The sequence below is a fragment of the Cupressus sempervirens genome, chromosome 10 (assembly GCF_028749045.1).
Source record: "Cupressus sempervirens isolate cs-2001-9-10 chromosome 10, ASM2874904v1, whole genome shotgun sequence".
Taxonomy (NCBI): Eukaryota; Viridiplantae; Streptophyta; class Pinopsida; order Cupressales; family Cupressaceae; genus Cupressus; species Cupressus sempervirens.
Genome location: NC_143127.1, coordinates 43,450,232 through 43,522,320, shown reverse-complemented (window position 1 = coordinate 43,522,320; position 72,089 = coordinate 43,450,232). Strand labels below are relative to the sequence as shown.

The 72,089-nt window shown below is 35.4% G+C and overlaps 1 pseudogene; it reads right to left on the bottom strand.

The window, feature by feature from the left end:
• Positions 1–38,628: 38,628 nt before the first annotated feature.
• Positions 38,629–52,733, bottom strand: LOC149532480 (polyadenylate-binding protein-interacting protein 7-like; annotated as a pseudogene).
• Between the last annotated feature and the right edge of the window lie 19,356 nt (positions 52,734–72,089).

The following is a 72,089-nucleotide window of genomic DNA, read 5'->3' as shown; positions in this document are numbered from 1 at the left end:
GATGCTAACAACGCAACGCCTAAAAAGATTTGTGAGAGAAGTTTCTTCTCTCAAAACCTTCTCCCTTTCGAAAATCTTCTTCCTTCTCCAAAACTCGCTTCCAAACATTCGCATCCAAATCTCGTCTCCCACTTTGTCTCTATCAAAAATGAACCCTCTAATTGTGATAAAGAGTTCTCTCCTCAAATTGGGGCACTAATTGTGCGTTCACCCAAGAGGACTCCTTGCTCACTAGAGTTAACTCTAAAATTAACTTTTATTAATCTTTCTTTTATCTTTTCATGCACATTAAATGAATTATTAAATTACTTTATTTAATATTCACTCAACTTCTATTTTTAATTAATTTATTACGTTAATCCCATGCACACTTTATGAAATAAAAATATCTTTATTAAGTCCACATGTTTTATCTTTTTAATAATTAATATCTTTTCACTTTTTAATTTATTTTAGAAACTTAATTGATAAAATATTAATTAACTCAAATAATAATAATATTTAGCATTTGTTTAAAAATGAACTCTAAATATATTATTATTAAATTAAATAAATATTATCAAGTTCTAAATTTATCCTTATAACTTTCATCTTCAAATTTAATTTTTTTTATTTAATTAATTTCTCAATTAATTAAATATAATTAAATATTAAAATGTCATAATAATTTTCCATTAAATTAAATCATTAATTAATCTTTTAATTAGACTTAATTAATAGAAAATACACCAAAGACTCATAAAGCAACATATGAAAATCCATCATAGCAAAACACATACTAAATCAAATAAAAGGGTTATAATCACGAATTAACATCATTCGATGCATTCGGAGGGTACTTGACTCAGATACTTGTCCTAATTATCAATTAGGACAAATGGCTTAAGGGTTTAGGATTTAGACTTAAGAATTTATCTCCCCTCTCTTACCATTGAGATAATGCGATAGGGTACGCTCATCTTGGCAATTCAAGGAAGTCGATACCCAATACCTACAACCTGCATAAAATCCACGCATGTACATACACAATATTCTAAGCTAAATAGGCAATGGCAGGAAGTGGTGCATCGTGTAGATCCTGACTAGCAGGTGACTACGACTCCCTTAACCACATTAGAAATGCCATACATAAAGAAAACAAACATGCACACCATACACATGCAAGTATGGAGTAAGTGTCCATAAGAAAACACATAATAATCCATCTAACTAATCATCTTACATACATGAAGTAAGGAGTATCAAGTGATCTCATCCTATAACCAATTGAATGTAAAACCATATATGATAATCTTAAAACAATGTCACTAATCATAAGCATAAGACTAGCCTAAAAGAATCTCACAATGATAACAAAAAAGGTGAACTAGGGGTAGGCACTACAAGATCCATTGCATCAATGTGTAACATATGTCAATCATCTTGTTTGATCTAAGGTACTTATCATTCTTCTTAAATAGCTAGGGTTATCACCCCTAGTTTACCTCTTAGATATTCATGAGCATCCTTAGGAAATTCTTTCGTGAAGATACTAGTTATTTTCTCTTTTGTGTTAACATTTTTCATCTTGAACTCTTTATCTTGAACTAGCTTTCTCAAGTAATGATACTTGATTGCAATGTTCTTAGTCTTTGTATGCATCATAGGAATATTTTCTATATTTATAACACTTGTATTATCACAATAAAGTATCACAGATTCAATGATTTCCTCCTTCATACCTCTCAGTAGCTATTTGATCCATACAATATTTGTACAATTTACTATAGTAGCAACATATTCAGCTTCAGTAGTGGATTGTAATATCCAATTTTGCTTCTTTCTAGTCCATGTAACATGCCTTTTCCCTAAGAAAAATGCTCCTCCATTAGTTCTCTTTTTGTCATCAATATTTCTAGCCTAATCAACATTAGTGTAAGCTCTCAATTCAAATTTCTCATTTTTCTTATAGTATAAATCATAGTCTTTTGTGCCTTTTAGATATCTCATTATTCTCTTAACAGCCATCAAATGATTCTCCATGTGATTACTAGAGAATCTTGGAACTATCCCAATAGACAATGCAATATTAGATATGTTGTGTACTACATATCATAATTTGTCAATCATATACCTATACAATGTTTGATTCACCTTAGCTAAATCATCATTCTTTGACAATTTATGTCTTGTCACCATAGGTGTGCTTACTGGCTTGGAATCTTCCAATCTAAAAGTTTTCAGTATCTCTTTTACATACTTTAACTGAGTGATGTATATACCATATTTCATCTAATGTACTTGCAGACCCACAAAGAATTTGATCTCTCCAAACATAGACATTTCAAATTCTTTCTTCATTTTATTTTCAAAAGATTTACATAAAGTATCTTGACTCCAAATATGATATCATCAATAAAAAATTTAGATAGTAAAATACCTTTTCCTCTCTCTGTCTTTAAGTACAAATTGTTGTTATCATCAGTCCTCTCAAATCAAATCTTCACAAGATAATTATGAAGCATTTCATACCATGCTCTTTGTGCTTTCTTTAAACCATATAAATTTGTGTGTAGTCTACATACCATATTTTGTTGTTAGCATCAGAAAATCCTTTCGGATGTTCTATATAGACATCTTCCTCAAATATGTCATACAAAAATGTGATTTAAAATCCATTTGATAAACTTTGAAACCTTGGTATGTAGAGTAAGAAAGCATAGTTTTTACTCCTTCCAATCTTGCAATAGGAGTGAATGTTTCTCCATAGTCTATTCCGGTCTAGGAATTAGAGTCCATGTCTTATTTTTCTCAATTTGTTCAATCTCTTCTTTCATAACTTTATCCTAGTCCACATCCTCTAAGGCATCTTTAATTATTTTAGGTTCATGCATGCTAAGAAAACATGTATCATTTCTCAATTTGTTCCTTGTCATTGGTCTTGCATCTTTATCTCCAATTATTTGTGTTATAGGGTGATGTCTCTTGACATACTTTGACAATCTTGGTTCTTCTCTATTTTTCTCATTTGGTTTTGTTAGAAATGCTTTAAAATAATTGGTGGGGGGGGGGGGGGGGGGGGTGAATCAGTTATTCAAGGTCCAAATGTCCTAATAAAACTTTTTCACTAAGTATAGTGAGCCCATTTAAACTAATCATGCATCCAAGCTAAACATTCTTCTTATCAAGTTGCTGATAAATCAACATGCAAGAATAGGACATGAAAAATCAACACATAACACAGTGATTTACATGGAAATCTAATTTGGAAAAAACAACTAGTAACATGCTACTCCTTTCTCACTCTTCTGAAGTGATGCCCTATGAAAGGCATGTTCTATTAAAGGCTACAAAACACATTGTTAAATATGACCTGGTTAAGGGATTTCAACCACCCTATTAGAAGTGGGTCTGGTTAAAGGGCTTTAGAATATTCACTTGGAATGTCACCTTGTTAAAAGATTTACAAAATGGTTGTTAAACCAACCTAAGTCCATAGGATTTTTCCCTAATTGATACAATTTCTAGAGAGTAACAATAAGGGCTTTTGATCTAATATAACTCACAACATAACTTGCAAATTTTAGATCTCAATTTGATTCACAAATTTTCCTAGCTTTTAGTCTTTGCAACTCTAATAGCTTGTCCTCGTTTCAAGTTTTGTCTCCTTGAGTCTCCTTTCTCATTGTGCCAATACAATTACCTTTTTGGTCACCTATCAAAGTAGAGTCTCTATTCTTCCCTCTCAATTCCTTCTCCTTAACACCACACACTTTCTCCCCTCCTTTTTTCTTCTTGACCTATAACTCCTTAAGTAGGAGTTTGGAGTACTTTTTCTGCTCTAATTTTCCTGCTCTTATTTTGGGTTCAAAGGGATTACGTAGATACAATGTATCTTCCCCTTATCTTGTTTCTTCTAAAAACATCTTGTGGAATCCACCTATATTTTCCTAAAAATAGTTTACCTATAATTTTGTTCCACCAACTCAACATTCTTATCTTCCATCTGGTTCACAAAGTTCAAGGTAACAAACTTTGTCAACTCAGATCTAACAAACCTTTGACTTTTTAAATAATAGAGTAGCTCGACACTATTGACTTTCTAATGCTCGGCATATACTGTGTTACTCAACACCTATTGTGGATTCACTCGGCATCAACTAAATTTTATTGATGCTCGGCACCTATTATATTTTGTCTAGCTCGACACCTGAACTCATTTAGCATCTTTTGTTTCACTCAGCACACACTAGATTTTGTATTTGCTCGGCACTTACTGATAATTTGCTCGACATGAACTAACTTTCTCGACGTCTACTAATGAATTTAGTCAAGCTTTGTAGACAACTTTGTTATAACTTATTATTCTAGAGTTTCTAGGTGTAGCCAACCTTTGTATCTTCAAGTGTATTATCAATACATCATTTTACCATTGTCTTAATTGATTCTTGTACTTCATTATAAAACCATAACTCAACCTTTCCCTTAGGTGCTTTTGTTACATATTATTGATTAAATCCTCTTCATCAATCAACTAAGTGATAGTACTTGGATCTTATAAGCAATTATCATTCCAACAAATAGCAGGTTTGACATCAGTGACAAAACAATAATTGAAAACATTCTTTATCAGCAATCTCCCTTCTTCAATAATGATCTTTTCAATCAAATTTCAATAGGTTTCTCAAATTTTGAATCACTATGTACATCTCTATTAGGTAGTTCAACATTTCTTTCATTTACACTAATCTCAAAATCAGGATATGTCTCAACTTCATTTTGTAACTCAGCACCTAAGTGTAGCTCGGTGCTCAAATGTAACTTGACATTCATAGTATGTGACTAGGCAGTCAATGAAACTTGTTGTTGATTTGTAACTTGAGTTGTAGTATCTTCATTAGTAGGTATACCTTCACAAAAATATATAAATGATTTGTATTTCTCTAGTTCCTTCATAGGTTCAGCCTCATGTACTTTTGTATATTCATCAAATTTTACATTTGCACTTTCCACAACTTTGTTAGTGTTAGTATTTAAACACTTATAAGCTTTATTCTTTTGGAATAGCCAAGAAATATACCTTCTTTACTTTTTGCATCTAATTTACCATCCCAAAAATCCTTGAGAATATAACACTTGCTTCCAAATACCTTAAAATATTTTACATTGGGTGGGTATCCATACCATAGTTCAAAAGGTGTTGAATGGGTACCTTTCTTGTTTGAAAATAGTTTAAGGTATAAAGAGTTGTACTTACAACTTCTCTCCACTATTTTAGAGCAACATCTTTCTCCATCTTGAGTGTCCTAGCATAGTCCATTATAGATCTATTCCTCCTTTCAACAATTCCATTTTGTGGAGGGGTCCTAGGGGCAAATATTTGTCTTTTGATTCCTCTATCATTACAAAATATCTCAAACCAATTTGATGTAAATTCTCCTCCTTTATCAAATCTCAAACATTTTAGTCTTTTACCTATTTCCTTCTCAACTCTTGCTAAGTACTAATTAAACATTTAGAAAGGATCATATTTCTATTTCAGAAACATAACTATCACCATTCTAATATAATCATCATCAAATAACATAATGTACTTATCTCCTTTGTAGCTTTGCACATCAATTGGTCCAGACAAGTTAGTATGAACAATCTCTAATATTCCTTTAGAGGTATGAGTTTTACTCTTAAAACTTGACTTTGCCATTTTGCCTAATTGACATTATTTGCAAATTATATTGTCAGATTTCTTCAACTTAGGCAAACCTCTATCTCTTCTCATGTTACTGATACTAACCAAGTTATCAAAATTAACATGACATAGCCTCTTGTGTCATAGCCACACATCATTAAATTCTACAACTAAACAAGTAGCATCCTCCATATCAAGGTAGAATAGATTACCTCTAGTTTGATTGCATTTTCTAAAAAGTTTTCCATTAGTATCATATATCTTAGCAATTTTGTTCTCAAACTCAACCTTACAACCTGACCTATTTAGTTGTGACACACTCAACAAATTGTAGTTAAATCCTTCAACATAATAAGCATTATCACATAATATCTTTTATGTGAGTTCGATAGAACCTTTTCCTTTTATCAAATAGGGCGCATCATTACCAAACCTTAAACTATTACCATCATAATAATTCAAGCTAATGAACTTACTTTTATCTCCAGTCATGTGATGTGAACACCCACTATCAATGATCCATATGTCATTCTTTTTTACACAAGACACCAATGTAGTTGCCTCATCCTCATCAAAATCATCCTTCATTGCAACATACATGACTTCATCATCATGATCATTAGATCCATTTTTAGTTTCCTCTTTAGCAATGTAGAAAGGCTTCTTGCCTTTTTATTTGTAATCTTTATTGTCTTCATCTCTTCTACTTTTGTACTTGTCTCCACCTCTGTAATTTTTATTCTTTGGACATCTAGTAGCAATATGACCAACCTCATTGCAATTGAAACACGTAATAGGTAACTTACCTTTGATTTTTTCTTTACCTCTATGAAATCTCCTTGTTAGTAATGCTTCAAGTTGTTCTACATTTTCCTCATCTGTATCACTGTCACTAGAAATATGACTGTCACTGGAAACATATTTTACCTTTCTCTTCTTATTCTCATTAGGTTCTTTCAATGACAGCTTGGATTTGAAAGTAGATTCAACATTGTCATGTTTGAAATTATCAAAATTAGATAGCTCAAAAGTAATGAGCCTACCTACTAGACCTTCAAGAGTTAGATTAGAACCTTGTACACATCTTGTTTCTTGTATTGTGGAAACTCTAATAGCATAATTCTTAGTATAGTCTCATCATCTATCTTAGTATTAACTCCTCTTATTGCATTAACAACATGTTTTATCCTAGAGCAATATTGAGCACTATTCTCACTTTCTTGCATTCTCATATCATCAAACTTACCTCTAAGACTTTTAGATTTGGCTCTTAGAACATTTGTGTCTACTCTATTAATAATGTGAATAGTGTTCAACATTTTATTTTCACTATCACAACCCTTGATATCATCAAACTTGGCATAGCTTAGGGTAGAGGCAATCTCCAACATTGCCTAGTTGTGTTCTTTCTTCTTTTTGATATCTTTAGTAGTTAGGGTTCCAACATGATTGACATGCTCTATGCTGATGGTAGACCTTGCATGATCTCCAAGACCTCCAAGGTGTAGCTTCATTTGACTTTTCCATGCAGAAAAATTTATCTCTATTAAGCTTGGGTACCTCTCTTTTTGGCATCTTGATCTTTTTGCTTCTAGTACCTTCAAACTAGTCCTCTTAAGTAGATGGATCCGATTCCAATTGTTGGAATTCTCTAAAATAACTAAGAGAGGGGTTGAATCAATTATCCAAGGTCCATATGTATAAATATAACTTTTAACAACTTAGTGAAGCCATATACATAAAACATATTCATCATGCATACATCCACTAGATCATACAATCACTTAAACTTGTAGATTACTGTCAAATCAACTTTGCAAAAATATAAGCATGAAATATAATAGATTCAATAACACATTTGACACAATTATTTATTGTAGAAACCCAATTTGTCAAAAAACACCAGTAACATGCTACTAATTCTCACTATTCTAAAGTGATTCACTATGAAAGGCAAAACCTATTAAAGCTTAAAATGGACACTATAAAATGTGACCTACTTAAAGGATTTTAATCACCCTATTAAGAGTGAGCCTTATTAGTGGACTTTAGATCATTCACTTGGAATGTCAACCAATTAAAGGATTTATAAATAACTATTAGGCCAACCTTAATCCAAAGGATTTACCCTAGACTAGTACAATGATTAGAAAGTAACAAAAAGGCTTGATTTGATAAAAACTTACAACACACTTATAGATAATAGATATTTGTTTTAGTCCTCCATTATTCTTGGCTTTCACACAATTCAGCTCTAATAGCTTGTTCACCTTTCAAGCATCCATACCCTTAAGCCTTCTCACTTTGCTTGCCAATATCAATTTCTTCTCTTTGGTCACTAAATGAAGTAATACCCTAGACTCCTTGTCTCCCTTAGGTTCTTGCACATGACAACCTTTTCTTCTAATCAACCATCTTTATAAATAGAAAATTTGGATCTTTTGGCATACATCCTTTATTGTCCATTTTAGGGTTTGGTGGGATTAGGTAGGATTCAATTAATCTACCCATCTTTTCATTTTATTCTCTTCTAGAAACTTCTCCTTCAACCCTCTTTAAATTTGCCTTAAAATGGTTCATCTTGAATTCTGTGCCACTAGCTCATCAACCTTGCCTTCCACATGGTTCACAAAATCCAAGAAATCTAGCTTGTCAGCTCAGATTCATCAAATTCACAATCTTGTTCATAATGATGACACTCAACATTAATGTGTTTTTGATTCTCGACACATACTATGTTGCTTAGCATTCACTATCAAATCACTCAGCATGAGCTAAAGTTTATTAGTGCTCAGCATCAACTAAACTTTACTTAGCTTATATTGTATCACTCAGCATACACTCAAATTTGACTTTTCTCAGCTCCAACTAATTTTCTTCTTGGTTTACACTAACTTTTCTTGGCACCTACTATGCAAATTGTTAAGTTTGGTAGACATAATTCATTTTACTTGTTCTTCTAAACTGAATCAGTGTATCCATCCTTTGCAATAGTAAGTAGATAATTAATGTACTATAATATAAATGTCTTAACTGATCCTTGTACTCCTTTTCCATATCATAACTCAAACTTTCTTCTAGGTGTCATTGTTACCTCATTTGATCAAATCCTCTTCATCAATCAAACAAATGATAGTACTCAAATCATCTAAGTAGTTGTCTTACTAGTAAGTAGTAGGTTTGACATCAATGAAAAACAATGATTGAAACACATTCTCATACTTGTATCAATCTATTTTTAACAAGTGGAAGTCAACCTTTAAGATGATAGAGGGGTTGTATGAATGGCTAGTAACATTGCTTGCGCTTACAAAAGCACCTAGTATCTTTATGAGGGTAATGAATGAGGTTCTAAAGGACTATATAGGAGTCTTTATCTACTTAGATGATATACTCATCTTTATTAAAACAAATGAAGAACACATGAAACACTTAGAACTTGTGTTGAAGAAACTCCAAGAAGAAAAGCTCACCATAAATCTTGAAAAGAGTGAGTTCATGAAACAAGAATTAGCCTACCTAGGGTTTGTAGTATCAAAGGGTAACTTAAAAATGGACAAGAGTGAGGTTAAGGCCATTTTAAGTTGTCCTAATCCTAGGATAGGGATTGAAGTCAGAAGTTTTCATGGAGTGGCTTAGTTTTACAAGAATTTCATAAGAAGATTCAGTGAAATTTGTGCACCAATCCTTGACACCATAAAAGGAGGACTCAAAAAAAGTTTGTGTGGACCAAGAAAGCTAATGAAGGCTTTGAAATATTGAAGAAGGAAGTGGCTACCCAAACTATACTAATATTTCCAAGTTTTTATTAGCCATTCATAGTGGAATGTGATGCAAGCAACATTGCAGTGGATGCCGGTGGCATTCTCTAGTGAAAGGTTAAATGAGGCCAACTCTAAGTATTCATCCTATAGCTTAGTATTATATGCTTTGGCACAATCCCATAAAAGTGGAGGCATTACCTATTTCCTAAGGAGTTTTTGGTTTGCACTAATAATCAAGCCCTAAGTTACATCAACACTTAAGACAAATTGAATTTTTGGCATATCAAGTGGATGGAGCTACTATAGTCTGATAGCTTCACCATTAAACACAAGAAGGGAGTCAATAATAAGGTTTCAAATGCACTTAGAAAGAGGTTGCTCACTATTCAGGAGATATAGTTGTAGAGCATTAGAGTTGAGGAATTCAAAGACCCCTACACAGAAGATGCAAACATCTTAGATATTCACAAGGTATGCACTGAATTTAGTAATCATTTCAAAGTGAATATATTGACTACACATTGCAAAATGAGTTACTATTCAAGGGCAAGAATTTGTGTATCCCAAGAGGTTCTATGAGGGGGAATATTATTCAGGAGAAACACAATGGGAGTTTGAGTGGACACTTTGGGTTGAACAAGACCCTAGACTTAGTAGAGAGGTTATACTATTGGCCTAAGATGTAAAAAAGATATAAGGAAATGTATGGAGCAGTGTGGAGTGTATCAAAAGGAAAAGGAGACATCATCAAATGTAGGTCTCTACCAACAATTTTCCATCCTAAATAGGCCTTGGGAGTGCATCAACATGGAATTTGTAGTAGGGTTACCTAGAACTCCAACTAGTTTAGACAGTGTGTTTGTGGTGATGGATAGGTTCAACAAGATGAACCACTTTATCCCATCCAAAAAAACACATGATGCTAGTCACATTGCCCACCTTTTCTTCAAGGAGATAGTTAGGATACATGGCTTACCAATGAGCATAGTGAAAGATAGAGATGTGAAGTTCATGGGCCATTTTTGGAAGACCCTTTGGAAAAGACTATAAACCAACTTGTCTCATAGTTGTGCTTATCATCCCTAAATAGATGGCTAGACAGAGGTAGTAAATAGGGTGCTTGGTAACTTGTTGAGGTACTTGACTAAAGATTATGGACAAGGATGAGAACAAGTCATTCCTCAAGAAAAAATTTCTTATAATGAAAGTACAAACAAGACTACTAGTAGAAGTTTATTTGAAGTGGTGTATGGGTTACATCCAAGAAGTGTTCTTGAGCTCAGAGACTTGAAGGGTTATGAAGGAATCAGTGATCATGCTAATGAATTTTCTCAATAAATGAGAGAGGTTCATGAGCACATAAAGAAAACACTAATGGAGGAAAATCAAAAGTTGAAATCTAAGAGAGATAAAGGGAGAAGAGACCTACAATTTGAAGTAGGAGATTTGGTAATGGTCTTCTTGAACAAGGCTAGATTGTAGAAGGGCATATCAAGTAACATACAGATGAAAAGGATTGGACCATGAAAATTTTTGGCTAAATATGGACCAAATGCCTACAAGGTGGAGTTACCCAAGGAGATGTCCATCTCTCCTATATTTAATGTGACGGACTTGATCAAATACGAAGGACTAGAAAAGGATGATGAACAATACAGTACTAAGGTGAGTAAGGATGTGGAAGAACTCAAGGTGCTTGATTAGATCAAACCACGGGTTGACAAGATTCTAGATTCAAGAGTGAAGAAGAAGACTAGAACAAGACATACATGGAGCACCTAGTAAAGTGAAGAAATCAACCTAATTAGAGGCTAACTAGAGAGCATAAAGTTATTTCAAAAATTATGGCATCAATATGATGTTCTTAACACCATAGATCCCTTAGTTTTGTTGTAGGGGGAGAATGGTGCAGGAGAAACCTAGAGTCTTGCTTAGATTCTAGTGCATTTTTAGCCTATAGGTGGTTCTATCCAACCACCAAGGTAATAAGAACTAATCATCAATTCCCTAGGTTAATTTTTTCTATGTGTGTTGAGGTAAGAATATTTAGAGTTTGCAATTTGCATGCTTAATTAGGTTTTAGAGTCAATGTCCTAGGGGAGTTAACAAAAGGGTGAAATTTTTGACCAAAATCCCTAAATGGAGTAGAGCTTGTGTTTTTTATGTTTTTAAGTGATTTGGGACCCAAGGATTTTATTTTGGAATGATATATGTAAGTTAGGAGAGGAAATTGCTCAATGAGCAAACGTTGCAATAATTTCTCATGATAACTTTGCAAAGTTGTCGTGATAACATTTTCCTAAAAATTAGGAATTAACTCTACAAGAATCCTAATGTTAACCTTAGGGTCTAAACATAAGGGGTTGGCATATTTAAGGTTGGACAAACCTTAACCCAATAATTAATTAACAAATTATACAGATGGGGGATTGAGAAGAGCAAGAATCGAGAATTGATTGTATTTGTGTAACAGAGCCTTCATCCAGTCATACATGGATTGAAAGGACTGAACTAATACATTTAGACTTCAAATTTTGTTGTGTAATTACCTTTTATAGAATTGGTCTAGTGGTTTTGTTTGACTAGTTATCATTTTGCTAATATCTTGTGTTTTGTTGATTCATCACCTAGTTCAGAGCTAGTTATATAGTGTACATAGTGTAAATATGGTCTTTAAAGTCATGGTTTTCAAGGGATCTAATTTTTCCATCAAGCCTTAAGTGAGTGCTGAGGCATTCTGGCTAGGAGTTTGTGCAAAACACCAACAAGAAAGCTTTTAGGTTTGATTAGATTGTGCCAATCAATGGTAGCGATGTAAAAGGACATGTTTCCTTGGTATATGAATACAAGGAAGAGGGAAGAATAGTTGGATAGAGCATCAAAAGGAATCCAGGAACCTAGACTAGTCTGCATGCCCTAGAAACCCTTAAACATTGGGGTTTAGTGAAAGTATTGTGTACAGACACTTACAGAGACTAAGACCTAGGAAATATTAAAGCCTAGCAAGACCTTAGAGAGAATCCCTAAACAAGTTGGGGGCTTTTTTTTGGAGGAATTCATAAGTTGGTGGTTTGTTTGAAAACTTAGGACTTGATAGAAAACATAACAAAGATTCCATCAAAATGGATCAAAATGGACTGAAAACAAGTCAAAAATAGTAAGGACACGCATTCCTAGCCCTAGAGAAGTTTGGGAAGAACAAAGGCTAGTTTAGCCCGTGAGTGCATAGTTGAATTTAGGGGTATGGTAGATGTTTGAAGTTAGTGGAGAGTTCTAAAGGAGATAGGGTTCCTAGAAGTGATTTATGAGTAGGGTATTGAGAATTACCATAGCAAGACCAAAGATTAGGTCTTAGGAAGATCTAGAAGAGCCATTGAAAGTGAGTTAGGACTCCCCATCATAACTTCAAGAAATTTCACTATTCTTCATTGTAGGTGGTTGAGCTTAATTTTTTTCTAGCCCTTGTCCAAGTGATTTGTAGGTTGTACTATCTCTAATAAAGTTTTTAAAACTAGTGAACATTTGTGATTGTTAGGTTGTACAATGTGTTGGCCATACTTGTTATTTGAGGAGCATTTGAATCACAAAAATTAGGATGATTTTGAAGCAGATTTTTTCATTTTTTACTTAGCCATTAACCTATCATACTAACTTGTAGTACAATTTCATATCTAAATCATATCTTTTTTCAGGATGTACTGTTGGTCTTAGATTGGTTTTGACAATTGAGTTTCAACACACTTAACCAATTTCTAAGATGATGCCAAGTATAATACAGATGTTGAGCTATAGTATATGTCGAGTCATAAATTCAACAAGTGTCGAATGAACTTTAGGTTCCAAGAAATATTCAAGTGTCGAGTGATAAGTGATGACGAGTCACTATAGGTGCCAAGAAAAGTATAGATGTTGAGCGAGATAGAGTTACTATAGGAGTCAAGTGATATAGAATTCCTATATGTGTCGAGCATCAATAATAAGTAAATGTTGAGTAACACATAATCAACATATGAGTTTGTGCCTTCACAAACTCAAATATAAACCATTTTTGAAGCTAACTTAAGATGAATCACTAAGGATCTAAAAGATAAGATTGAATCTTTTACAATCCCTATGTAATTAGCATGTAGCCAATAAGAAAAATGGAGAAAGCATACAACCAATAGGAAAAGTGTAAAGATTTTAGTGGGAAAAGAAGGATGAATATTGATTGTAGATTCATACCTAACCCTGAGTCTTTGAAGCCTTTAAAAGGAGGACAATACCCCATAATTCATGCATGAGTGAGAATTGTATGGGAGAATGCTAGCAGAGTTTAGAGGGGTATAAGGGTTTAGAGGAAGAGAAACATTGTAGAATCTAGTTGGTTGGAATAGAGTATCAGTACTTCAAGTAGAGACATTATATTCAGAAGGATCAAAATAGACTGAGCAGAACAAGGATCTGGAATCAACAATTAAAGATTGTAAGTCATCAGGTCAACACATTCTAATACTTTCTAGCCATTATATTAGGAATGAAAATCCTATGATGATAGGTTGGTCTAATAGCCATGTTATAAACCTTTGACAAGGTGCTAAATCCTTTAACAGGGTAACATTCCAAGTGAGTGTATGTAAATCCTTTAACCAGGTCACTTTTAACAGGGTATAAAACCTTTAAAAGGGTAGGCCTTTCATAGGGAAGACCACTGGAAGTGGTCAAACTTTGTAACCTTAATCAATTACATATTGTTGCAGTAATAATTTGTGGGTGTCATCCCCACCCCAATTTTACTTTCTCATTTTGGAGGGTTTTTGGGTGACCAAAATCTTGCATTATCTATTTTCATGCATGTCTTTACTTTTATGTTAATTAGATATGGTAGATGCATGTGAATGATCTCAATTAAAAGTTTTAGAAGTATTCACCCCTCCCTCTTAGAAGTAAATCTTCCCACATATAATTTCAATAATTGGTATTGGAGAAAAGTTCTCACAAGGAGAAGCCTTACAACTTGGAGAAAAGATCTAGAAATAGAAGTTTACAAACTTGTGAAGGTCATAGAAAACTAGGTGATTGATGTACAACTTGCTCTACATACTTTGGAAGAAGCCAGGGAAGAATTGAGAAAATCCTTAAAGAGAAGAAGAGAAATTGCCATAGCTAAGAATGATACATAATATAAGGAGATTGACACCTCAAAAGTGTTTGCAAATGGAGATTCCAAAGAGTTTGATGTAGAAATAATAGATTTGATGGAGAAGAATAGAGCCCAAGCAAAAGAGATAAGAACTCTCAAGTTTGAACAAGAATCTCAAGCCATGATGCTTTGTGAAGTGACTAAACAGAAGAAAAGAGCCATTGAAGATAATGCTATGCTAGAACATGACAAGAGAAACCTTGCTAATAGGTTGGAAGAAAATTCAATTAAGCTTGCAAAAATTTCCAACATGTAGCTAGACACCCTAAGTTAGATGATGAATGCACATCATGAACTAAATATCAAAGACATTGAGATCTCCACATTGAAGATGCAAAATGAACAATTGCAAAATGACTTGAAAACAGAGAAGGAGATTGCAAAGAGATTCAACAAACCTAATGAGGCCATCAAGTACTTTGAACAACTACTAAAATCACTAAGAGCCAGCAATGATACTTTAGGACTAGGATACACCAGCACTGAAAAAGGAGAGTCATCCAAGATTGGAGAAGAAAGAAGTAACAAAGGTAAGAACACTAAATGTACTTGTCATTTATGTGGCAAAAAGGGATATACCTCTAATGTGTGTAGGATAAAGAACATCCATCAGCATGACAAACCTAAAAACTTGGGTCACTATCACAAGTGCAACAAGTAAGTACATCAAGCACATGATTGCAAGACTAGGACTATCAGAACACCAAGATTTGAAGGTCATTGCTACAATTGCAAGAAGTATGGACATAGAACTTTTAAGTGCAGATCAAAGCCTATGTGGACACCTAATCAACTAACAAGAGGAAATAATTATGGACGTCACTATAATTGGGACTACAACACCAGGTATAGTTGTCACTACTATCAGGAATATGGACACATCCCTAAAAATTTCATAAGAACACATTTCAATGGAAACTATAGCAAATGGCTCAGCCAAACTACATGCTTTAGTTGTTTAAAGACTGGTCATATCAGCAAAAAATGTCTAACAAATTCAAAGGCACCTAACTCAAAGTTCAACAAAGGAAAAGGAAAGGTAGATGTTGAACACATCAGAGGAGAAATGAAGAAGACTTGGAAGAAGAAAGATGGAAGCAACACATCCAATGAAGGGATCACTTCACCCAAAAGGTCAAGTGGTCACACTTTATCCAACTAAGTAAAAGAAGGTATGTGGGACTAATATGCATACCTTTATTATACATCAATTCTAAGACAAGCAAGTACTAAAGAGGATAGATCAGCATGAATAGAGATGCAAAGTTAAATTTTCAAGTTTCCACTAGTGTTGCCAAGTTGCCCTCAGATGCCGAGTAAAATTCCAATGCATGTTGAGTTGATTGCCAAAGCCAATAGAAGACAAATGATTAGTTGCAGTTGAGTTGGTAGTGGAAGCTGAGTAATGTAGAAATGCTTAAGAAGTTGAATGGACAGTTGTAAATGCACTAAGCATTTGATGTAGGAGCATCCAGAGGTATAAGGGCAATCCTATGTCATCCAAAAAAAGTACTTAGACTTAGTTTTTGTTTCATGTGTTTTCATTTGTGGATACCCATTTGGGTCAAATAAAGGTTCCAACTCTCACAATTCCACTATCAGTGTTCTAGGATAGAGTATTTGAACACCTTGGGATACATGTAAATGTCAAAAAAATAGGAGTATGTAATTGAGTCATCATTTTGGTAAATTAGAGGGTGTAAATTGGCTGGATGATTGTAATTATAATTTAGAGCATTCCAAAAAAAGAATCAGGTCAAAAGGCCTCACGGTTTGAAAGTTATTGCAATTTTTTGGTTTTTGGAGACATCCTAAGAATGCTTCAAAGTTAGGTTAGGGGCATTAAATGACTTTGAATAGGGCCAAAAATGGGGGACGAGAAAAGCTATTAATAGGGCTATAGAGCACTTCAAGAGCTTTCTGGAAATGTAAACGGTTGGTCAATCAGAGTTACGGTTCAAAAGTTATGCCTCTTGAAAGTTCGGTTACCATTTCTGGATTCTTCTAATTTTGTGCTGACTTCTAATGTGACTTCTAGAGCCTTCTATTTGGTTAGTGGATGCCTACTAGCACTTTCTAGAATTTATTCCTAATCCTTAACCCTCCGGGGTCTATTTAAGAACATTTCTGGCATTGTAAAAGGCAGTTCAAAGTGGAGTTTGAGAGGAGGTACTGAAAGGAAAAATTATCTCTAGATTTATACTATTGTAAGCCCATAGGGCATGTTTTGAAGTCTATTTTCTCTATATTGAATGTACTAGCATATTTTCACAGTTAATAAAATTTCCCCTTTCCTGTTGTGTCCATTCTGTGCTTGGGTTGTGTCCCCATCAGCATTAAATGTTGCAAAATAAGGGTATATGATCGCATTTTAAACCATTTTTCCTCATCACAAACAAAGAGCAAAGATGAAGAAGAGTGTAGAATGATTTCAAAGTAGAGAATCTAGCATTTGAGCATGTTTCTATGCAGATTTAGCATAGTTTCATCAATTCCAAGGTATTTATACTCGTGCTAAGTTATGCAGTTTCAAATTTCCTCATGTTTAAACCCTAGATAGAAGAAATGGCCTCCAATTCTAGGAAACCTTAGGAGAAAGAGTCATTTGAGGTCTAATTAGTGTCAGAAGAAGTTAAACAACCTAATTTTGGGCCAATCCCTAAAGTTGCATACAAAAATGACCTAGCCAAAGCCCTATTGGTTATTCCTCCCAAGGTAGTTATGGTACAAGATGTTAGGAGATGTTATAATTGTAAGATTGGTGCTATAGGAGACATGGAGACGAGAGAAGCTTATGATAGGTTGTGTGATAATGGAGTCTCAAAAGAAGACTATCAAATCATTGAGAGGAAGGGTTTGACTCATGCCCTAGAATTCCCCACTGTCTTCAAAATTGAATGGATCATAATAGTGTTTAGCAGGATTCACGATGGGAGTTTATGGTTAGAAGATGGCCCAATTAAAATATCAAAAAGAATTATTCATAGGGAAATAGGGTATCCAACCCTAGATGGGTCCAAAACTCTCAGAAGTGACTCTAAGGAAGCAATTGAGAAGAACACAGGAGCCAAATGGAACAAGAGAGGAATGATTATAGATACCATTCAGGATCCTCTTGTTGAATTTGTTGTTAGGGTTATTTCACACAAATTTTATCAATCTAGCAGACTCAATAGTGTTCCATGCATTGCAATAGATGTTGCGTACAAATTACTTAAGAAGGATCATACCTATAATCTTGTAGAATTGCAATTGCAACAAATTAATGAGAACTTAGGAGCAATAAGGAGAACTAAGGGAGCACAATGCAAATTTGGTGCAATTTTGATTTGTATATTTTCCTATGTACAGAATTAATTTCCATCCTTTGGTAAAGTTAGCTGGAAAACAAATAGGTCCATAGTAGCTCAAGTAAATGATTACATTGAACACATGGGAGGTAATTTTGAAACACTTATGACCAGCTATTTTGAAGATTTCAAGAAATCCATGAAACAGAGACTGAGGATACCTATTTCATTAGTTGAACAACATGTAAATGATTTTTTTTTCTTGTGGATATTGATTATACCTATATTCAACCAGCCATACCAAGGGTTAGATGGCTTAGACCTCTTGGTTACGAAATAAACATTGATGAGGCATTTGCAACAATAACAACATTGTTAGCAGAAGAAGTGGATAAGAGTGCACCACATTTTGGCACATATCATGTGGTGAGATCAAAGGTAGACATGGAGTTAAAGACTACTTCCACATTGAAGAAAAAGGATAAATTGGTAAAGAAGCTCAAAGCTAAATTTGGAGAAGGGGCAGCTGGGGTGGAGGAAGAAGAAGATGAGGAGGTAGATGATGATGAAGATGAACAAGGGAAAGAGCCATTAGCACTAACCCAAGGCATGAGTGAGGATGCTAAGGAAGAATAAAGTGATGGGTAGGAAGCACCAAAAGTAGAACCCAAGAAAAGGAAAGCACAAAAATAGCCTGCAACACAGCCAAAAGGCAAGAAGAAAGTAGCCAAGCCAAGCCCAGCCAAGCCTACCACAAGGGCAAACACAAGGGCAACAAAAAAAGTGGCACCAATAGAAAAGAAGAGAAGAAAATATGTGGCACCCTCAAAGTTAGATGAAGAGAGGATAAAATCTAACAATGAACAATTTAGAGTGGTAAGTCACACCACTAAATCTGACCTTGAAAATGTTTGTGATAACATTAGGGATAATGTAGATTTAACTAGATTGAAAACCATTGATTTTAATAAGTTAACTAGAGAGGATTAGAACATAGTGGAAGAAACTATCTACACTATGATGGCCAAGTTCAAGACTACTCCACTTGAACTTGATAATTCTATGCCTAAGGAGCTAAGTTCAATTGTTGAAAATAAATGACATTATTACCTAAACATAGAGAAAGAAATAAGAGAGTCAACATTGGCTCATGTAATTCTTAACCTAACTAAAGGTCAACTAAGCAAGGCTAGCAAGAAAAATGGGAGTAAATTTGCACCCAAATATAGAGCCTTCAGCATTCTACAAAATAAGATTGAGGATGTTGTGAAGAAATCCATCTCATGTGGAAAGTTATATATGGCCTCCAAATAGTCAAGGAAGGACAAGAAGAACCCTTTGAGGGAAGGAATAATGATGAGGAGGAAGAGGAAAATGAAAAGGAGGAATAAGGAGAGAAAGAGAAGGAAGAAGTTGTAGTGGAGATGGAGACATAGAAAGGTGACATGGCAACAACTGAAGAGTAGCAACAGGGATAGAGTGTCCAAGACACACAACTACCACCACGTAGTCCTCCACATGTAGCACCTACATCTATAGAAACTATAATTGTGAAGGATGTTCCTAACACCTCAGGTCAAAACATTAACACATTAACTATAGAGGATCTAAAAAAGATCCTTCACCAAACAACTTTGCAATCACAGTTGTGCACAAATCCAGTTTTGGTGAGTTTAGAGGAATTGTAAAAAGTTGTAGCTAAGATAACTAAGGAGAAGGTGAATACCCAAGAACCACCTTCACAACCTCCTACAACTACAAGTGGTCAACCACAAGAGCAAGTAGCACAAGACACATCTACTAAGGTTGACACTATAGTCACAGTAACTATCAAGGAGCAAACAAAGGAGAAAATAGGATAGAGAGATAGCACTAATCCTATAGCACAGAGTTAAGGTGCACCTCCTCTGATCACCATAATTAATCAAGGTAGAACTGAAGAAGACAAGGAAGAGGAGAAGACCTCTAGGGAGAGAGAACAAGAGGTACTACAAACTCTAGTCAATTTTCCTACTATGGGGACTCCTACTAAGAAGCTGATCACTAATGTAGTACCACTAAAAATTTCAGCACCACACTTGAGCTCTACCAAGGTAGCAAGGGTACTTCATTATGGAGACCCTACACTTGATGAATAAATAGTCATACCAAGCTATGACTACAAGACAATTAACATAGAACAGATTAATGAAGTGTAAGAGGCACTAGAGAAGAAGAAGAAGCAGGATATACTTAGAAATGAGTATAGACAAAGGCAAGCACTAATAGAAATCAAAGACATCTTCCTTGATGCATTCAACTTACTAGTACCAGATGAAACAAAGCCCATTATGGAGCAACTATCCAACATAGTGGATTAGGTACAAAATGAAGACCTTGATACCAATGTCAAATTATTAGAATGGTCTAAAAAGAGAATTCAAATGATGGTTAATGAGAAAATATCTGGTGAAATAGAATTGTCCCAAGTAGAACTAGTAAAGAAAGTTGAAAAGGTGAAACCAGTACTTGAGAACATATTCTCATTATACTCCAAACTGTGTGACTCTTCATATTTCACACAAGAGACTAGCCAGAGAATATTGAGCTTGGAGAGGAACCTTAAGGTATCAAGCACATAGCTACCAAAGGATCTAGCTCAAAGTGAGAAGCATTTTGCTACAATGCTTCACACTCAAAAGGAGTTAGCTATATTAACAGCAGATGAGGCTAAATTTAAGGCCAAATTAATATAGATCCAGTTTGCAATCACCCCACACATGGAAATATTGCATAAAGAGATGGCCTATGTAGAGAATGTTTTGAAGAAAGATCCAAATCTTTCTACATTAGAAGGCCTAGTACATCTTGCAGCAAAGACAACCATCCAGCTCAAAGCACTGGAAAGACAACTAGGATGCTTCTCTAAAGATTATCATGGAGGTAAATAAAACCTTTTTGGCTAAGTATTCCATTCATTCTTAGGACCCTTTGACATAAGTGTCAAAAAGGGGGAGATAAAATAAAAATAGGAGATAATAAGAAAGGGGGAGATATTCAATAATTTGGGGGAGATAATAAATGAGACCCGAAGGAGAAAGAATACCCAAAGGGGGAGATATTCAAATTTTGAGTTTTGAGGAGAAATAAGGAGATAAAGCCAAAAGGATACAAAAACTGTAAGGAGATGTGTGAAAGAGGGAGTAGACACAAAGTAGAAATAGAGCAAATAGAAACAAAGCAAAGGAATGATAAGGAAAAAAATAGAAACAGCATGAGACAAATTTAGCATAAGCAATTATGGATATAGAGATGGCACATTAGCTCAAGGGGAGTTACAATTTTTTGAGGTATATAGTTTTCTACAAAATTTTGAACAAGTTTTGAAGTTTTATACATATGCCGAATAGGATACACATTATACTCATAGAGATCAGATTTATAATGCTTAGTTAAGTTTTTTTGGCACTCATGTCAAAGGGGGAGATTGTTGATCTTAGATTGGTTTTGACAATTGAGTTTCAACAAACTTAACCAATTTCCAAGATGATGTCGAGTATAATATAGATGTCGAGCTAGAGTATGTGTTGAGTCAAAAATTCAATAGGTTCCAAGTGAACTTTAGGTGCCAAGCAAGATTCAAGTGCCAAATGATAAGTGATGTTGAGTCACTATAGGTGTTGAGAAAAGTATAGATGTCAAGTGAGATAGAGTTACTATAGGAGCTGAGTGAGACAGAATTCATATATGTGCTAAGCATCAGCAATCAATAAGTGCCAAGTAACACAAAATCAGCATATGAGTTTGTGGCTTCACAAACTCAAATATAAACCATTTTTGAAGTTGACTTAAGATGAATCACGAAGGATCTAAAAGATAAGATTGAATCTTTTACAATCCCTATGTAATTAGCATGTAGCCAATAAGAAAAATGGAGAAAGCATGCAACCAATTGGAAAAGTGTAAAGGTTTGAGTGGGAAAAGAAGGATGAATGTTGATCATAGATTCATACCTAACCCTAAGTCTTCAAAGCCTTTGAAAGGAGCACAATACCCCATAATTTGTGCATGAGTGAGAATTGTATGGGAGAATGCTAGTGAAGTTCAAAGGGGTATAAGGATTTACTAGAAGAGCAGCATTGCAGAATCCAGTTGGTTAGAACAGAGTATTAGCACTTCAAGCAAAGTCATATCAGATCAAGAATGATCCGAACAGATTGAGTAGAAAAAGGATCTGGAATCAACAATTGAAGATTGTAAGTCATCAAGTCAACACATTCTAATACTTTCTAGCCATTGTATTAGGAATGAAAATCCTATGTGATAGGTTGGTCTAACAGCCATGTTGTAAACCTTGAACAATGTGCTAAATCCTTTAATAGGGCAACATTCCAAGTAAGTGTATCTGAATCCTTTAACTAGGTCACCTTTAACATGGTGTAAAACCTTTAATAGGGCAGGCCTTTCACAGGGTAGACCATTGGAAGTGGTCAAACTTTGTAAACTTAATTAGTTACATATTGCTACAGTGATAATTTGTGGGTTTCATACCCACCCCAGTTTTACCTTCTCATTTTGGAGGGTTTCTGGGTGACCAAAATCTGTTATCTATTTTCATGCATGTCTTTACTTTTATGTTAATTAGATATGGTAGATGCATGTGAATGATCTTAGTTAAAAGTTTTAGAGGTTAAATACTATTACTTCTGATTGACCGCCCCCCCCCCCCAGAAGTAAATCTTCCCACCTATAATTTCAACATGTACTTGGTCAAAATCAATCTCTATTGTATGTAAGGATGTTTCAACTTACTATTTGGTCAACTTTTGAGATCCAAATTGCATTGAATTCAAATAAAAACTCTACTTCCTTTGCTATAGTTAAGATTGAATTTTATTAATGCTCAAAAAGAAATAATTGACCATCTTTAGCCCTTAGATGAAATGTGGCAACAAGCTCTTTTCCATGTAATGAAATTTCAAAAAATAGTGTGCTCTTAGGCTCAAATATTTCAGTTAGGAGAATGGGCACTTGTAGTATTCTAGGTTTTAAGCTTTCAAGGGTTGGAGAAATGGAAGTAGAACCTTTGTACCATACTATGAAAAAGGTTGGAGCTCAAAACTTGCAACTGGTGATTTTTTCTAGCAAGCCCTAGGTGGATCAAGTGTGAATTTGGCTAGAAAGAGGAGACAAAATGAGCATAGTAAATGTATGAGAAAGAAGATCAAGTCCTGATTTATTTTATAGGTGAAAGAGCATTGAGTGGAGTTCCTTGCATAGAAAATAGGTATTCTCACAAATTAGTTTAAGCAAGGTATAAGATCATTTCTTGTTGATAGCCTTGATAAGCCTTAAAACCCTCAAAACCCTCAATTTTTGGGAACTATGTTATATGGATAGGGTCTTATCTGGGGTACAAAAATTAGTGGAAATTAAATGTCCTTGATGGTCCAAGAATCAACATCATTACAAAGTGTTCAAAATTATGACTCCAATGCAACTTGAATAGGAAAAATCAAAGTTTGGATGACCAAGTTATGGCCAGTCAAAGTTGTTGGAATATTCAAATGGGAAGAATGCTTCTGAGAGGAGGGGTGAATCAGAAGTATTACACTTTATCCATTAAAAATTTTAATTGAAAGTAAAGTGCATGCATGTAAACATATGAAATAAACATGAAGTAAACACATGCATCAACAACACATAACACTAGATTTTGATAACCCAGGAACCCTCCAGGAATAAGAAGGTAAAACTGGGGTGGGGATGATACCCACAAAATCACTGCGGCAATAATTGTTTTGACCACTTCTGATGGTCAGCCCTGTTAAAGGCTTTACACTGTATCAATAGTGACCTGATAGCTTACAATCCTTGATTGTTGAATTCAAGCACTTGATCTGCTCTCTCTGATCTTGATTCTCTAAGATCTGATATCTGTTTGTATCCCATGCTTTTTTCTAATCAACTGAATATCTAATTGATGCTCTCTTCCTCTAAGTCTTTTCACTCTTCACTCTGAATTTCAATATATTTTCCCCATACACTTCTTTTTTTTCATTTCATATCTACACAATGAGATTTTTTCTTCCTTATAAAGACTTTCAAAGACTTAAGGTTAGGTATGGATCCACAATCTATATTGAATCTTTATTTCCTGCTCATTCCTTGCACTTTTATTTTTGGTTTCATGCCTTCTCCATTTTTCTTATTGGTTGCATGTAGATTGCATAGGAAGTACAAAATATTCAATCTTATCACTTAGATCCTTTGAGATTCATCATATGTCGGCCATAAAAATGATTTACATCTGAGTTTGTGTCTTCTCAAACTCATATGTGCATTTTGTGTTACTTAGCACTTTCTAATTCATGATGCTCGACACATATAAGAAAACTAGCTCACTCGGCTCCTGTAGTGATTCTATCCTACTCGGCATCATCTGTGACTTGGCATCATCTGTGACTCAGCACCCATATATTACTCGGCACTTGTATCATGCTCAACACCTGAAGTCACTTGGCACTTGATCTTCACTCAACACCTAAAGATTGCTTAGCACCTGAAGATCACTCGGCACCTATGGCTTGGCATACATAGTGTACTCAGCTTTAATGTAGAAAGTAGTTAAGTGTGTTGGCACCCAAATTTCAAAACCATTCTGAAACTAACAAAAGTTTGGTCAAATTGGGAACAAAGGCCATAAAAAGTTGAAAAATTAATCATCTCAAAAGTGATCAACAATGGATTTTAAATTGAAGAAATCATCAAGAGCTTTCCAATGGCATTTGTTTTGTCAAAAATGGAGACTAGATGTAGAAGTTGTGACACTTTAAAGTTTAGGTAAAAATATTGATTATGATGACATCACCATTACAATTAGTATGGTGATGTGGCACATTGGGAATCAAGTGGAAAAAATTTGTTGAGAAGATTTGACCAAAGAAACTACCAAGAGAAAATGAAGGTTGGTGGGAGTTGAAATCCTAACCGATCATCTCCTAAAGTTGAGGCTAACCATCACACCATTGGCAAAGTCAAATAGATAAATGGGGTTAGTTATGTTTGAAGTTGATTTAGCAGCCAACCTTAATTAATAAGGTTTATTTGTTAAGGTAGCCCCTAAAAATGAAAAGAGGCCATATTTGTGAAATGGCAAAGGGGATATTTTTGGGGATTATTTTTCCAAGGGAGATTATTTGTTTGCTTGATGGTTAAAGCCTAATTATGGCTAATTTCACGTATAAAAAGAAGGTAGAAGATCTTTGAAAAACCATCTAGATGATGAGAAGGAGATTATGAACTTGAAGGCTTGTTAACTATTCCTACACATTGGAGAATAATGTTGTCATTGTGATTGAAGGGAAAAGCTTGTAGCTGGTTTTGGAGCTAATTGAATTAGTCCCCCTATCGGAGTAGGACCTGGAGACATAGTCTGACCTACGGACAATCTCTATTATCAATTATGTTTTGTATTCTATCTCTCTACTCTCTCTATTTTAGTCATTATATTATTATGCTTTGTTCATTTAAGCATTTCAATTATGTTAATTCATTGATTAATGCTTTGAATTAACTTTGTGTAATTTTGTTAAGAATTCCTCTATAATAGTCTCGGATCCTAATTAGATCAAGTCTGGTATTAGAGCTCTTGTGTGACTAGTGTTGGACTAACTACCAGCCTTCCCCTTTAGCATTCATGACATGGTTTAACCACATCCTATGTTCTATAAGTCTAGTGGTTGTATCAGGCATTAACAGGTTGATCTTTTGGTGCAATGGCAACTCCAACATGTAACAAGTGGTATCAAAGCTTGGTCATAGGATCAAATCTCCTCAAGTAATATTGAGGGGGAAATTTTTGGACTAACCACTAGCCTTCTCCTTCAAGATTTGTAACATGTTTTAACCACCTCCTCTACTCTATAAGTCTAGTGGTTCTATCAGGCATTAATAGGTCAATCTTTTGGTGCAATAGTAACTCTAACTTGTAACAACTATTATTATAGATTTGAACACTAACAAGATCTAGGATTGAGAAAGACAAAGGAAAGCTTGAGGAATACTATCCTGAGATCAGAAAAAAAAAGGACTAAACCATCATCACAAATGGAAAATGAAGGTGGTCGACAAGTTTTTCAAGATAAGAGTATCCAAAGGACTCTTCAAAATTTGCAAACAATGGTAGAAGTTTTGGTATAGGAAAGAGAAGAAAAGATGCAAAGACATGCAACTCAGAAGGGAAAAGGTAAAAATAAAGGAGGTGATCATGATACTCCAAACACACCTCCATCTTTTCCTTCTTCTCCCTCTTCTCCTTCTTCCACCTCTTCTCCTTCTTCTACCCATTCTAAGTCTTCTAACTTTTTTAAGGGTGGACATAAGCCTCGAATCAAGTTGGATGTAAATTTTGACTTGCCAAATATTGTGGTGAGTTAAATGTTGAGAAATTAGATGGTTGGACAAGTAGAAGTCTACTATAGAGTTCAAAACCTTGTAGATGATGTTGATAGAATTCAATTAGCCACTCTTCAATTAAGCGGTATAGCTCTCTCCTGGTGGAAGAGTAGGACTCAGGATAAAACTTCACAGCATGATAAGTTTGAATCGTCTTAGTCAGAACTTGTCAGTGCTTTAAGGAAGCAATTCTACCACTAAGCCATATGCAAGAGTTAATGATGAACTAGAAACATTTTAGGCAAGGGAAAGGTCATTCTATCCAGGAGTACAACCATGAATTTTGAAAAATGGCTATCTCATTAAATGTTCCATTCTATACCCAAGATACTTTACTCAAGTAATAGGTGGTCTTCATTCTTACCTTATACATTCTATTTTGGTTTTGAATCCATGTAATTTGGTTGAGGTAAGTGTACAGGTGACACACTTAGAGTTAATGGGTAAGGGCACTTCCATTGATAGGGTTGAAAAGAAGCCATCTAAGTTCGAAGGTAAATTCAAAGAAAAAGAAAAGGGAAAAAAGATAGCTACAGTGAAGAAAGAGGGTGAAAAACCCACATGCTCACATTGCAAGAAAGAAGGGCATGATGATTCTAAGTGTTGGAAGTTGCACCTAGAAAAAAGGCCAAAGTGATATGGTGGAAACAAAGGTAACTAGAAAACAACTATTGTAATTCAACAAGATCTTGGATCTAACTCAAAAGATGAGACAAATATTGTTGCTATCTGAATCTAAGGTAAAGGAAAAGGTATATCTCTTTCCCCAACTGATAGGCCAATACTGTGGCAAATAATAACAAAATAATTAACAATTTTATGATGAAGTTTAGCTAGTCTATACATGTCAATCTGAGAGCATAAGCTTGTGAAAGGTGTCCAAGCAGTATTCCATCAAGGGATGCTAGCAATGAGATGAGGTATTATGAATGCAGCTATTGGGTGTGAATTTGAATCTACGAAAAACTAAATGAAGTTGATTATGAAAAACTAGATGCATAGTGGGTGATAGGAAGAATCATAACATATTATTAACTTGTTAGATAAATAAAATTTGATCTTATTTATTCACATATTCTATCTAATAAATTTACTCAATATTACTCATAAATATTAGATCATATGCAACATAGAAGGAGAAAATGGAATATTAAAATAGATATTGAAATAAACATGAAGGCTTTTATGAAAGGTAAAATATGGCATAATCTGGGACATAATTTACTCTCATCATTCCCTTCAACATAGCTTATTGCATGTCCTCATGCAATCATTATGATCATGAGGTCTTTATTTTTAACTGAAAGTACTTTAGTTTATGGTTTTTAGCTCTATCTCCATCTCGAACCATGATAACTCATAAACACAAATCCCATAACAAGATTACTTATTTTTTTCTTCTTTAGTAGGGATATCTCTTTCAAATTTTCATAAGTTATTTCTCTACTCTCTTCTCTTTTGATCTTTGTTTCAATTTTTTATAGCATCATGATTCAAAGGATTTCATATAGGAGAATGTATCTCAATTTGCACAAGAGTTTAAATGGGTGAAATAGGAGAAATGATATATTAAACAAAGGCTTTTGTATGATGAATATAATGGATAGTGTGAGGGAATTATTAAAGATGATGGATGGAAGATAATAGGATGACATGCCTCACCCCAACTTAAAGGTTGACCATCCATAGGAAATAAGGAGAGGCTAGGAAGGGGTGTTGCACAATGATCAATATAATAAGCAATACAAATAAATTTAAGAGATAAAACAAGGAAAAACAAAATCAATTATTTTACCAACATACATGGGTAGAGAGACCAAGGTAGGAACATAGAGTAACTTAGCAATTTTTGCCACCAAAAGCGATGAAGCAATCAATAATGAACAAAGAAAGGCATCCAAAATGACACTACAACACCATAAAAGACCACCATTTGATTGAAAGTAGCAAAGAGAAGACCATTGAAGCAACAAGAAAACTTAGAGAGTGACTATGATTAGACGGGTTGTCATCATCAACTAAACTAGTATAGAGCATATAGGAAGTAGCACATTCCACTAAAAACACCTCAACTGAATAGGAAACTCATACTATGGGTGATCAAAGATGTGAATGCCATGATGAAGAAGAGTAGAGCTACAGGAGTGAGCAACAAGAGGTGCCAAGAATGAAAGAACCGCTGAAGCCAATGAGTGTTCATGAAAAGAATGATTAGCAAAAGAACCAAGAACACCAATTATTGCATCTTTCAATTTTGCTATTTTTTAATTTAGTTTTTTAGTTTTTTTCAATTTTTTTCATTTTTTCACATTTTAATAATGATGAGTGACCATTGGCAACCCAATTTTCAATCACTCACTACTCAATGGCGCTATAAAAATAGTTTTCACCATTAAGGATTTATTTTATAGTTGACATCCACTAGAAATTGGTTTTTAGATATTCACTGGCCAACAACACCCAAAGGTTTTCATTGTTGGATCTTTTATGGTTTCTTTCTTTCTTTCTTTCTTTTTCTTTTTTCCTTTTTTTTTGATTTTTTTCAATTTTTCAATAACTGCATAGAATGACCAAAGAAATGAAATCTTGACATGGATGATGAAAAATGATACCATCCAAAGTTTGAATTTTATCCATGACCACGTAGAAGGCACTGTTGAGACTTTGATTGCATAAGGAACTTAAATAATCACCAAGAATAACCTCATCAGAATTGGAACCACAAACCACTACACTAGAAACATTTTTTATCTATGTATCTCAGACCATTGAATATAAAAACTAGCTAGAAAGCTTGAAAACATACTGGGACACTTGGGTAAGAGTATTACTCACAAGGATGATGATTCTCATATTTCTCTATGCTGAAAAAATATGACATCTCCTAAAGATATGAAACCCTATTCTTGTGAAGCTTATGAAATATCCATTGTAGGAAAATTTAATGTTGCAATTAACACACCTTTATTACCAAACATATGAGTATGGAGTGAAAACCAATAGTAGTCACTAATATGTCCATAGAACTCTAGAGAGACACAACTCAAGGAAGGAGTGTAGTAGCTGGCACTATATTCAAAGTATCATCAGATGTGTTTTTGAGTAATCATGAATGTCATAGACCATATTGCATATTTTCCTCCATGTGATTAATCACCATGGAAAAGAAATCTCATCTCAAGGTGTTGAACACCCTCTGCCAAAATTTGCATGTGATCTTAAATAGTGAAGCACAAGTGAAATGGATATGTACCAGATAGCTAGCAAACCCACACAATGTGAACAAATCCAACATGGTGTGTTATGTAATTCTTGTGTAGAGAAGAATTATTAACTAGTATTGGTTCTAAGATCATCACACCACAACAAGAGACCTGTAACCATATTCTCAAAATCAAGCATATCAAGCATAGTAAATAAATATCATCCATTCAATAACCCTATCATTAAGTAGGTTACTTAGTAGATGATAGATAGAGTTATTACTATGAATAGATACTTGATAGAATGGATAAATACAAATAAACTCTTATGTTCATATAATAGCAATGCTAGTTAACATTAGAATACATATTTTGAATTATGCAAATGTCACATGTGGAGGTTTGTTAAAAGGACCAATAAAATAATCAATGAAGCTTGATTTGAAATCATCCAAGAACCACAAGATTGGAGGGATTCCCCCCAACTTAACTTCCTGCTACAAGGTCATGAAATCATTAGGATAACTAAAGAAATTAGGTAACCCGAAGAGAGTAACACATCTTTAAAATTTTGTGAGTCTATTGAATCAAATATTTCAATAATTCAATGGATGGATTCCCAAATTAATTGTAGATTATAAAAACATAGGGAATTTGAATTATCCAAGGAATCAAGAGATGGATTTAATACTTGTTATCAATGAATGATCATTGTAAGATACAAGAACCAAGAATGAAGAATATATGGATATTAATATAGTGATCCTTGTTAAATAAATCATCCATAGTTTATTTTTCCATCTTAGGACAATGGAAAGAATCAACAATGAGGAATAACAATCATCCAGTTTTAATATATTGGCCATTAATGAATAGAATCCCTTATAATTATACTTAATCAATTATTGGTCCTAAATCAACAAGTATGTGAGGAATACGTATTTTAACCATAGGCCTCCAAAGATCAGTATATATAGGTATACAACTAGTAAAATATAGGCCTTGGAGGATTTGACATGTTTGTGGAAAATGGAATGTATATGATTTAATATTACTTTGTGAGTGATTAACATTAACACACATACTTATGAGTCCAATAATTAAAATTGGTGAAATTTGAAGTATGGGCTCATTTATGGGTATTTGGAATTCACTAAGTGGAAAAAAGAACAAAGTTGATTATAATTCAATAAGTAATATTGTTCTTCTAATTTAATTAAACCAAAATCCCATTCCTTATATACATCAAAACATTCCAATGTTGATTTATCAATTTTAAGCATATCATTAGATTGTATAGGGAGGCTTGAAAGCTTGATATTATATGTATTTCCAACCACCATATTATGAAGTATTGTATGAGGCTGTATAGTTTCCTTTGGTGGATAGGATGGAGTCCAATGTGAATGGGATAATGAATATGCTAAGAAGTTTGAAGGAGATAAAGTAGATGGGAATAAGAAGGATGGGTGAAATGAAGATGGCAAGGATGGATATGGTGGAATATAAGAGGGATATATGGGTTGTTGTGAGCATTCTTGATTCCATTCACCATGCATAGTATGTAAAGAAATGTGTTCTGAAGAAACGTGTTGGCTTTGTAATGAAATGGAGTGATAATACATGTTACCAACATAATGCATACCTTGATCTTCTCAGGTTGGCATTTGAAATAGGAAACCAATTATAGGAAAGACTTTTTCACTTGCATCCTTTTTGTAATCAAGTTCAAAAATGTCTTGTGCTTCATTTACCATCCACTCTTGGTTGTTTTCACATATGCACTAATCATCTTTCTTGTAGCAATTAGAACAACAAGCAATTGAATTTTCATATTCAAAATCAAATTGCTCTAAGAATTCATCAATAATTTTCTCATGTTCAAACATAAAGATAGAATTATCGCATACCTATGATAATGCAAGATTAAGAGCATTTAAATTCCTTTTATTAGGTAGACAAGGTATAAAGATATCACCTTTAGTTAGCATGATTTCCCTACCAATTTATTCTTTTGTTTTTAAATTTGAAGGTGGGGGTCTAGGGGCGGTAGCCACCAGTGGGGTCAAGGGGCAATGCCCCTTACAGGGCCTTGGGGCAACACTCAAGGTGTGCTCCCTATTGTAGTACAGGGCAGGGTTGAGGGATAGCACCCTCAATGCCAAGCACATTTTACCTCTTGTATTCCCTTCAAATTTTGCATTTTTGAAACATCATTCGACCAACATTTATATACTTGAACAACCTTGAAAATGAATTATTTCTAACATTTTTCTTCAAAAGTGTCTTTTCTTTACCAATAGCTCACAAAAAATAACGATAATATAAAATTTAATTTAATTTATAAAGAAGCTAATGAATCTAATGTCTAAGGCCTACTTGAAAACTCTAAAACAAAACTCTAAAGCAATGAATCTATATGATTTAACCAACACAAATTAAGATTAATTACTTAAGCAAGGCTAGTAATTACAAAAGCTTTCATCCTAACGCATTTTTCCTAACTCAAATCATCAAACTAACATGCCTTTGACACCTTTCCCTGGCAAAGGCACCAAAATGATAGGCCAACACCAAGGAAAACAATAACAAAATAATTAACAATTTTATGATGAAGTTTGGCTGGTCTATACATGTCAATCTAAGAGTGTAAACTTGTGAAAGGTGGCCGAGTAGTATGCCATCAAGGGATTCTAGCAATGAGATGAGGGATTATGAATGTAGCTACAGGGCGTGAAGTTGAATCTATGAAAAACTGAATGAATCCCAGCAATAGGAACTATCACTTCCTAGTGATAAGAATATTAGAAATAGAAGTAGCTCATAACAAAACTAATCTACAATAAAGATAATTGTAACTCACAAAAAATCATTAATTAATTCAATATCTAATTCACACAAAATCTTATTATGCAATCAAACATAGATATTGAACATATAAACTAATATAGTATGATTAAAACACATACCATGCAATGCTAAACTGGTCAAAATACAAATAACAATAATACATACCATATAATGCTAAGTTAATTAAAAAAAAAACTCAAATGCATTCCATAAAATAAAGAATCACCAGGTTACTTCAAAGTGGGCTCACCTCCTCAACTTCCTAGTGATGAAGAGATAAATTGATTTTACAGCTTCTTAACCATGCACATGAATATGGAATTTATGATTTAGAATAAATATAATCTCTATGCACTGTTGTGTGCTATATCATTCTAATTTATGGTAGTCCCTTTTATAATAGGATCAAAGCAAAATCAAACCCATTTTTAGTTCATAACAAACATAATTATTGGCATTCACCATAAAGAATAGGTGGTTGACCTGATAGATTATTTTAACAACATCCCCTTAAATATCATATCGACCAAGTCTGAATCTGTAGAATCCTTCTTGTAGGCATACAAAAGGAGTCGATGCCATCAACCCTCCAATATTGTTGCAATAGGAGTTTTCTTGATTCAAAACCACTGCCCATTTTAGATTCAAAATCCATGTGATTCATGTAGGTATGGGTAGAATCATCTTCATCCAATATGGTTTTGAAACAATTTGCAAATAGTATGGTTTTAAAATGGTTTGGAATATTTTGGTTTGATTTCCATGTGAGGCTTGCATTATTAGCAGCAATATGGAGTAATATTTAATCAGATTTGTTTTTTTGTTCATGTGTCCACTATCCTTCTTGATGTCTTCTTGTTGTACATAATCTTTTGGCACAAATATGTGGTGGAGAGAACCATGGTTTGTTTCCAATTGTTAAATATGCACCACAAGTTTCTTAACATCTTCACATAAATGTCCTTTCTGTCAACTCCATGTATTCAAATATTTGCAGCAATGTGTCTATTTCAAAGTTGATGGAGTTTTGTATTGGTGAAAGAGCTACAGGAAGATGCATAGTGGGTGATAGGAAGAATCATAACATATTATTAACTTGTTAGATAAATACAATTTGATCTTATTTATTCACATATTCTATCTAATAACTATATTCAATATTACTCATAAATATTAGATCATATGCAACATAGAAGAAGAAAATGGAATATTAAAATAGATATTTAAATGACCATGAAGGCTTATATGAAGGGTAAAATATGGCATAATCTGGGACATAATTTTCTCTCATCACTAGCTACAAGTTCTTAAAATATAAGTGCAAGTACAAGTAAAGAATCTTCTCCTAAAAATGATAAGCAAGGAATGAATTATTTCATATTTGAGTTGTTATCAAACATGCTAAGGTTGGTACTTTGTTTGATACCCATTCTCAAGTTAATTGTATATCTAAAGAAGTTGTTGAAAAACTTCACTAAAATACCTCATCCAAAGCCATATCCACTTGGATGGGTTTGAAATGGTGCATGGTTATAGGTAACTAAGCAATGTAAATTGAGATTTGTTATCACTACAAAATTTGTAGATGAGGTAGAAGTTGATGTAGTCCCTTTAGATATTTGTGGTCAATTCTAGTAAGAACTTTGTATTAATGCTTGTAAAAGCCAAAGAAAATGAAAAATTTAAGGCATTCAAGGGGTGTGATCCTAAACATAAGTCTAAAATGGTCAAGATTGTTTCCACTTATGATGACTCATTTCAGAAACCTAAAAGATTGCCTCCTAAGAGAGAGATTCAACATGAAATTTAGTTACAGTAGGACTTCCTAATATCAGCATGTATCATTTATCAGTTTTACAAAATGAAGAAATCAAAAAGCAGGTTGAAGAGTTGGTTGAGAAAGGAGGTATTCATCCAAGTACTTCTCCTTGCGATTCTCCTATTGTGTTAGTTCCTAAGAAAAATGGAACTTGGAGAATGTGCATCAACTATAGGGCTCTGAACAAGATAACGATAAAGAATAGGTATCCTCTTCCTAGAATAGATGATTTACTTGATCAGTTGAAACATGCAATTTATTTCACTAAGCTAGAATTGCATAGTGGATATCATCAAATTTGGATTGTGGATAATGATATTTGGAAAACTACTTTTAAGACAAAACAGAGACTATTTGAGTGGTTGATCATGCCCTTTGGGCTTTGTAATGCACCAGCTACATTTATGAGAGTCATGAATGATGTCTTTCATTCCTTTATTGATGATTTTGTCATAGTCTATTTGGATGATATCCTTATATTTAGCAAGTCTTAGGATGATCATGTAATTCATGTAAAAAAAAATCTTGGATGTATTGTGAAAAGAATTTTTTTATGTAAATATTTCTAAATGCAAATTTTCTAAGACATCATTAGTGTACTTAGGCTATGCATAGGGGATGGTCAATTGAAAGTAGACCCTATGAAGGTCGAATGCATTGTAAAATGGCTTAAGTGTTATGATGTGGACCCTAATCAGACTCAAAGGTTTATTCGGCATGGTTTCCCTCTAGATTATGTTTATGGGGTTTTGGGGGCAATGCCCCCATGATGAGGTCAAGGGAAAGCACCCTAGGTGCACTCCCTATCATAGTATGGGGTGGAGTCAAGGGGAAATGCCCTTGTAGGGATTTTTGGGGGCAACATCCCCAAAGCCAAAAATGACCTTATATTGTAAAAGGCATTAGCTACTATTTTTCTATTATTCTAGCCCTAATTTTGTAAGTAGCAAAAAGATTGTGTAAAAAGGCTTAGGGTTAGGGATTTTCATGATGTGTGAAGTGAAAAATGATTCTTGTGGTGGTATTGAGCTATAAGGGATTACATATTGTAATTAGGTTGTAGTCACTAGATCATAATCATATTGGACTTGTTGTTGGTGGACATAGCCCAGGGATTGGGTGAACCATGTTAAATCAAGTTGTCTTGTGTTCTCTTATGTGCAATCTATTATTTTTTGATATTAGTTATATTTGCATGTAACTATTATTTATGTTTGAGGTTAATCGTAAAACTAAGTCGAGTACAATTACATAAGTCAAGAGCTTCTTAGGTGTAGTTCAATACTAGAGGAAGTTCATTGAAAACTTCTCTTACATTGCATCACCATTGCATGCATTAACTAGTATGAAGGCAACTTTTCAGTGGGGAGGTCCACAACAGAAGGCTTTTGACAATTTGAAGGAAACGTTGAGCATAGCACCAGTTCTGGCTCTACCTAATTTACATTAACCATTCAAAATTGAGATAGATGCGAGTGGGTTTTCCATGGGAGTTGTATTAATGCAAGGAGGTATCTAGTCTACTACCACTCTAAAACTTTTTAGGAGCAGTAAGTAACTATCCCACTTATGATAAGGAAATTTATGCTTTAGTTTAGAGTGTTAAGAAATAGAAACACTACTTAATGGGGAAAGAAACTATAATTCACACTGGGCACCAGCCACTACAATATTTGCACTCACAATCTAAGTCGCAATAAAGTAGGCACTTTAGGTGGATGGGTTTTCTATAACAATCTCATTTGGTAATTGAGTATAAGAAGGGTGTCCATAATAAAGTAGTGAATATGCTCTCTACGTCTCCTATTATGAATGCTTTGGTAATCCTTCAGAATAGTTCTATGGTTCATGAATTTTTTTAGGAACAATATGCTAATGATGAGAAATTTAAGGATATCTATGTAGATTTAATCCAAGGTAAACATGTAGAAGAGAAAGATTACTATGTGCAGGATAATTTGTTGTACCACTTGGGAAAATTATACATTCCTAAAGATGAACAAGAACATGTTATCCAGGAAGCACATACCTCTTTGATTGTAAGATATTTTGGGGTAAGTAAGACATTGGCTCAATTACAAAAACATTGTTTCTAGCCTCATATACAAGAAACTATCACTAGTTATATCAAAGGATGTGTAATGTGTGCAACTACAAAACCAAGTAATAGGAAATTGGGTTTGTACACACCTTTACCTATGTTGTCCCCTCCATGGGAAAGTGTATCTATGGACTTTATGGTGGGTTTGCCTATGTCTAGGAAGGGTTATAATTACTTGTATGTAGTAGTTGATTGATTTAGCAAAATGTGTATTTTAATGCCTTGTAAAAATTAGGTCACTGTTGGACTAACAACTCATTTGTACTTTCAATTTGTATGGGTTCATTCTAGGTTACCTACTTCTATTGTATCAGTGGAAATTGAAATGTCCCCAATGCTCTAAGAATCAACATCATTACAAAGTGTTCAAAATTATGATTCCAACACAACTTGAATGGGCAAAATCAAAGTCCAGATGACCAAGTTATAGCTAGTCAAAGTTTGGTCAAATTGGGAACATAGGCCATAAAAAGGTGAAAAAATAATCATCTCAAAAGTGGTCAATAATGGATTTCAAATTGAAGAACTCATTGAGAGCTTTCCAACGACATTTGTTTTGTCAAAAATGGAGAATGGATGTAGAAGTTATCAAAAATGGAGACCGAATGTAGAACTTATGACACTTTAAATTTTAGGTTAAAATATGGATTTTTATGACATCATAATGATGTCACCATTACAATCAGCATGGTGATGTGGCACATTGAGAATTTAGTGGCAAAAATTTGTTGAGAAGATTCGATCTCCCAACCTAATTAAGGAGGGAAGTCTATTTAAATTTAGTAAAGAAACTACCAAGAGCAAATGGAGGTCAATGGGAGTTGAACTCCTAACCTATCATCTCCTAAAATTAAGGCCAACCATGACACCATTGGCAATTTCAAAGAGGTAAATGGGTTAGTTAGGTTTGAAGTTGATTTAGTTGCCAACCTTAGTTAAATAAGGTTTGTTTGTTAAGATAGCCCCTAAAAATGAAATAAGGCCATATTTGTAAAATGGCAAAGGGGTTATTTTCAAGGATTATTTTTCCAAGGGAGATTGTTTGTTTTTTTGATGGTTAAAACCTAATTATGGCTAATTTCATGTATAAAATGGAGGTAGGAGCTCTTTGAAAAACCATCCAAGTGATGAGAAGGAGATTATGAACTTGAAGGCTTGTTGGTTATTCTTGCACATTGGAGAATAATGTTTCCATTGTGATTGAAGGGACAATATTGTAAACACTTGTAATTGATTTTGGAGATAATCGAATCGGTCCCCCTATTGGAGCAGGACTCAAAGATGTAGTCCTACCTGCAGACGAACTTTGTTACCAATTGTGTTTTGTCTTCTATCTCTCCACTCTCTTTATTGCAATAATTACCTTATTATTATTTGTTTATTTAAGCATTTAGTTTATTTTATTCACTGATTAATGATTTGAATTCACTTTATGTAATTATGTTAAGAATTCCTCTATAATAGTCCTAGATCCTAATTAGATTAGGGTCAAGATTCCAAACCATAAAAATCTTGTGCAAAATCCAAATAGGTGTCATGAATGGAAGTTAGTTTGATAGGTCATTAAGAAAATTTGCAAGTTAATGTCCAAAAACCTTAAAGAGAGGGATAATTTCTCAAAAAGGGTTATAAGGGATTATACAACCAGTAAGGAAAATGATAGAGAAAAGGAACTTGGAAATTCTTTGATCTATCATTCTAGGTCAATATTGATTAGTTAATGGCATGAGTACCTCCCTGCAATTATAGGTAAGTAGAAGACCAAGACTTGGTAAGTGAGGCATCAAAACCCAAAGGAACAGGAAAGAAATCAATTTGATTTTATTAAGGGGCCTCATCTTAAATATGAAAACAATGTGTTCTTAGGGTTTGGTCATTACTAAGGGATTCTAATAGATGTGAGAAGAAGCTAAGAAGGGTGGTTGGACAGATCCATTGATTTCACATCAAATAGTTTTCTCTAGAATAATAAAAAATAACTAGTTGGCCAAAGTTACAATCAAAGAAAGGTTGTACTTCTTTTATATAAATAATATGGATAGAATACAAAAGAATCAGAGACTTCATATTTCACTAGAACAACAATACTAAATCCAAATTAAGCACTAAACACTATTTGGTTAGGATTAGGAGAAAAGAAAGGTTCTCTATTATTTTGCACTAAATAAATTATATAAAAAAGTAGTTTAACTTTTTTGAACATTCAATAATTGATGTGGCTATCTTTTAAGTAAAAAGAAACATTTGGACAACAATAACGCCATTATTACAAAAAAGTATTATGGAGTTGTAGTTCTATTTAATGGTAAAAAAAGTTATGAGTGTAACACCTGCTCAAAGTATGCATTTTGAACATGGGCATGGTCTTGAGCCTCCTTTCTAAGATCTAAATATATGTTTGTTGCCATATCAAATTATTCCACAAACATGCATCCGTAAAAGAACAATCTCAATAATAAGAATCCATATTTTTCAAAAAGACTAATTCATGAAGAAGAATGTGAATGTAAAATTTTCAAATTTGAAGACAAGTATGGTCAAAATATTACCCACTACATCTCTAGTTTCAAGCTATAGTTGTGGAGTTTGTCTTAAGTTAATAGAACTTCACACCCTATCTCCATTAACTACTCTGCTATTTTCTGTGAATGATCTCGTAGAGGCCTAAGAGTTTCTACCTGATCCTAGATTAACATCCATTCTACTATTTCTATTAGATTTCCATTATCCTAAATGATTGGATGCATTTTTTCTAACTATTGCAACAAAATTGATGGTAGATATAAAATTTCCATTAGTATTAGACCCACTTAAGAATAACCTATTTCCCTCCTCTCTTTTATTTGTACTCACTACTTGTTGGACATCATCTTCTATAAAATATGTCAAATTATTCAACATGTCAGCATTGAATAGTGTAGGAAAGTTTGTGCTAGTAAGTTTCAGGGTAGAAGATGAAATTGTGGCACAGGAGCTATGTGGATGGGTGTCTTCTTGAATCTACAATAAAATGGGGAAAATAGTACAGTGCCAAATAAAGAGATAGTGTTAGAAAATTATGATACACGTGAAAATGTTTGGAAAAATATAAAGTAATTTAGCTCATGATTAGGGTAAAACTTCCAACAAATACAATTAAGAACTATCCTCCATATCATAATCTCATAATTTAGCTTGGCAAACAATGCATGACCCAAGAGGTAATAGTTTGATAGTAATATGACAATGTGATCCATAGTAAAATGAAACAAAATTGAATTATTCATGCATCATGGAATCTAAAAAAAATGCTTCAAGGTCTAGAATGTTATATTAATATACAAATATACTAAAAAAGAAATAAAAAAATTGTAACACTAAAATTATTTGCAATAGTAAAAACCAAACCTCTATACCTCCACTTTTATAAGCATCTCCATTGTTAAATGTAAGTTAGATCCACTTGCAAAGCTAGCTAATTCCATTGACAAATTTTCCATGGGATTAATCCCATTATTTTTTATAAGTACTTAAGCTCCTGCTAATTTAGTCAAAAACCCAAGATTACATTCATCAACTGTAACATATTTGTCAATGGTTTTTACCAGTTGATGTTCAAGACTGATAGATTATTGATCCCAAGCACTAGAAGAAGACATTCCAATAGCTATTGTCCTTCTTCATGTTCAAAATAAAAAAACCTAGACTCACCATTAAAATAGTTGGGATCAATCCTATGAGACACATTGTCCTAAGCTAACTACCCACTTTCCTATAAATTCACAGTGTTAGATCCTGATGAATAATCTAGACCATTAGGACTTCCTACTAAGAACACTCTAAATCCTACAATAAATCATTCAATAAATCATATACAAATAGACTTCCTACTAAAGAGCACTCTAAATCCTACAATAAATCATTCACAAACTTAGGTGTAATGTAATCAGGAAGTTTATGATGCCAGTATTGGTGAGTCTTATCATCAAAGTTGTTTGAAGTTGTAGATTCAATTTTTGACTTGGATACACAAAAGGTCCTTGAATTGCTAGAAATAGATCTAAATGATTGTTGTCACAAAATTTTGCACCCTTGCCTAAAGTTGTTACCTAAAGGCAACCTTGTGAAACATGGAAACAATATCCAAGCTATGGGACTTAAACTATGAGATTGAGTCTCCCGAGAAGGTCAGCTTCCTTACTATCAAGGAGTAGCTAACTACTCTTTGAGAGGAAAAGGGAGAAGGAATGCATGAAAGCAAACTACATAATATAATATAAATGGGGTGATACACAAAAATAGTTTGTTTAGTCATATCTCTACCTAACAATGCACTATTCATCAATATAACCTCAAAATATACTAATTCAACCTTTATCTTAATTCAACAATTACACACAGATCAAGAACCAAATGAAATGCCACAAGGAAGGAACTTCACTCTATAACATTTAAAGATAAGAGTAGATATTGTTATGCAGATTGAAGAATGAAAATAAAACACTAAAAGAGGCAAGAATATTTCACACTAATATTGATGGGAGAATGAGGTAAAGAAGAGGATTACATTCACTCATAGACAAAACAAAATTATAGTAACATAGTATAGAATATTGCTACTATAGAATCAAAGAAAAAATGACTAACACTAAGAAGGGTTACAAAAATTTATTTTATAGTACAAGCATAACTCAAATAGCTTCTACCCTAAGGCAAAGCACAATAACTCCACTTAAAGTTGTAGAGAATGATCCCTGCAAATCTAGAAAAGGATTTCATCATGGTACACATCCATATGTAGGAAAATTGTATTATTCATTCAAACAAAACCTTGAGAAGATAGAAACAATGGCCATTATCATTTTGACTGGGTAGATGGATAACCAGGTGGTGATGGAGTGTCCTTTTATATTTATTAGGCATGGGAATTTCAAAGAGTGGTTGTGGATGATCAAGGAGATTAGATTTTCTATTTAAGAGTTGTTTCTTTCTTGTTGTCAACACGCCAGTCAATTGTCTCATTGGTCAACAGGAGTCAATCCTTAGGCTTCACCATGTGGACCAATCATATTTTATCATTTTACCACCTACCCACTCTTCTAACTTTATGTTGACCTATTGACCTTACCCTAGTCATAGCTTTGCTGCCTTTTATCTTAATTAACTATCTTACCCTTCAAAATTGTGAACTCATACTAACTATCATTGTTGCTTTGTAGCTTAAAATTGATTTAACATAAAATGTTTTCGACTTTGAGAAAATGAACTTGACTACCATTGCTTACTCTCCACCTAGGCCCACTAAGAAACATGTCAACTCATTGCTATGTCGCTATGGAAAACAACCTCACATCTTTGGTTAGTGATATAATGACAGTGGCACATTTGCTTTTAATCTAATGATCCTAAAGATGCATTGACCTCTATCAATACCTTGACCAATCAAAACATTTCCCTATGTCAACTCACTCTGACACCCTTTTGCTTGTAGCCCACAGCTGAAAAAGGTCCCACATGTCACATCATCACTATCTCGCTATGGAAAATGAATGTATAATTTTTCATAGCGACATAGCAAAAAATGTTGATCATCTCCAAATCAATGGTGGACAAGAGTATGTCAAGAAATTGGCCCACTTCAAAATGTCACGAATAGAACTTCACCAGTTGTTACCTTATCTGACAACTCCACTAGTCACAGAGAAGAAAGGCCCACTTGGGATATGTGGCACATTGTCACTATGTTGCTATGACTTTTGATCATACATTTTCCTATAGCAATATAATGATAGCTATAGATTTTGTAAAATTGAGTAGATTAGAATGTGCGAGCCTATTGGGATCTTTATAATGTGAAGTAATGTGCAGACTTAGGACATAAAATATAACCCAAGGTTTTAAATTAATCTTTTATAACATTAGGACATTTGAATATTTGAAGATATGACCATTGGACATGTTTGACATGCAAAACTCAAACTTTAATGAGGGGGTTGTTGGAATGTTCAAATGGGAAGAGTACTTCTGAGGTGGTGGGGGGGGGTGAATCAAAAGTAACTAGTTTTATGCTTTTAAACCCTCATAAACACATAACTGAAAGTAAAGTACATGCATGTAAACATACAAGTAAACATGAAGTGAAAGAATGCATCAACACATGACACAAGAGATCTGGTAACCCAAAAACCCTCCAGGAATAAGAAGGTAAAACAAGGGTGGGGATGACACCCACAAAAATTACTGCAACAATATGTTCAACCACTTCTGATGGTCTACCCTGCTAAAGGCTTTACATTGTGTCAATAGTGACCTAGTTAGAGGATTTACAAACACTTACATGAAGTGTCACCTTGTTAAAGGATTTACAATAGGTTGTTAAACCCACCTAATACATAGGATTTTCAATCACCTTCACCAAAAAATTTCCTGCCTAGCTGTTAAGCTAACCTATCAATATAGGATTTTAGCATCTAATACAATGGTATTAAAACATTTGACCTGATAGTATGAAATTTCTAATTTCTAGATTCATGCGCTTGATCTTCTTTCTTCCAATCTTGATCCTCTAAGATCTGATATCTGATCTTGTCCCTTGTCCCTTGTGCTATTCTGATCAACTGGATATAAAAATGCTACTCTATTTCTCTAAGTCCTTCCTTCTTCACACTGAAATTTTGCTATAATATCCCCATACACCATTCTCATCCACACATGCAATGTATTTTTGACCTCCTTTTAAAGAATGTGAAGACTTAGGGTTAGGTATGGACCTATGATCCATATTGAATCTTAAATTCCCACTCATTCCTTGCATTTTTCTTATTGTTTCCATGCCTTCTCCATTTTTTTAATTGGCTGCATGCAGATCACATAGGGAATGTAAATGATTCATCCTTATCATTTTTCCTCTTTCAAAATCTCTCTATGTTAGCTCCAAAAATTGTTTACATCTGAGTTTGTGAGAGTACAAACTCATATGTTGATTATGTGTTACTCAACACATACTATATTACTGATGCTCAGCACATACTATCTTGAATTACTCGGCACATGTTACATTTCTGGATTGCTTGGCACTTATTACACTCTATGTTGCTTGGCACATGAATATTCCTAAATTGCTTGGCACATACTATGCTCTAGCTTGCTCGGCACCTGAATATTGCTTGGCACATGAAGTCACTCGGCACCTATTAAGATTCTAACACAGTAGCTACTATAACTCACTCAGCATACATAGTGTACTCGGCATATATGGTGGAATTGGTTAAGTGTGTTGACACTGAAATGTCAAGACCATTCTAAAACCAACAATCTCCCCCTTTGACATGAGTGTCAAAAACACTTAATTATGCATTAATGAACTGATCTGATTGAGTGCAATCTTTATTCTTGCTCAGCATACATGCAAAATTTCAAAAAAAAAATTCAAAATTTTGTGAGCAACAATATACCTTATGACTCCCCCTAAGTTATTATGCCTAGTCCATTCTTGAAACTGAAATTGTGTGTTGATGTGCCTAATTCACTCTGTCCTTTGTCCTGTTGCTATTCCCTATGCCTATATATTGTATCTGATCTATATGAGTTCCCTGTTTCAGATCTATTTTCCACATGCTTGAAAAAATTTTGCATCTCCCCCTCACTTTGTCTTATTTCTTATCTCCACCTTTTTGGCTATCTGCAAACTTTCCACTTTATTCTCAAAATGAATAATAGAATGTAATCAAAATTGTCAAAAAATTTGGTATTCTCCATATATCTTTATATATTTCCCTATATATACATATCTCCCCCTAATGTATATATTTCCCCCTTTGTGACACTGATGTCAAAGGGTTCTAAGGAGTAATACCATACTTAGCCAAAAATGTACTATTTAGCTCTAGAAGTATCTTCAGAGCTGCATCCCAATTTTCCAATGCAATGTTCAGGATGGATGGCAATCTCTGCAGCAAGGTGTACAAGTCCATCTAGGGTAGAAAGATTTGGATCTTTCTTTAGGACTATTTCTACGTATGCTTGCTCCTTGTAGAGGACCTCTAACTGTGGGGTTATGGAGGACTAGATTTACATCAATTTTGCCTTTATATTTGCCTCCTGTACTATTAATATAGCTAATTCCCTTTGTGTGTGAAGCATTTGTGCAAATTGCTTCTCATTCTAAGCTAGATTTGTTAGAAGTTGCATGCTAGAAATCTTGAGATTTCGTTCCAAGCTCATTATTCTTTGGCTAATCTCTTGTGTGAAGTTGGAAAAATCACACAGTTTGTTGTACAATGAGAAAGTATTCCCAAGTACAATTTTTACTCTTTCTAGTTTCTTAGCCAATTCAACTTGTGCTAATGCTATATCATTTGATATTTTCTCATTTATTTTGCCCTAGAATTTTCATTCTGACTATTCCATTAATTTTTATTAGTCACCTGATCAACTATATCTGATAGTTGTTCTATGATAGGCCTTGTTTCATCTAGTGACTGCAAGTTGAAGGCATCCATGAAGATGTCCTTTATCTCATTCAATGCTTTCCTATACTTGTATTCTCTTCTCAATACTTCTTGTCTCTTTCTCCTATCTAGTGCACCCTGTATTTCATTTATCTTTTCTATGGTGAGGGTGTTGGATTCATAGGAGGGAATGATGATCTCTTCATCAAGTTTAGGATCTCCATAGTGAAGTAGCTATTTTACCTTTCTAGAGCTCGAGCCTGGTGTTTGAACTTGCATTGATATCATTTCAGTGCTTGGCTTCTGAAGAATTTGAGTGTGAGTACCCAATTTTGGTAATTCAACCAATGTCTATATTGCAGCTTGCTCCTCATCTCTTGTTTCCTCCTTTTCTTCTGATTTCCCTTTATCACTATCAATTGTTGGGGGTGAACCTATTGAGTATTCTTGTTTTCCTATTTCTTCCCCTATTGCTGCACTCAGCATTTGAAGTGCATCACTTACTACTTTTGGTGGTGATGGTGGTGGAAGTAGTAGGAGTTTAGTAGCAGTGTATGTAAAAGGTTGTTCCTTTGGCTTCACCTTTTCTCTTTGAGGTGCTACTAATACTCTTTGTAGCTCATCTACACTCACCAAAATAGGACTTGTACACAACTGTGCCTGTAGAGTGGATTAGTGAAGGATCTTTGACAGATCCTCTGTAGTTAAAGGATTGATGTTTTGACATGAAGTGTCAATAACATTCTTTATTTTTATTATCTCTGTAGGTGTGATAGTGGCATGAGGAGGGCTAGGAGGTGGCATTTGTGTGTCTTGCACACTCTATTCTTCCTATTCATCTAATGCCTCTTCCTCTCCTTTAGCTTTATTTTTTTCTCCCTCCTTATTCACTTCCTCTTCTACTCTTCCTTCCTCACCTTTCTTCTCCTCTTCACTTTTCTTCTCTTCCTCACTTCTCTTCTCCTCTTTCTTTCCTATTTCTTTTACTTCTCTTCTCTTTGAGCTAGCCTCTACTTTATATTCCTCATCAAATACATCATCAATTGACCTGTATATTGACTTCCACAATTTTGTAAATTTATTTACAACATCCTCTATCTTATTTTGGAGGATGCAAAATGCTCTAGTTTTAGGAGAAAAATTTATATTATGTCTTTTAATTGCCTTAGCTATTTTCCTTTTAGTTAGGTCTGGAAGTACTCTAACTAGGGTTGATTCTCTTATTTCATTTTCCATTTGCAAACAAAAATGCCACTTATCTGCAACTATCTTATATAGCTCCTTCGAAATTGTACTATATAACTCTAGAGGTGTGTGTTTGTACTCGACGATCATAGCATGCACTGATTCCTCTATTTTATGTTGCTCTTCTTTATTGAGCTTATTAAAGTCTATAGTCTTTAAATAATTTAAGTTTTCTTTTCTAATATTTACACATAACTTGTCAATGGAAAACTTTGTGGGATGACTTACCACTTTAAACTGGCTAATATCATCTAACTCTATTCTTTCTTCATTTGAGTTAGGTTGGGCAACATATCTCCTTCTCTTCCTTGGTTCTTCACCAATCTACTTTGTGGTCTTCTTCTTCTCTTTGGCTTCATATTTTTCCTTTTGAGTTACAGCCCTAGTGGTAGCCCTAGTAGTAGGCTTCTTTGCTTTGACTGCAATGGGATTTGTCCCCTTCTTTGCCTTAGGCTGGGATGCAGGCTGAGTTTTGGCTTTCCTTTTGGTGGCTTTGGCTTTAGTGGGTGCTTCCTTAGCACCTTCTTTATTGTCCTCTCCTAGGCCCTATGTCAATTCCAATGGCTCTTGCCCTTGCTCACCTTCTTCCTCACTGTCTCCTTCTACTTCTTCTTTTGCTACAGTGTCTTCTGCTTCTATATCAGCTCCAAATGTTTTCTTGAGCTTTCTTATCATTTTTTCCTTCTTCTTCACTATAGAGGCTATCTTCAAATATGTTACCACCATGGATTTCACAATATCATAAGTACCAAAATAAGGAGCATCCTTGTCAATCTCTTTTGTAAGTAAAGCAGTGATTGCAGCTGAAGCTTGGTCTACATCAAGCACATATCCAAGTGACCTAAGCCATCTTACTCTTGGTATCACTGCTTGGACGTAGGTGTAATCTATGTCAACCAAGAAACATATATCATTTCCATGTTGCTCAGCCAGTGATACTGGTATCCTCATCCTTTGTTTCATGGACTTCTTGAAGTCCTCAAAGTAGCTTGTCATCTAAGCATCAAAATTGTCTCTCATTTTCTCAATAAGCTCATTGACTTGTGTAATAATTGTCTTGTTAGGATCCCATTTTACCTTTTCGACTGAAGGAAATTCTTTCATGACATAAAAAAATATGCAAACCAACACTAATCCAAATTTTCATTGAGCTCCTTTAGATTTCCTTATGGCTCCCAAATTTTCATTAATTTGTTGTAGCATGAGCTCTGCTAGATCATAAGTGTGGTCCTTCTTCACAAGTTTGTATGCAACATCTACTACTATACATGGCATGTTGTTTAATCTGCTTGATTGATAAAATTTATGAGATATGACTCTGACAGCAAAATCAAGGAGGGGTTCAGTGATGGTATCAATTGTCATTCCCCTGTTGTTCCATTTGACACTAGTGTTTTTCTCTATGGCCTTCTTTTTGTCACTTCTTAGGGTCTTGGGCCATTCTAGGGTTGGGAATCCAGTGACCCTATGAACAATTTTCTTTGTGATCTTTATTGGCCCTATTTCTAACCAAAATGATCCATCATGAATTCGGCTCAACACTATACAAATCCATTCAGTCTTAAATATAATGGGGAAAACTAGGGCTTTAGTTAAACCCTTCTTCTTGATAATTTGAAACTCATCCTTCAATATACCCTTGTCACATAGCTTGTCAAAGGCATTGAAAATTTCTAGGTCACCTATGGCTCCAATCTTATAGTTATAACATTTTTTGACATCTTGGACCATTACTACTTTGTCTGGAATGACTGACAAAGCACTAGCTAGGTCATTTTTATAGGCAACTTTGGGTATTAGCCTAAATTTGGGCTATTTAACTTCATTACTAATGAGTTGAAACTCATGATCATCCTTTGCCTTTGTGGTTTTAGACCCAAATTCCATCTTGACCAAACTAGGGTTTAATATTTAAATGAACTTTCAAATAACATGTAGCTCGGCACTTGATGAAATACCTTTGAATCAAAGAGTTCAAGTTGAATTACTATTGGGATCAATGCAAATTGTTGCTAAATCACTGATTGATCACCTCTTTTCTCTTCTCATTTTCACTTTGTGTTCGAATGGCTTGAAAATGAGTGATTTTCAACTTTATTAGGCTCAAAACCTAGCATTTATTACATAGTACTTACAGTTGTACACTCGACACTTGAAGGATTCATTGTAACTTGGCTCCCATTGTAATTCACTTACTTAGCTTCCACTAACTTATCTCATTCAACATCAACTATACTTTTTTAGCTCGGCATATACTGGAGTTTCACTCGGCATCCAAGGGTAGCTCGACATCTTCTACAAAAAATTTTGATTTCTAACTTGACATCTTTTCTCATTTTCTTCTTCGTAGCACTTCTTTGTTCTTTGGGGCTGATGTATGATACATCTTTATATATATTAGCCCCATGTTCCTGTCTTGTCCTTAATTGTATGAAGTGTGATCACTTGACCTCTTGGGTGAAGTGATCTCTCCATTGGATGTTCTTGATCCATCTTTTCTTTGCCATGTCTTTTTCATTTCTACCCTGATGCATTCCACATCAACTTTTTCTTTTCCCTTGTTGACTTCTGACTTGGGTACCTTAGCCTTTGTTGGACAATTCCTAGTGACATGTCCTATCTTCAAGCAACTAAAAAATGTGGTTTGGCTTAACCACCTACTCTAATTTCCCTTGAAATGTGTTCTTATGCATTTCTAAGGAACATGACCATATTCCTGATAGTTGTGACAACTTTTCCTGGTATTGTAATCCCAATTGTAGTGGTATGCATAGTTGTTTCTCTTTATAGGCTGATTTGGTGTCCACATAGGCTTTGATATACACTCAAAATCTCTACATCCATAATTTTTGTAGTTGCAGTAGTGACCTTCAAATCTTGGGTGTCCTCATGGTCTTGGTTTTGCAGTCTTGTGTTGAGTGTCCTTGCATGTTACACTTGTGACAATAATCTTTGTTTTTGGATGTGTCCTGCTGATTGGTCTTTTTACTTCTGTAAACATTAGTAATGTGCCCCTTTTTACTATAGAAATGACAAGTAGGTTTAGTGTTCTTACCTTTGTTGATTCTTTCTTCTGTAGTCTTGGATGATTCTCCTTGTTCAGTGCTGGTGTAGCCAAGTCCTGAAGTATCATTACTAGCCCTTGGTGATTTCAGTAATTGTTCAAAGTATTTAATAGCCTCATTGGGTTTTTTGTAGCTTTCTACTATCTCCTTTTCTCTCTTTAGTTCATTCTACAATTTTTCATTCTGCATCTTCAAGGTGGAGATCTAAATGTCCTTCATGTTTAGCTAATGATGAGCATTTACCATTTGGCCTAAGGTGTCTAACTACATGTTTGAGATCTTTTCAAACTTAATTGTCTTCTCCTCCACTCTATTGGTGAGATTTCTCTTGTCATCCTCTATCATGGCCTTGTCTTCAATATCTCTTTTCTTTTGTTTAGTTACTTCACAAAGCATTATGGCTTGTGATTCTTGTTCAAGCTTGAGTAATTTGATTTCTTTAGCTTGTGCTCTATTTTTCTCAATTAGTTCTACTATTGATGCATCAAATTCCTTGGAATATCCATTGGAAAATACTTATGTCATGTCAATCTCCTTATAGTGTATGTCATTTTCAGCTATGGCTATCTCCTTTCTTCTTTTCAAGGATTTTCTTAGTTCCTCTCTGGCTTCCTCTACCTTGTGTAGAGCGAGATGCACATCAATTACTTGATTGTCAATAATCTTCCAAAGTTTGAAGACTTCCATCTTCTAACCTTTTTCTCCAAGCTATTAGGCTTCTCCTTATGAGAACTTGATACCAATTTTTGGAATGTTCAAATGGGAAGAGTACTTCTAAGAGGGGGGGAGGGGGGTGGTGAATCAAAACTAACTAGTTTTATGCTTTTAAACCCTCATTAACACATAACTAAAAGTAAAGTACGTGCATGTAAACATACAAGAAAACATGAAATGAAAGCATGCATCAACACATGACACAAGAGATTTGGTGACCTAGAAACCCTCCAGGAATAAGAAGGTAAAACTAGGGTGGGGATGACACCTACAAAAATTATTGCAGCAATATGGTCAACCACTTCTGATGGTCTACCTTGTTAAAGGCCTACCTTGTTAAAGGCTTTACACTATGGCAATAGTGACCTGGTTAGAGGATTTACAAACACTTACATGAAGTGTCACCCTATTAAAGGATTTACAATAGGTTGTTAAACCCACCTAATACATAGGATTTTCAATCACCTTCTCCAAAGGTTTTCCCACCTAGCTTTTAAGCTAACCTATCAATATAGGGTTTCAGCATCTAATACAATGGTAAGAAAGTATTAGAACATTTGACCTAATAGTATGCAATCTCTAATTGTTAGATTCAAGCACTTGATCTGCTTTCTTCTGATCTTGATCCTCTGAGATCTGATATCTGATCTTGTCCCTTGTCCCTTGTCCCTTGTGTTGTTCTGATCAACTAGATATGAAATGCTCCTCTATTTCTCTAAGTCCTTCCTTCTTCACACTAAAATTTTTCTATAATCTCCCCATACATTGTTCTCATCCATACATGTAATGGGTTATCAACTTCCTTTTAAAGAATGTGAAGACTTAGGGTTAGGTATGGATCTACAATCCATCTTGAATCTCAAATTACCACTCATTCCTTGCATTTTTCTTATTGGTTGCATGCCTTCTCCATTTTTTTGATTGGTTGCGTGCAGATCACATAGGGAATGTAAATGATTCATCCTTATCATTTTTCCTCTTTCAAAATCTCTCTATGTTGGCTCCAAAAATAGTTTACATCTGAGTTTGTGAGAGTACAAACTCATATGTTGATTCTGTGTTACTTGGCACATACTATATTACTGATGCTCGGCACATACTATCCTAAATTGCTTGGCACATGTTACAGTTCTAGATTTATTAGCACCTATTACACTCTGTGTTGCTTGGCACATGAATATTCCTAAATTTCTCAACACATACTATGCTCTGTCTTGCTCAGCACCTGAATACTGCTCGGCACGTGAAGTCACTAGGCACCTATTAAGATTCTGACTATGTAGCTACTATAACTCACTTGTCATACATAGTGTACTTGGCATGTATGGTGGAATTGGTTAAGTGTTTTGACACTTGAATGTCAAGACCATTCTAAAACCAACAAGGGCAAATATGACTAACAATGATGAGGGAATAAATTTTTTTGCATTTGGATTTTAAGTTTTTTTTGGTGTTCGACACACCTTTTGTAGATGAACTCATATTTTTTACTAAGATAGAAATAGGTAAAGTAGAGCACATTGAGAGCCCCTCGCATTAAAATTATTATGACCCATTCTTTAGTTGGAAAAATGAGAAGATGAATTCAATCCAGTTCTATGCACAAGATTGACCCCATCTAGAATTGACTAAAAGTTGATTCTCTCTTTATCTAATTGAAAATATTGTAATACTAGAAGAACATTTATAGTAAAAAAAGTGTCATTTGAGTTATATATTTCAATAAAAATAGTGGAAAAACTAGTGTCATAGAGAGAAAGGACATACCTTTTTCTTGATAACCATAATGTTGATGAAAGAGAGAAGCATATCCTCTTGTCCATTTCTCTCAAAACTGCCAATCCCCTTGAAGTCCAAGAGCACATAGTGCTTGTTGAAATAGTGATAGAATTGTTAATCATGTGATATGGTGACTTCTAGTGTCTTTATATGCAACTCCTAAAAAAGGGCTCCACGTCAACAATTCTTTGTTTCTCCAATCAACATAACTTTTAACAATAATCTGCTAACCACATAAAAAATTACTTATTATTTGAGAGATAGCTATAGAATGGCATGATATTAGTTTTTGGCAGCATTGTTTTTTATTAAGAAAATTAGGTTTTACAGGGATCTTGAAACCCAATAGTTCTTACATAAAAAAGGACAACAATTTAACAGAAAATGCTCAGCAACAAAACAAAGGCCAACAGAATGGCCAGAACAAAGAATAGGAAAAAAGCTAAAGAAAAAACCTACAAAGAAAACAATAGCCAAAGGTGATACTTATATATTCTTCATTTTCTCCCCCACCCTCCTCTTAAGGTCCTAGATGGTCTCTGTTGCATCCTTAATTCTCTGAAACTCCTCTGCCAAGAGTTCCTAGTCCTTCTCATAGCTCTGATCCATGTGGCTTTGAGTTATGTTCATTAAGGTGACTTCTTCCATCCTATATTCATCATTTTCCTTTCCCTCCTCCTCCACAATAAGCCCCCTAGCTTTTAGCTTACCACTAAGACTGATAATGTTATCATTGAGAGATTTGAGAATACTAAGCATTTGGTTAGCCATGCTGAAGTTGAAGTTCTTCATGTTTTTCATCCTATCTTCAACCATCTTAATTTGATCCCCCAGGTTGGTTTGATTCCTTTGCTCATTCTTCTTCACCTAGCTTTCCATCTACCCCAGCCTTTCTTTAACTTCCTCTAGCTCATGAAAGAGCCATTTTATAGATCGAAAGTTGTCAACCATGCTATTTTTTGCATTGTTGAGCAATTTCATACCCACCTCCCTCACATTGTTGGTAATGTCCACTAGCATTGGATCAATGATTTCATCTAATTGGATTTTCCCATCTTTTTCTTCAAGGATTTGGGGGTTCATAACTTCTCTGACAATTCCCATTTTAGAATTTTGTATGTTGAAGTTCTTCCAGGCCATACGCCTATCTTTAATTTCCACCACATCGCTTGTGTTTCCCTCCTCCATTTTCTCATTTTCTTGCTCCTATAGGGGCTTGGGAGGGGGAGTAAGAAAAAATAGCTTCGACCCCATATCATTTTTCCCTTCCAATGGCATATCCTCCTCCCTGATCTTCCTCTACTTCTTTTTGGGAGTAGCAGCCAACTCCGCTCTAGTCTCAACATCCACACCCTTGGTCTCCTCATCTGTGTCCATGTCATATCCTTCCTCATTGTACTCAACATCCTCTTGACCAAAAATTTTGGGCATATGGCCCCTAGGGATTTTCTTGCAAGGAGCTTTTCCAAGAATGGGAGTTCCCTTGACTCTCCCCTTGGCTGCATTGTTGAAAGGAGAAAGGTATTGATATTGTGTTGAGAGATTACTATTATTATAAACAAGTAGGTAGTCTTTGACATTTGCAATTTATGTCATTATGTGAATCATATATTTATGTTGGTTGAGTATGTCTTCCCACACTTTTCTGGTTTAAAATCCCATGTTGTAGCTACCATGCAAAACAAGTTCTGACATATCGGGGATTGAATGTCTTCAGTAATAGAAACTATTTGATAGTCTCAATATACTTCTATCAGAATAGAGTATGTGAAGATATAAATATTCCTTTGTTAGGCAAATTCCCAGCCCAAAATTTGATGCAATTGGTGGATGTTGAAGGAACTAGTACTCTTTGTGATCTTATTGCCATCACAAGGCTCATCTAGGTTCATCTTCATTTTGAAGTTCACAAGTTTAACACCTCAAGGATTCCCAATCAATTGTGAACCTAATAGGCTTATCATGAGTGGTTATGGATTTTTCTTCAATTCCATGTCGATCGACATATTAGGCCCTCTTAGAATCTCCAAATGAACCAAAATAGTGCTAGCATTGTCAATCAACATATAATGTGCATCATTGAGGAAAAGTATTGATTTCATGAACATCTCCAACTAAAGCAAGGTTGGGGATTGAATTTATTCAGTAATAGAAACTATTTGACAGTCTCAAATTTCAATATGCTTCTATCATAACAAAGTATGTGAAGATGTAAATATTCCTTTTCTAGGAAATGTCCTAGCCTGAAAGTTCATGCAATTGGTGGACATTGAAGGAACAAGTGGTCTTTGTGCTCTTACTACCATCACAGTCCATAAGAAATGAAAAGGCTTGTGTGTTACTTTTAAGGTCAATCCTTCCCAAGCCTTATGAACTCAATTAGCATTCACCATCAAATAGTCTCAAAGACAAAACCTGGTGTTTCATTTTTTGAATCATCTTAAAGTGTTGTAATGTAATCATCTATATTGCCTTGTTGCATTCACAATTTGCTAGAAATACTATCACAAACAATGAATAAAAATAAAGACATAGAATTTGATCTTCAAAATAATAGACTATTATAAAATAATTAATGATAGAGAATGTTTTGGCATCAATAATGGAATAGCCTATATAGTTTTATGTTTCAATTCTTTGCATATATAAATAAGATATGATGTCAATAGAATTATCTCGTAGTTAAATGGAATAAGCCAAGTGCAGAGGATGAATATGAATTGTTTGAAAAAATGCCAACATAGTTACAATGATTATCAACCATTGATGCTTGGACACATGGATATTCATTCAAGTGAGGAATAATTTGAGGTATTGTGCCTCAAATGGTCTTAGGAGATGGTGAATTTGACTTTTACTTCTCACCTTAACATTATGCTCCATGGATCTTTTGCAGACATGATACTTTTACCAAGTGTTGGAAGTGCATTAGACATAAAATATGTTTCCCTTCTTATTTTTCCAAATCAAGGCCATTTGCATGCATATGATAAAGTTAGCATATCAGAGGTTTCACATTGCTCAAAAGAAGATAGGTGTTCCATTCCTCCACAGTTAGTTCTTGTACAAGAAATATTTGTTGAAGCATGTGTAACTAAGGCAAAACTTGTGCTTACACCTAAGAACATAAAAAGTTCTAAAATATTGTCCCAGTTACAACAAACTATTCAAATCATTGGACCATCTAATCTCCTTTTGGGTGCAAAGTGGCATGTCACTAGTGGAATTCATGGGTCATCATCATTTGAGAAGAGTAGGAATGTAGAGATGATTTACATAACTAGTCATTAAAATGGTTCTATTAGAGTTTAGAATGATTCAATGTCATTTCCATGACTTCTTGCTTTATAGAAATAAGATACAAAATCTCACTTTACCTAGAGGTAATACTTCAATAACATTAGTGGATTTTTTTCTAATTTTTGACATCTTGGCTATGGGTGATAAACAAGGAATGGTGAAACTTTATAAACTTGGTGTTAATTTTGTTCATATAAGTTGTGACCTTCTTGGGTTGAAAATGCTATGGGAATAATGGTTTCCAAGTATGTTTCTATCATTGTCATTCATCAATCTCCAATATATTCATTTTCTTTTGCAAATGGTTCTTGCCTATGTGTTTCTATTGTAGATGGGTTGGTTTTAGTCATCAATCTTGATTCATTCACTATTTTATTCATTATAAGTGCTCAATGGATAAAAGTAAAATGATTATTATTCTAGTGATAATAAAGATAGTTCTAGCATCAAAGTGTCTTTTGGCTTCATTGACACAACAAAAATCAGAAAGACAAGGAGAAAATGACTCTACCAAAGAATGAAAATGTGATCACCATTGATAGTGATACTGGAGCATTCCTAGGTTTTGAACTTTCACATCCCAAACACCAATCAACTTCAAAGTCATTTCAACTAATAGATAGTATTGGGTGGGCTCAATATGTTGTGGTACATTCATTACTTCAAGATTCAAAGAATGGACATTCCATTAAAAAAAATTCAAAAATAAGCTTGACAAGAGCCAAAGGGACCCCAATTAATGAAACTAAGCTACAACCAGAACTTGAGATTTGGGAAATACAATTGCAAAATCTAGAGAGAGTTTGGAAACTTCACTTCTATTACTTTGCTCAAGGGATGCTTTACATTTATATTTTGCACCTTCTTTTATTAAGGAAAAGAATAAATCTATTTGTAAGATAAAGCTAGAGGTATCGTGTTGGGCATCAACATTTATGAACAAGGATCAAAATTAAACTAGTCATGTTATGTTATGTGGGAGTGGGTTGCTTGAATTCAATTCTTTGCCAAGTATAGAAGCTATTGGGGATGTTTTCTTCAAGTAGCCTATTACAATAGAAATATCATCCATATATAGGGAGAACATTGTCATCTTCTACAAATGCTTGTATTTCTCTTTTCTATAACAAGGAAATGGATTTTCAATATATCCTAGCAAGTGAAAATGATCTAAGGATTTCAAATTCTTAACCATTCCTATTTGATAAAGATCTTCCAGTAGCTACAGATGTTGCACTTAAGGCCAACATTCACAAAATATGAAAGAAGAATCAAATTCTCAGTTTCCTTGGTGGTCTAATTAAGGAAATAAAAGAGGTTGTATTAAGAAATGCATCTCCAAACCAGACGCAAACACCAAATCTAGGCTCAGATCTTTCAAATATCTTTCCTTCTTATCCATTTCTAGAACTTTCTATAGTTGATATTGATGAAGGAAAAGAATTTCTAAGTATTGATGATATTAAAGTTGAAGAAGACTCTTTCAATTCCTCTCCATCATCATCTTTGCCAACTAAGAGTGGAACACTACACAATACCTCAAAACTTGGCATAAAAGATAAGCAATGTGAAAGGTAGGAACTATTAAATTTAAAACATGATAATGATCACCTCCAATTGAATCAAAAGTACCATAAAAAATGATGAGTAGATAATGATAATGATAATGATAATATGAAAATCTCTAAAATTTATGTTGCTAACTTTGTCAATGACAGACACGCCATGGGCTTACAGTTATGATCCAAAACAAGAGTATTTGCAACTTATGGACACTAACAACTTTAATATTGATGGACTTGAGGTTGACCTCTCTATTAAAAAAATGTGAATGCTACTATTAGAATAATAATCCCATCGTGATGAAAATAGAAACACAATGACTGAACTAAATGTCAGATACACTCATTCCTTGTGATAGAATGAATTTACATTACAAGCTAAAATCACCAAGCAATATACTAATCAGCATATTTGGTGAATTTCTCACATACAATAATGGTTGTCAAAGATAATATTACATACTATTTTATTTACATAATTCAAGGGCTCCTCGTCAATAACTTTTTCTTCTGATGGAGGAATTGCATTAACCTTTTCAATTGTTGGCATCACTTTTTTAGCCTCCTATATTTGACACCAAATATAGTATCTAGCATTAAAAGGGAGCAGATAAATAGTCCTTTTCACACAATCAAATTCTTGATTTGCTTGGTGGTGTAATTAAGGAAATAAAAGGGGTTATATTAAGAAATGCATCTCCAAACCAGACACAAACACCAAATCTAGGCTTAGATCTTTCAAATATCTTTCCTTCTTATCCATTTCTAGAACTTTCTATAGCTGAGATTGATGAAGGAAAAGAATCTCTAAATATTGATGATATTAAAGTTGAAGAAGACTCTTTTAATTCCTCTACATTTGTCATCTTCTCCAACTAAGAGTGGAACACTACACAATACCTCAAAACTTGGCATAAAAGATAAGGAATGTGAAAGGCAAGAACTATTAAATTCAAAACATGATAATGATCACCTCCAATTGAATAAAAAGTACCATTAGAGATGTTGAATAGATAATGATAATGATAATATGCAGATCTCTAAAATTTATGTTGCTAACTTTGTCAATGACAGACATGCCATGAGCTTACAGTTATGATCCAAAACAAGAGTATTTGTAGCTTATGTACACTAACAACTTTAATAGTGATGGATTTGAGGTTGACCTCTCTATTAAAAAAATGTGAATTCTACTATTAGAATAATAATCCCATCATGATGAAAATAGAAACACAATGACTAAACTAAATGTCAGATACACCCATTCCTTGTGATAGAATGAATTTACATTAGAAGCTGAAATCACCAGGCAATATACCAATCAACATATCTAGTGAATTTCTCACATACAATAATGGTTGTCAAAGATAATATTACATACTATTTTGTTTGCATAATTCAAGGGCTCCTCATCAATAATTTTTTCTTCTGATGGAGGAATTGCATTAACCTTTCCAATTGCTGGCATCGCCTTTTTAGCCTCCTATATTTGACACCAAATACAATATGTAACATTAAAAGGGAGCAGATAAATAGTCCTTTTTACACAATCAACCATTATATTGTACTAGAAACAAAATAGTATGAAATTCATAATAAATTTGCTTGGCAACATGCATTAGATACTCTTAGTTGGCAATTCAAGACAACCACTAAAAAATGTTGTCAACAATATGTAGCAAGGATAATATTTGTAGATCTAACTTTAAAAGCTTGAGCAAAAAAGCCACTTAGCCTAAATATTTCTTACTAAAATAATAGTAATTAAATTGAGGATTGAATACTAATGATCAATTGTGGGATTTATAAAACAACATAATAGATTCATAACAAATTTGTATTGACCTAAAATTCAACCTGGTTTTCCTAGCTAAGATGCATGTAATATTTAAGGTTCCCAGGATTTATATTAAAAATTGTGAGCCTTAAATCACACATTGAAAATTAAAAGAAAGAAAACATAGAAAGCCATACTTGATGTATCATAGAACAATTTTTCTACATTAATTTTGAAGTTCAACCATAGATGTTAATAAAAGAATCAATCTTAAAGATGAAAGGTAATAACAAGCTTTGTTTCAAATGTACATAACAAAATTTAAATTAAACAAAATTAAAAGCAACATTGTGCTATAAGATAGTATAGTAATCTAAATAGATAAAAAATAATAAAGTAATTATTTGCATCTATTGTTCTTTGAAAATAATATAAATAAGTAGATATTTAAAAACATGTCCTACCTCCTGATCTTGGGTAGAAGTCTCATCCATTCCTCCTTCCTTTGAATCGCCAATTTTTGACCTAAAGAAACATAAATATATAGTAGATTAGAAATTTTCAGCCGAAACTGTTAACTCTTTCATTCATCACAACCTTTTATAAATCCAACTATAAAATTTGTAGTATACAAAGATTTTGTAACTTGCTAAATAGAGTATTCATACAATGTTGTGTTAATTGTGGTAGTTATAGCTTCTATAGTTGTGATAGACACTACAGTAGGGAAGTTTCTATGCAGTAGACAAAATCTTTGGAGAAATTAATTTTGACCACTTAAAATAATTTATAAATTAATTTACCACAACTTTTTTAATTTTTATTTAATAAAAAAATTATATAAAAGAAGATTTAGTTGGCTAGTTAGCCATTGGCCTATAGTAGAGGTAGCTAATGTCATAACTAGAGGGACAACAATATTGGATGGGATTGAAACAAGTGGAGTGGAAATGGATGTTGACACCACCATGGATGTTGGGATCACACCAGTTGTTGGAGTAGTTGTAGGAACGCCAAAGCAGGTGAGACAACTCCAATCAAGGTTGAAATAGTGGGAATTAAAAAAGGCATTAAAGTAGCTAGATTTTTTGGCACGAGAGGCATAACTTGTTGAGATTTGATTGAAAAGAGCATTGTTGAAAGAGAATATTGAAAGAGGGAGATTGTTGAGGCAGAAAATGTGTTTCAATCATTATTTTTTCACTAATGTCAAACCTACTATTTTCTAGTAAGAAAATTGCTTATAAGATTCAAGTACTATCACTTAGTTGATTGATGAAGAGGATTTGAACAATAAGATGTAACAATAGCACCTAGAGAAAAGGTTGAGTTATGATTATGTAATGAAGTACAAGGATCAATTAAGACAATGATGACATGATGTATTGATAATCTACTTAAGGTTACAAAGGTTGTTTACACTTAGAAACTTTAGAAGAACAAGTTACACAAAGAATGTCTGCCAAGCTTGACCGAATTGTCAGTAGGTGCCGAGCAAAGTTAGTGCAAGCTGAGCAAAAAATTAGTTGGAGTTGAGTAAAAGAAAATTCTAGAGTATGCCAAGTAAAACAGTTGATGTTGATTGGGTTCATAATTGATACTAAGCAACATAGTATATGCCAAACATTAGTTTACTTTAGTTGATGCCGAGTGAGTTCATAGTTGATGTAGAGCAATGTAGTATGTGTTGAGCATCAGAAGATTGATAATGCCAAGCTACTACATTACTTAAAAGATCAAAGATTCACTTAATCTAAGCCAACAAGGTTGTTTCCTTGAATTTTGTGAACCAAGTGGAAGATAAGATTGATGAGTTGGTGGCACAAAATTTGAGGTAAACCATTTCTAGGTGAATTCAAATGGATTCTAGGAGAATTTTCTAAAAGAAAGATGGAATATGAGGTAGATACATTGTAGCCTACCTAATTCATCCAAACTCTAAAATGGATGATGAAAAATGGCAAGGTATCTTAATTTCCTATTTATAGCAATGTCTGGTCATGAAGCAAATAAGCACAGAGGGTTAGAGAAGACAAGGAAAGAAAAGAGAAAAGAAGGAAGACAGGAAGTCAAGGAATCTGCTTCATCAAGTGACCTAAAAGGTGATTGCATTGGTGTGCTAAGCAAGAAGGCTTAAGGAGATATATGCTTGAAGGTTGAATAAGCTATCATAACTGCAAAGTATGAAAGCCAAGTAAAATTGAGGATTAAACAATGATTTGTAATCTATAAGAGAAGTTGTAAGTTATATCAAATAAAAGCTCTACTATTACTCTCTAACAATTGTATCAATTTAGGGTAAACCCTTTAGATTAAGGTTGACCTAATAGTCATTTGAAAATCCTTTAACTAAGTGGCATTCCAAGTGAATGGCCTAAATTCCTCTAACAAGGCTCACTTCTAACAGGGTGATTGAAATCCCATAACCAAGTCACATTTAATAGTGTGTTTTGTAACCTTTAACAAGGTTGACCTTTCACAGGGCATCACTTCAAAAGAGTGAAAAGAAGTAGCATGTTACTAGTGGTTTTTTCCAAATTGGGTTTCCATGTTAAATTATTGTCTCAAGTGTGTTGATGAATCTTTTATGTTTCATGTTTACATTTTTGTAAGATGATTTAATAATAACCTACAAGTTTTAATGATTGCATGGATGCATGCATAGATATGAATGTTTTATGGGTTCACTAAGTTAAGAGAAAAGTTTTATTTGTACATCTGGACCTTGAATAACTGATTCAACCCCCCTCCCCCCCCCCCCTATTTATTCTAAAAATATATAACAAGTGGTATCAAATCCATCTACTAAAGAGGACTAGTTTGAAGGTACTAGAAGCACAAAGATCAAGATGTCAAAAAGAGAAGTACCCAAGCTTAACAAAGACAACTTTCCTGCATGGCAAAGTTTGATGAAGGTGCATCTTGGAGGAATAGGAGATCATGCACAATCCACCATCTCAGTGGAACATGTTGATCCTACTAGAGTTCCAACTATTGAAGATATGAAGAAGAAGAAAGAACACAACCAGGCGATGTTGGAAATTGCCTCTACTCTAAGCTATGCGAAATTTGATGATAGCAAAGGTTGTGACACTACAAAGAAAATGTGGGATGTCCTGCACACTATCTATGTAGGAGACAAAAATGTTCAAAGAGCCAAATCTAAGAGTCTCGAAGGTAATTTTGATGAAATGAGAATGGAAGAAGGTGAGAATGTTGGTCAATATGTTGCTAGGATAAAAGAAGTTGTTAGTGCAATAAGAGGAGCTACTGGTCATATAGATGATGATATTGTTTTAAGAAAAGTCTTAAGAACACAACTGCCTATTTATGATATTAGATTTTCTACAATCCAAGAATTGAGATGTATTCTAGGAAATAATCTAACTCTTGAAGGTATGGTAGGTAGACTCACTGCTCTTGAGCTATCTGTTACCACATTTTGTTTGCCCCGCCAAGTTTCAAAATTTGAATGTTACCCCACCCAACGGTCACCTCCCCGATTACTAATATTTTAATACCCACAAAGATATCAAAATTACCTCCTAAGTTCCGAACCTTATGATATTTTTACTCCTCGCAAGTTCTCCGTCGTTAGATCAAGGAAGATCAACGACTATCGCCATATCGCCATGGTGAAAATGTGTGATCTTTACTATAGTGATGTAGCGACAGGGCGCCACGTGTCCGATGGGTCCAGCTTGCAGGGCAGAGGATGGCGCGAGTCAAAAATGTTCTGCGGCGCCGTAGGCGCTATGTCGCTATCACGCGTTGGCCCAAAAATTTCCATGGCGACATAGCGCCCGTCAGAAAAGGTGTGCCGACGACGGTGAGTCAGCATGTTCGGCAGTGAGGTTTGGCGGGCCGAAGAAGATAATGGCAAGGTTTCAGGCAAGTAGTTGGGTTACATCAGGTACTTCATTTGCCCAGTTGGAAGAGTCCAGTGTCACGGCGGTGAATCAGAGGGAGCCACGTGCGTCAGATCTTCAGTTCAGCCAGCACAGTCAAGAGGCGAGTCTTTACGATATTCAGATCTGCAGAGATCAATGACTGTCGCCATATCGCCATGGTGAAGATGTGCGACCTTTACCATAGTGACATAGCAATAGGGTACCACGTGTCCTGGTGGGACCGTATTTCATCCCGCCAGTGTAGTAGGGATTAAATGATCGATGAACCAACAAGGAAGTGCCACATGTACCACGGGCCCAGCGAATTACGAGGGAGGAAGGTTGCAGGAAGGTGGGTCTTCGTAACCATTAGATCGGAGAGGATCAATGACTGTCACCATATCGCCATGGTGAAGATGTGTGATCTTTACCATAGCGACATAGCGACAGGTCACCATGTGTCAGTGGGGCCAGGCCTCACCAGGGTGTGGTCACTGAGGTATTGCCAGGTGTCGGTTGGATACGACAAGGTTGCAAAGGTGGCACCAAATATGATGGGCCCGGGGTAAGGACAACATGGAGTATGATGAGTCTTCATGATCGTCGGATCTAGGCCAATCGATGGTCGTCGCCACCTCACTATGGGTAAGTCGCTCGAGGTTTATGTTGGTGACACAGTGCCTTGTTGACATGTGTCTCGCTGATCCGATCAGAAAGGACGGTCGGTGGCTGGCGATTAATGTAATCGTCACAGTTAATATAAATATCTGCAAGGGTGGCGTGATTAGTCCGATGATGGAAGGTCAACCACGAAGACTTCCCTAGGTGGCAAAACGAAGAAAGGTAATTGGCTCGCATGACCCAGCTGGCTCGTATAGCCTATTTGACTTGCTTCAACCCTGTTGATTCATGAACCAGGAAGCAAAGGTGATCAAGGTTATCTTAGGATCTGATCTTCGCAATCAATTCTGACCTACCTGAAATGAATGCAAGGCATAGGGAAACACTCCATCGTCTCAACCAATCCATCTACTGTGTCAAGATCATTCGTTGGGGCCGCTTCTGTCTACTCGAGGCGTTCCTTCAGTCAAAAATCTGATTTTGTACTTGAGAACCATGCTCGAGTGTGATCTTTGATTAGATATTTTGGGGTTCAATGGCAGTAGTTGAGCAGTTAATACCGAATCATTTCCCTCAATTATGCCTGAACTATAAAGGCAATTTTGTAATCTTTTCGAAGGGGTCAACTCTTTTTTATTTCTCTGATATTGCTCTGCAACTCTCAGTGTAACATTCCCTGTGCCTTTGAACCGAATGATTCTCTGTTTTATCTCCTTCAGCCATTGATGTGTATGTGCATCCCCTTTTGCCTCTCATTGGTGTATTGTCAAGATCTGTAACCTGCATACTGTATCTGCTTCTTGCCTACTGGATAATATATAAGTGAGATTCCTCTTTCCTTGTGTTATTCAGTTGTGCTTCTTGATCTGCATGAGGTTATTAGATCAAAACAAGCCTGTATGTATATATTCTTAGTTTCATTCTGGTTCAATAGTGCATATATGGGCAGAAATGGGTCTGAACACTCTATTTTGGTGCATCACCTTCGTAGTTTAGGTAGGGTAGAGTTGTTTTCTGCATCTCCTTCTTCCCTTTTTCCTTCTGAGAGTAGTTAGGTGCACCTTGATAGTAAGAGGAAGTCGGCCTTCTTTGGAGACTCAACCTTACAGTTCAAGTCCCATAGCTTGGAGGTTGTTTCCATGTTTCACTAGGTTGTCCTCGCGCATAGGCCTTGGACAAGGGTGCAAACCTAAGTGACAACAATTTTTGGCATGCCCAGTGGGACAATCCTATCGAAGATTTAAAGTGTACTGGTGTCAAAGAAGGAAGAATTTCAGAGATTAATGCTGAAGAGGTAGTGTTGGCTTCAGTATTCAAGCCTTCGAGAGGTTGGTCCTTCAAAGTACTTGGCGACTCTGAACATCAAAAAACCTGGTTCCAGGCCAAAGTTGCAGTGACTCATGCCCAGAGCTGAAATGAGGGCATCTTCTAGAGGTAAATTTCAATATCAAGAGCTTTCCCTTTCAAATCCTAGAAGAAGGAGGACTAGAATTTCATTATCACCAGTTAGGGGTGAAGAAACAATTAATATACCTGTAAGGTCTGCCTCTACTCCTCCTACTACTCGAACTTAACCTAGATTGCCATCAATGCTCATCAATAGAACAATTGTTTATATGGCACAGCAAGGAGTTCATGCTTTTGCCACCTTTAATGGTGGAAGTCCTCTATTGTTAGCCCAAAGACATGATATACCAGTATCTGCACTAAAAAGCATACCTGATTTTACTGGTGAGACTTCTATCTCCCCTTTAGAGCATATCCAAGAAGTAGCAAATGTTTGTAATATTCATGGTATTATAGAGGATGATGTTGCTGTCAGACTTCTAGCCTCATCTTTAAAAGGAAAAGCATTATAGTGGTATAGAGGCTTAGCTCATGGTTCTATAACTAATTGGGATGAACTAGGAGCAAGATTATGTAAACATTTTGAGGATAAGAGTGACCATTTTTCACTATTAGAGTAGCTAACTCCAATAAAAAGAGCCCCCCATAAGTGTATGACTGATTTTAATTATAGATTCCAAAAGACATGGGATAGAATACCTACTGTAGTGAAACCTACCCCTGGTAATGCCTTCTTGCATTACCTTAGAGCTTTTGATAGTGATATTGCCACTACAATCCAAACTATGGGAGGGGATACCTTGCCTAATGCTTATGAGATAGCCATAAAAGCTGAGAACATCCTAATACAAGGAGGAAAATTGGCTCCAAGGCCCCCTATGCCTTTCTTTCTTGATGTTCCTAATCACCAACTAGCAATGGCCCCTCTTCCTACAACTTCTACATCACAAACTCTTACTCCAATCCCTCGAGCTTCTACATCCTCAAATGGGATAGATGAGCTCAAAGAAATGCTCCAAGGTCTAGTACTGAATACAAATAAAAGAGAGAAGACCCTGGATAAAAAATTGCAAGAGCAGGGGAGGGAGTTGAAGGACCAAGGGAAGAGATTAGAGGATAGTCTCTCTATGATACAAAAGATGAGTAACAAGGTGGTGGCCTTAAAAAGGCAGCAAGCTCAAAGTGGCAAGCCTCCCCAACTGCAATATCAAGCTCCAAGTGGTAGTAGGCTTCCTAATTAGTGGAATAGCTCCTTTGATCAGGGTAGGCAAAATAGTCATGCTTCTGCTTCAAGCTCAAATCAGAACAGAGCTATAGTCCCTCAAAATAACTTGGCCCAAGATCAAGATTTATGCCCTTCTTGCAACTATTCTTATACCTATTGCATGTGCCAGAAGGCAAAATCTTATATGGCCCTAACTACCCAAGAACCTATAGCAAAGCAATCATACAAGGAGGATCATCCCAAGGAGGCATCATATATTCAAGGATGTGATGATTGCTCTTTCATGAATCATCAGGTTGGGGAGCATTGTAATATAAACCAGGATTCCATTGCTCATAACACAAGGAGCAGGAAGAGAGCTAGGGAACATGCTGCCCCTCTTTCTCCTAAGCAGGCCTCAACTTCGAGTGCTACACCTCATATACAAGCAGCAAATGAACAAGCAAGTACTTCACAACAGCAAGAGCAAGATCCAAGAAAGAAAGATGCAGGTGGTCCTTATGTTACCCCACCTCAACCTCTTATAAGTGCAGCTCCCAAAGTTTCTACCAAAGTTCCTAATGCACCTTTCAGTGTGGTAGAGCAAATGAAGAAAACCAATGTGAATATCTCTATGTGGGATGTTGTTGCTATCATACCAATGCAGAAGAGGATGCTGCAGCAAGAATTAGAGAAGATTGAACTCAAGGATTAGCCATCTATCATGGAGAATGCCACAAGTCTAGTACAACCAGCAGGGGATGTGGAGACAAATAAAAGGGTTAGACCTCCCCCATTCTATGTTTCCTTGATTATAGGAGGCAAATTAGTCCACAATTGCATGATAGATTAAGGGGCTAGTAGCTCAGTAATGCCTAGGTGTGTTGCTGATGCTTTAGGGATGAAATATGAGCCCATTGTTAGGGATGTGTTACAACTAGATGGTAGTACTGTCAAAACCATAGATATCCTTAGGAATGTAGAGATGGCCCTACATGTATGCCCCGGTTGCACTGTGATTCAAGATATATCTGTTGCTGAAGTCAAGCCCTATTTTGCCATCTGTCTTTCAAGAGACTTCACCACTCAGATTGGTGGATTCATATCTATTGATTGGTCATATATGTCATTTAAGACCAGATATGGAGCCAATGCCTCAATTAGAGCATAACCTCAAGCCCTTCATCACACTGAATCTTACACCCCCAACTTCATCAATATGAATTGCCCTATTCTAGAGATGGATGAAAATGACATAGTAAATGAGCCTATCACTTCCAGAGCAGGGATTCCTGATTTCTTCTTGGATGAGTGGGCAAATGCATATCAGTTTGAGCCTATGTCAAAAATTCTTGAGACAGGCCTTAGTACATATTGCTTAATAGAGAAAGAGGCTCAAGTTCCTGATCTTGTTGGGACTAATGATGGTATAAATGGAATATGGAGTATGTACTTTGATGGCTCAAGGAATAGAAATGGATCAGGGGCCAGTGTTATGTTGGTCTCTCCTACTAAAATAAGATACTACTTTTCCTTCAGGCTCCAATTCAGTTGCACCAATAATGTGGCCAAGTATGAATCCTTGATTCAAGGTCTCTTACTTGTCCAAAAGAGGGGAATCCAAGCCTTGAAAGTATATGGAGATAGTGAGTTGGTAGTCAATCAGGTGAGAGGCTAGAATGTCACCAAAAATAGCCTGCTCAAGTCTTACAAACACAGAGTCTAGGATTTTCTTGAGGGTTTCAATGATTTAATATTTAGAGCATTCCTAGGAAAGAAAATAAACATGCTGATAGACTTGTAGCGGTGGGTGCAGCTTATGATGTACTAGGGAATCTTGAGGAGAAGAAGCAACAAATTGGGGTGGTAGTGAGGCCTGACATCCCTAACAACAACACTCATTGGCAAGTGTTTGACTCCGATGAGAAAATTGTTAGTTTCTTGCAGAATGAGGCAGAATTCTCAGATAGAAACCAGTCAAGGCTGCAAGATCAGTATGGTGATCAGATCATTCACCTTAGTTCTAACAAGTTTCCCAAGGGTCTCATTACTTTGGAGAGTGTTTTTAATCCTGATGATCAAACAAGAGGCAAAGGAATGAATCTAGCTGCAGAAAAGGATGATTATGCCCCAGTTACAATTGCTGATGGAAAATCTCTGAATATGGGGAAGGTATGTTCTAAAACTGAGCAAGAAAACTTCATTCATTTATGTCAAGAATTTAATGATGTATTTGCTTGGACATATGATGACTTAAAAGGGTTTGACCCTAGTTTGTTTGAGCATACCATAGATCTAGTTGATAAGGCCAAACCAGTAAGGCAAAAATAGAGGCCAGTGAATCCTAAGATTGAGCCCCTAATGAGAAAAGAATTATCCAAGTTGATAGAGGCTAATATAATATTTCCTGTCAAACACTCATCATGGATAGCTAACCTTGTCCCTGTAAGGAAGAAGAATGGGGAAATCAAATTGTGTGTGGACTTTAGGGATCTTAATCAGGCTTCTCTTAAAGATCACCATCCTCTCCCTTCCATGGAGCAAATTCTATCCAAGGTCAGTGGGTCAAGGAGATTCTCTTTTCTTGATGGATTCTCCTGTTACAACCAAGTGCTGGTTAAAGAATCTGATAGACATAAAACAACGTTTACTACTAAATGGGGCACCTATGCTTACTACAAGATGCCATTTGGACTAACAAATGCAGGTGCCACATTTCAGAAGGCAATGGAGATGGCCTTCAAAAAATTAATTGATAAGTTTGTCTTAGTATACCTTGATGATATAACTGTATATTCAAAAAATGTAGAAAATCATTTTGATCATCTAAGGTAGGTATTTCTAAGGTGTAGAGAGTTTGGGGTTTCCCTCAACCCAGTCAAGTGTGTCTTTGCTACAAGCCAAGGAAAATTATTGGGACACATTGTATCTAAGGATGGTCTTACCATTGATTTAGAAAGAACAAAGGCAATACTTTCCCTTCCTCTCCCTAAACACAAGAAGGGGCTGCAAAGTTTCCTTGGTAGAATAAACTTTTTGAGAAGGTTTATCCCTAATCTTGCTACCATGGTGAAACCTCTTACATCAATGCTTAAGAAAGACATGGTTTTCTCATGGACCAAGGAGGGGAAGGAGAGTTTTGAAGAGATCAAGATAGCCATAGCCTCAGCCCCTACTCTCATGAACCCAAATTTTGAGAAAGATTTCATCCTCTACACTTTAGGTCGTGATTTGAGTATCTCTGCTATCTTGACTTGGACAAATGGCAAGGATGAGGAGCAGCCCATAGCTTTCTTTAGTGAAGGGCTCAAAGAATATGAAGATAAGTATAGCTTTGTTGAGAAGCAAGCCCTTGCAGTCATCAGAGCCTTGAAGAAATTCAAGCACCTCTTATCCCACAATAGGATCCATTTGTTGGTGCCCCATGCCAGTGTAAAAGATTTTCTGTTAAGCAAGGATATCAGTGAAAAGAGAGCTGGATGGATCACTAGGGTAAAGGAATATGATGTTGATATTCATATTACCAAGATAGTAAGAGGGAGAGGATTGTGCAAAGAAATGTTATCAGGTCAGGATTCTGATGAAGAGGTCGCTATGGTATTAACAGAGCAGTAGGAGGAAGGAAATGTCAACGGCCCAAAAAGCTGGATAAATAATATGAAGAGCTTCTTATCAGGGGATGGATACCCTTAGGGATTAGACAGAGCTAAAAGGAGACAATATAGACTACAGTCCATTCCCTACGTTGTGATTGATAGTATCTTATTCAGGAGGGATTTTAATGGGACCCTGTTGAGATGCATTGAAGAGGATCAAGCTGAGAGGATGATTAAGGAACTTCATGATGGCCCTGATGGTGGCCACTTCTCTACAAGAACAACTGCCATGAAGATCATGAGGGCTGGTTATTATTGGCCATCTCTATTCCATGATTGTTATAGGTATGTGAGGAAATGTGAGAAATGTGCTTTCTTTTCAGGCAAACAAAGGCTTGCAGCTCTCCCCCTTCATCCTATTCAGGTGGATCAGCCCTTTACCCAGTGGGGGTTGGATTTTATAGGCCCTATTAATCCTCCATCTAGTGCAGGTCATAAATGGATTTTGGCTGCTACTAATTATTTCACTAGATGGACAGAGGTAGTTACCTTGAAGGATGCCACAGAACCATCAGTGGTTGAGTTCCTTGATGGGATTGTATCTAGGTTTGGTGCTCCTACTACTATCATCTCAGATAATGCTAAATCTTTTGTTGGAACCCAGATTTGTGCATGGGCAATGAATCACAATATCTACCTAAGCACATTGTCAAATTATTATCCCCAAGGCAATGGTTTCGCTAAGTCTTCCAACAAGAATCTGATCAGAATCATGAAGAGGACAATAGAAGACAATCAGAGGGTCTGGCATAAGAAATTAAGAACTGCTCTGTGGGCTGATAGGATAATGCCCAAGAGATCTATCGAGAATTCACCTTTTGTGCCGGTATATGGTAGGGAGGCTAGACTCCCAATTTCACTAGGATTCCCTTCCTTGGAGTTGGCTCATCAGCTGGAATTGATTGAAGATAGTGCCATGTCAGTAAGAATGGCAGAGCTAATGGAGCTAGAAGAAAAAAGGGATAAAGCTATGAAGACCCTGGAGTTGCATCAGCAGTAGATGAAAAGGAGTTTTGATAAGAATGCAAGGGCCAGAACCTTCAAAGAAGGAGATTTAGTCCTCAAGTGGGACTCAGATAGAGCGAAACCAAGAAGACATTCTAAGTTTGATGCATTGTGGAGTGGCCCTTACCTAATTGCCAGTTGCAAACAGGCTAATGCATTCCAACTGAGCAAACCCAACGGTGAAGTTCTGCCCATCCCAGTCAATGGGATTTATCTTAAAGCTTGCTTCTGATAAAGATTGTGAATCCATGTACATAGTTAGTCTAGTTCCTTTTTTTTTATTTCCTGCCTTTCAAGAAGTGCGCGTGCACAGGGTTCTCCTTTTGAGTTGCCAGCTTCCAAAGTTTTGACAGTCTTAGGTTGCAGAGGAAGTTTTGTTTTGCTTCAGTTACAGAGGCAAATCTAGGGTTTTTAATGTTTTGATTTCCTTGCAAAAAGGGTTAGGGTTTTGCAGTTCTCATATTTGTACCTTTCAAACCCATTTTTGACTCCATAGCCCAATGGATTGTTTACAGGCACTGGTCTTATGCATCGAGCAGGCTCATGCCCCCTGTGAGTCGCCAGAATGTTACCACGTTTTGTTTGCCCCGCCAAGTTTCAAAATTTGAATGTTACCCCGCCCAACGGTCACCTCCCCGATTACTAATATTTTAATACCCACGAAGATATCAAAATTACCTAAGTTCTGAACCTTATGATATTTTTATGCCTCGCAAGTTCTCCACCGTCAGATCAAGGAAGATCAACGACTGTCGCCATATCGCTATGGTGAAAATGTGCGATCTTTACTATAGCGATGTAGTGATAGGGCGCCACGTGTCCGGTGGGTCCAGCTTGCAGGGTAGAGGATGGCGTGGGTCATAAATGTTCTACGGCACCGTAGGCGCTATGTCGCTATCACGCGTTGGCCCAAAAATTTCCATGGCGACATAGCGCCCGTCGAAAAAGGTGTGCCAACGACAGTAAGTCAGCATGTTCGACGGTGAGGTTTGGTGGGCCGGAGAAGATAACGACAAGGTTTCAGGCAAGCGGTTGGGTTACATCAAGTACTTCATCTACCCAATTGCCAGAGTCCGATGTCATGGCAGCAAATCAGAGGGAGCCACGTGCGCCAGATCTTCAATTCAGCCAGTACAGTCAAGAGGCGAGTCTTTACGATCGTCAGATCTGTAGAGATCAACGACTGTCACCATATCGCCATGGTGAAGATGTGCAACCTTTACCATAGCGACGTAGCGACAGGGCGCCACATGTCCTGGTGGGACTGTATTTCATCCCACCAGTGCAGTAGGGATTAAATGATTGATGAACCAACAGGGAAGTGCCACATGTACCACGGGCCCAGCAAATTATGAGGGAGGAAGGTTGCAGGAAGGTGGGTCTTCGTGATCGTTAGATCAGAGAGGATCAACGACTATCGCCATATCGCCATGGTGAAGATGTGCGATCTTTACCATAGCGACGTAGCGACAGGTCACCACGTGTCAGTGGGGCCAAGCCTCACCAGGGTGCGGTCACTGAGGTATTGCCAGGTGTCGGTTGGATATGACAAGGTTGCAGAGGTGGCACCAAATATGATGGGCCCGGGGTAAGGACAGCATGGAGTATGACGAGTCTTCATGATCATCGGATCTAGGCCGATCGATGGTCATCGCCACCTCGCTATGGGTAAGTCACTCGAGGTTTATGTTGGCAACACAGTGCCTTGTTGACACGTGTCTTGCTAGTCCAGTCAGAAAGGACGATCGGTGGCTGGCGGTTAATGTAATCATCATAGTTAATATGAATATATGCAAGGGTGGCACAATTAGTCCGATGACGGAAGGTCAACCACGAAGACTTCCCCAGGTGGCGGAATGAAGAAAGGTAATTGGCCCGCATGACCCAGCTGGCTCGTATAGCCTGTTTGACTTGCTTCAACCCTGTTGATTCATGAACCAGGAAGCAAAGGTGATCAAGGTTATCTTACGATCTGATCTTCATGATCAATTCCAACCTACCTGAAATGAATGCAAGGCATAGGGAAACACTCCATCATCTCAGCTGATCCATCTACTGTATCAGGATCATTTGTTGGCATTGCTTTTGTCTACTCAAGGCGTTCCTTCAGTCGAAAATCTGATTTTGTACTTGAGAACCATGCTCGAGTGTGATCTTTGATTAGATATTTTGGGGTTCAATG